General features: G+C 37.0%; 1 pseudogene; it reads right to left on the reverse strand.

The window, feature by feature from the left end:
* Window positions 1-42511: 42511 nt before the first annotated feature.
* On the reverse strand, window positions 42512-43338 carry LOC112907398 (pyridoxal phosphate homeostasis protein pseudogene; annotated as a pseudogene).
* Between the last annotated feature and the right edge of the window lie 28751 nt (window positions 43339-72089).

Here is a 72089-nt window from a genome sequence, read left to right on the forward strand (position 1 = left end):
AGTGAACATTTTTATTGAACAAAAAAGAGTAATAAAAACAAACATTCGTTCAGTCCCCAGAGTTACAGGTTGGGGGGACATGAATGAGGTATCTTCCAGAAGGCCCGGATTATTGTGGATGGCTTCAAGAAAAGGCCATCAGGGCTGTGCAACATGAATCCATGAATCCTTGCTATCTGCCCAAGGCCATGCTGCTTTGTCCTCAGTTGTGTATATAAAATTCTATCAGAGATTTCTTTTCCTCTGTGAGTCAGGGAGAAGCAGCTTATGGCAGTTGCTTAACCACACGCAGAAACGAAGTTTAAATGCAAGTAGCATAAGGTAGTTTTTTTTTTAACCTATCTAGAAGGAAATCAAGGATGAACTCCCTCTCTTTCTCTCTGTCCTTTTCTTTTCACCACTCAGCTATTTTAAGTGACTTTCAGGAGAAGCTATGAAAACCTTGGTTACAATATTTCAAAATCCAACCAAGTAGTTTATTTGTTTGTTTGTTTACTGAGTGTTGGATAAAATGAGGCAAAAACTGTATGGAGTTAGGAATAATCTCCAAAAAAAAAAAAAAAAAAAAAAGGAATACTCTCCCAAATTTTTAGATAGGTGACCACACCCTGACTCTAGATTTAAATTTCATGGATACTAACCTCCACTCTTCCACTCTCATTTAATTATCAGCAGGAACAGCTTGTCAGTTTGTTTACAAATATGGAAAGGAGGATGTGAGCACTAATTATAGAAACCAACAATAAATTTTTTCCACCTGATCAAAGAGACCAAGAGATAAACTCATGCTAAAATAAGCAGAGGTCATTTACCCTAGGCACTCCCAGCACATACAATGTAGGGCAAACTCCACCAGGCTCTCAGCAGCTTTGCTGAAGTGACAGGCCTAATCAGATGTAACACAGGCCAGACACACATGAGCGATTAGCACTTTCCACAGGTCTCTAACCTGTGACCCTTCATTCTTTCTTAATTAACACCCAGGACTCTGATCCACTGACATTGGTAAACAATTCATATCCAAGTATGGTACCTCTGATGATGGAAAGGGATGAAGAGAGTTGCTAATCACACTCAAGTTTGCCAAAAACTGGAGGATATGCTGGACTCTGTCGGATAACTATATAGTATAAACTCATTATGCATCAGTATGCTGCATGTTAAAAATTCTATCTCCTGCCAGATAGGTTACATTAGCATATTTATAATGGAATACTGGACTAACAATGTTTGACATCTTCACTGCGTTCACTTTCAGTTCTATTATTACTCCAAACAGTTCCTCCAGAAACATTCTCTAACAGTAGAATTGTGAGCAATTTGAGAAAAAAAAAATGTTTTAAAATGCTATTTATATTTTTATTGAGTTGCTTTTTGAAGAATGATCCTAGATTAATTATAGCATTATAAAAGATGCTATAATTTTAAACACTCTTTCTTGTTGTATTCAATTACACGTAGAACTAAATTCACAAGACTCCTCCATAAGTCGCAAATCAAGCACAATGAAAACATTCTAAGTTTTGGTAAGCAAGTGATTAAATAGTTGGATAATTTCACACCTAATAGAATAAGCAGAAGGAAGACTAAAGTTTATTCACCCAGCCCTGCCCCCAAAGGCAATCTTTTTATTTCTAAATGCCTGTAAAGGACTTCCTTGTAGGTACCAAATTTGGAAGATGGGCCCATGTGATTAAAAAAAATAATCAAGTTTGGCTGAAAGCAAACGTGGGCTTGAGTAGCTACTAGCTGCCCGACAGTGGGCAGGCTGCTTACTGTTTCCTGGTCTTCTTTTTTCTCATCTACAAGAACAAGGTGGTAATATTTTGCAGGGACAATTTAGGATTAAAAAGGTAACTATAAGAAATGAAAGTTGACCAATGCGCACCCCCAAAAGTAACTGCTAAATTGTTCTGAGAAAATATCCTCAAAGTTTCCATTTAAGTCACTAAAAATAAATTAAATGATCCATTAAGCAATCAGTCCCTTCATAAACATTTCCTAATCTGGACCATCTTGTTTAGCTAGGCACAGGATGGTAGTGAACAACGTCTGGCCGATCAGACAGCTTTTCGTGTAACTCTAAAAAGCAGCACTGGAGTTTAGAAGGTCACGTGCTTTTAAGAGTCCCTGGAGAATTGCCACTGGTCACCATAGACCACTGGTTCCAAACACTTGGCAACAGAAGCAAAACAAACCACCCATGGATTTAACCACAACTGTATTTTTTAGAAGAGACTTGAAATTTTGTTCCAGACCAGTATTTTCTGCCTGGTAAGGCTATTTCTGCTTTACCAGTTTGTTTAAAAAATAAAAAAATAAATGTTTCCAAATGGTCAGTAAAACTTATTTCATGAGAATGCCTTATGGAGTTGTGGTCGTTGTTGTTTTTAAGCGAACTGTTCTTTTCACTTTTAGATGTATATTAAGAAAAATAATTGATTTAATTGTACTAAAGGAAAACAGATCATACCTACCAACACACACACACTCAAATCTGGACTGGAAAGATTTTCCCTGAGCCTTCTGAATACAAACTTGTTTTTTGACTTAAGAACTTACACCTAAGTTCCTAAGAAACTTAGACCTAAAACCTAAGAAACCTCAGTGCAAAAGAATTTGTATTAAAGATTCCTAAAAAAATAAATAAAGAGTCCTAAACTATGGCACACAGGGAAAGTAAAATGGTGAATATATTCTCATGTTATTTGAAATCTTAATTTAGCATAGGCTTAGTGGGAATTAAAATTTGTGACATATTATCAAACAAGTGTCAGAATATTCACATATCAAATATTGCCAAGAAGATAATAAAATCATTAAAGTAATTACAACAATTCTAGAATGAACGGGGCAGATTTTCCCAAAGTACAGAATTAAATATCAGATTTATTGAGATTCTAAAGGCAAAATGTAAGACACATTGAAACTCAGTGTTCTTAAGCAAAACTATCTCACAATCCTGCTATCCATGCTTATCATATCCCCATCAACCCTCCCTACCCCTTACTCTCTCTTGAATGCAAAATCTTGGCAGGGCTTCCAATACCCAGGAGCCAGGCTTAATTGCCAAGGATTTATTGAGTGCTTAGTACCAACTTGGCATCTGTTTTTCAGACATTACAAATAAAACATATATAAAATAATAATATGTATTATACAAGTGCATGACTCATAAAAGAGCTGTAAAGCAAAACTCTTTTATATCCTGCAAACTCAAAATTCATTTTTAATTACACCTGATGGGTAAGGCATATCTAAATTAATTCTTGCTCTGGAAATCCTCAAAAACCCTGAAACACAAACAATTTAAGCATTGTTTAGAATTAAATTTAATTTCATTTTTCAAAAATTTTATTAAGTGCACATTTTCTTTTTGATAATTCCTTTAAATACAAGGAGAAACAACTAAATGAAAAACTTGAAATTTTAGTAAAGCGCTATTTATAAAGATTAAGAGAATAGTGGGGCATTATTTCTTCTCCTGACTCCCACTTGAAGGTAACTTTTCAGTCTATTTAGGGGAAAGGAAAGTAACAGGAATATCTCATTAGAGAGGAGATAAGAGAAAAGAAAAATTAATGTATAAAGACAGGACAGAAATAATGAGGTGGGAAGCCAATGAGGTGAACAAGGTGTCAACAATAACAAAGGAATGAAAATGTGAGATTTTGTGGAATGTTGCTGTCTTTTCCCCCCAAAAAAAATAGAATGAAAGGAGAAATAAGGAAAGGTGGACACTTCACAGTGCCAACCAGCCTCTGCCTCAAAGCCAGTTTCGGTTGACTAGTGCAAGTTGAAATGCAATGATTTGGCCTGAAATTGGGCAAATTCACTGATTTTAGCTTTTTGAATTTAGAAATATTAACAGTAGAAACAGCTCCTCTTTTAGGACTGTTGCCTCTCTAATAACAAGGGATGCATTCACAGAATCTCTTACCAGTTGGCTTATTGTGCAAGTAAATTTACTATTTTTCTTACTATACATTGAGTAAATGAAGACATAGTGAAAATCATTAAGAAATTATTACAACATAGAAATTGGGCAGTTTCATCTTCCAAGCTCCTGGGGCCTGAGGGTCAAAAATAAAGACAGTTTGTGGGGAAAAGAAAAAAGAAAACATTCCCCCAACTTAAATGTTTAATCTTCATAAGGTAAACGTTATGTTGAGAAGCCTTTAAAGAAAGGTTGTTTTAATTAGTTTGTTTTTAAACAGCCCCTGGTTATTTTTGCTTTTCTAAAATGAAAACACAATTAGACAAGAATGTGAAATCACTCAATAAAATTTTAAAATATGTTTCTGTTTTAAATCCAGCAAAAGAAATTTTAAATGGATGCACCAGACATCATCATGCCATTAGAAACCACAAAGATTGGGAGGAAAAGATTGGTCACTTCTTATAATTAGTGTGCTCGTTCATGCAGTCCAATCAGAACAGAACAATTGCTCAAGCTTTAAAAAATATCCACATATACTTCTAGGAAGCCCCTAACTACCACAATTGCAAACTGAAATAAACTAAGTCTTTAGTTTGTTTTATTGGTTTCAAAATGAAGAATAAAGATTCCAGAACTCATTCAAATGTTAACCCCTTTTCTTCCCTTCTCCCAGTCATTAGTTATACTAGCAAAAGGGAGAAGAAATCTTTGTTCCTGGAATTCACCAACAACCCAAATTGTATACTTTTTTCTTTTTTTTTAAGGTTACAGTCAGGTTGACCATCAATAAGTATCTTTCTCTGTTAACTTTATTCCTAAATTATTCTCCTCCTTATTTTGAATTACAATGTTACCCATATTTGCAGACCTGTTAGGTTGAGATCCAACTTCTGGCTATCTACTAAAGGCACTGTTTATGTATGTGCGTGAATGTGCACAAATGATGGGAGAAGAGCTTAAGCTCCAATGGTATCCATGACTGGTATTGAGATATGGTAGGTCCATTAGGGGTCAGAATACATGACAGACTGAAGAGCCTGCTAGAGAGCATTCCTTCTAAGAGAGAATGCAGGAAGGCAGGCACATCAGGCCCAGTAATAAGGATCTTGATGTCACAGAGATGAGACAGACTTTACTATTATACAGTGACAAGGAATCTGTCCAGAGCCCAGTTCCTCAGGAATTCATGTTTGAATTTTTTGGTGATATGGTTAAACTGTGAGCTAAAATAGAAACAGTTGTTTCATTAAAAAGAAGAAGAGGAAGAAGAAGAAGAAAGAAGAAGAAGAAGAAAAGAAGAAGAAGAAGAAGAAGAAGAAGAAGAAGAAGAAGAAGAAGAAGAAGAAGAAGAAGAAGAAGAAAAAAGAAGAAGAAGAAGAAAGAAGAAGAAGAAGAAGAAGAAGAAGAAGAAGAAGAAGGAGAAGGAGAAGGAGAAGGAGAAGAAGGAGAAGAAAAGAGAAAAGAGATTTGGAAAAAACAGCACTGTTTGATATCTATGTAATTTGCATAACATGAAAGAAGAAACAGGGAAGCATTTATAAATGGACTTGGTTCAGAGCATCAGGAACATCAGAAAACACAAAAACAGCAGCAATAGCCTGAGGAAGAAAGTGTGTTCTTTACTGGGAGCAGTGGTGCTCTGCTGAAAAGATGGTGGGTCAAAGTTCCTGAAGCTATTGGGAAGGTTAGGTAGCTCTGGGCATATCTGGGACTCTGGGGAGGTTCCATGTCACACCTTTATAAATATGACATGCTTCTCCACAGAAGGCTATGTAAAGAGAAGAATATAATAGTAGGTGTCAGGTGATAGCCAACAAAACTTATTTACATGTACACCTGAGACACCGCCAGGACATCTCAGGAATACCTGCGGAGATGGGAGACTTTGAGTAGACTATGAGCCTTAAAAAAAAAAAGACTGTGCATAAGCTACAATTTATTACTCTGATTTCATTTTAAATCTGGGGTTGGTATGACCTTGGGAAGCATAATGTCATTCTATATAATATATAGTTAATCCCTCCTTAGGTAAACATGTCAAAACATTAACAAGTGGTGAATCTAAATGATGTGAAGACATTCATAGTACTCTTTAAACTTCCTGTTGATTTAAAAATTTCCAAAATAAAGTATTTAAAGAACAGATGCATTTCTAATATTTCAAAATTGGTTTCGATATTTAGTAATTATTTATAAAAATTTGTAATAAATCTATTTTGTTTTGATCCATTGTTTCCCAGTAATAAAAATAACTCAATCTAGAAAAAAATGTAACACTCAAACCTTATGATCAAAGGAATTTTTTTAAATCCAAACTTCAGTGTAACATGTATTTAAAATGTTTTAAATACAGTGTAACATGTATTTAACATATGATAGGACAATCAATAAAGGACTTTCAAGGAGAAAAAGGAGAAGTAAAATGGAAGCAATCATTTAAAGTAAAAAAGAAATAGTGTAAAATTTTCAAGTGTTAAAGAGTCTTTTCAAGTAATTCTTTTTACATGGATGATAGTGGATATCTAATCAGTATTTGGCTTGCATATCTCTGCTCCGATCCACTAAGAGCTGTTTGTAGATAATCCTGTGCTCCTTATTTCTAAAATCCTAGGAAGACACATGCAACACTACACAAAGTTTTCCTCTTTGCCTTTAAAGATATATGACTTTAAGATTTTAACATTTTTCACCACTCAGCATCTGAAAACAGTCCTGTCACTTTAGTTATTCTATATGTCTCTTTGTGCCTTCTTGTCTTGTGTCATTTTTAACTTGAATGACTGTTGTTACTGTTAAAATTTTAATAACTGATAAAATCTGAAAGAGGCAAACTGACATGGTGAGTCAATAAGGACCTATCATGACTTACTTGGATTCTGAAAATTTAGACATTATCGTGTGAATGAAACATTTTCAGCTTTTTTTGTTGACAACCGAAATTGTATAGATTCACCTCAGTTGCAGAGTTTGGAACAGGACTGACTTTGAATTACTCCACTGTGATAGAAGGAGATTTTCTTTTCACTCAACAACCTTGTATGTTCCCTCAATCCAGGTTGTAGGAGGTAGAGTGATACGGAGAGAGCTGTCTTTGGGAAAGATACTGCCAACCTAGCAACATGTTAACCTTCTACCGTGAGAAGTGGTCAACATCAGAAGATGGTCTGTTTGTTTTGTAAAATGATGGTTCTGGCATCAGAAGGACTTAAGTCTTTTGTCAGTGACAGACCCAAGCAGCTCCTCAAGGACAGACAAAAAAAACTATCAAGAGTCACAAGGACCTGGCATCATTAAGGTAAAAAAGATATAGGTGCCACCTACAGAAAGATGAGAAGGACAAAGGAAATCATGGAGAATAGGAAGAGAAAGAAAAGACAGCAAGAGAAGGGTTTCCCAAATGCCCAAAGGTTAGGAAAAAATAATAATTTTAAGATTTTAAGTATTTGAAAGAGACTGAGTGAGCAGCATGCCATGCACAACCAGGGGTAGGGGAGGGACAGAGGGAAAGGGACAAGAAGGCTCCCTGCTGAGCTAGGAGTCCAACAAAAGGACTGTCCCAGGACACTGAGATCATGAGCTGACCTGAAGTCAGATACTTGACTGAGCCACCCGCCTGGGTGGCCCCATAGGACAGAAATTTGATTCAATGCAGGATGGGAGCAGAGGTTATGAGGGAAATGTATCTGTGAATATAAAATTTAAATATGCATGTGTATATGCATATATATAGTACATATATTTCTAAATGTTTTCATCATCCTCTTAATTTCACAATAGATAAATAATCAATAATCATCGGTTTGGTAATTTTTTTTAGAGATGCTATTATTGGGACAGCCGGGGTGGCTCAGCGGTTTAGCACTGCCTTGAGCCCGGGGCCTGATCCTGGAGACCCAGGATCAAGTCCCCTGTCGGGCTCCCTGAATGGAGCCTGCTTCTCCCTCTGCCTGTGTCTCTGCCTCTCTCACTATATCTCTCATGAATAAATAAATTAAATCTTAAAAAAAAAAAGAAAAGAAATGCTATTATCCTTCTAGATATTACAAACATAAATTCAAGAATACATCAGTACCAGTATTATTGGTTTGACATTTTTATTTTTAAAGGAAGCACCTTTTTTCTTTAGCAGATAAAACCCAATTAATTTGGGTTAAAAAGTTACAACAAACTAATTTTGGCCTCCCTTGAAAATTCAGGTAGAATCATTCCTACCACATTAAATATGTCCCAATTAGCTCATTGTATTTATAGCATGCTATGAATTTATAAAAATCATAGAAAGCTCATCTGAACGCTGATATTTCATCTGGACTTTTTCATTAAATAGTTTTTTCAAAACTCATACTAAAGAGGAGTTTGTTCTTATACAAGTTACTCACTAGTTAGAACTTGGATCAATGTATTTTGTGGAGTCTTTGAATAAGAACCATCAAAAATATAATTTTTTGTTTTGAAACAAAAAGGAAAAAATACTCCAATATCTAAGAAGTGGAAAATGCTACATTTCCTCCCCCTCATTTTGGCCTCCCTCCAGATCCTTCTAGTTGATCCCTTTCCCTCGTACCCATCTCAGAATTTTTTCACAGGTATTTTGGAAATCATCAGTCATATATTTAGTATTTCAGACACAAATGAAACCAGTCACAGGAAGGAGAATGAGAATAGGAGTAGCTGGCATCTGCTGAATTCCTAGTATGGACTATGCACAATGGTAAGTACTATGCATATATTGTCTCATGTAATCCTCATAGTTCACTGCCATTATTATCTCCATTTTGCAGCTGAAGAACAAGACACAAAGGTGTCAGCTTCCCCAAGGTCACAGCAAATGGTACAACCAGAAGTATGAACCTAAAACCTGAATCCGGAGCTTCCACTCTGAGTCATTTTGCTGTTCTAGAAAAAAACAAAAAACAAAAAACAACTATCATCAGCTTTATGAAACTAATTTAAAAGGTTTGATGATTAATTAATATTACTCTACTACTTTGTCAAAAACGATTAAAAGCATTCACAAATAACTCATAATCAAAGTGAAGATACCCTTTACACTTTTATGTCGTCACTACAAACTGCTCATTTTGAGCAAAACTATGTTACAGTGAGTTAGACAACATTGCACTGGAAGCTACGTTAGCCAACCTCTATTTAGCTGAGTTACCACTAAGGTTCTCCACTTCCCAGTGAATCACGTTACTGCTGCCACAGGACATCAGCTCCTCATAACTAATAATTAATGAACTTTGCGATATACCTGTGACTGTTAGCTACCATCAGCTGAGCTGTATGCTCACCAAGGATTGTTTTCAATTTTGTTTATGTATTTTTTATCATAATTATTAATCAAATATGATGTAAAATGTCGACTGAATGGAGTTTCCATGAAAATTAAGTTGAAATCTTTGGAAAGACTCAATAAATTTAAGTACCTAAAAAAAGAAAAATGTCATTGGGTTGAATTAAATGTGAGTAACATAACTACAAAATAATGGGGAAAATAATTCCATAGTAAAGGAATTCTGAGTTAAATTGTTGCACAATTTACACAGCCATAAAAAAGGATGAGATGGCTCCATCTGCGACCACATGGATGGACCTAGAGGGTATTATGCTGAGTGAAATAATTCAGACTGAGAATATAATACAAATACCATATGATTTCACTCATAAATGGAATCTTTAAAAAAAAGGAATAAACAAAAAGCCGAACCAGACCTATAAATACAGAGAAAAAAAAACTGATGGAGGAGGTAAGGGGTTGGGCAAAATGGGTGAGGGGGAGAGGGAGATATGGAATAAGTCACAGGAATAAAAACCAGAGCATAAGGACTACAATCCATGATATTGTAATAGCTATGTAATGAGGTAATAGGACAGATGGTAGCTACACTTGGGGTGAACATAGCATAATGTATAAACTTGTCAATTTAATAAGTTGTACACCTGAAACTAATGCAACATTGTATGTCAACTGTATTCCAAAAAAAAAAAAAAAAAAAGTGCTGCACAACTTTCTTGCTCAACTTTCAAGGGCTTTTTAGAAAGAAGGAAAATTCAATCTGTTCCACCTGGTCCTACATCATCTAATTAGTGAGTGAACTTATATACTAATAAATTTTAAATACATATGTGATATTTATGTATCGCTTTAAAAAATAGGTCCCACTTTTCAATTTCCTGTGAACTACTGGGCCCTGGTTGTTTCAGCTTCCACCGCACTTTTGAGTTAAAATGTATTTCAAACAATAGTGTTTTGAAATTTTTAGAACAAAGATAGAAAAAGAATAAGAGTCACTGAAAAACTGTTTCTTTTGGACTAGTCATAAAGAAGTAAAAGTTAGTGGAAATATTTAACCAGTAATATTTAACATTTAACCAGTTGAAAAAGAAATCTAAGATCTTGACCTATCCACCTATCGTGAAATAGAAGGGAGATCTGAACTTGCCCCATAAAATGAAAACACATACACATTCTCTCTCATCAGATATTGATACAAACAAAAGGAATCTTCTTAAGTTGGTCCAAATTCTCCGGCTACATCATCACTAGTCTGGGAGGTGGAATCCGGCCGTGCGGTGTACACATGTGCCGGGTCATCCTCACTGAGGGTGACCGAATATAGAGACCTATGTAGTCACGGAAACTATGAGCTAAGGGGTGTTTCCAGGACTGGTGGAAACTTTGCTCCAAAACTCTATTTTTTTACTAAGCCATTGTTTGTTAACAGGTTTCCGTGTCTATAAAAACAAAAGCTAAAAATATTTTTTTATAATCATAACGGTGCTAACCATCCACAGCTTTTCATCCAACAGTTAGTTTCTCCCCAAATACATGTTTGTTGCCACACCTGACCCTCCTTGACTTTTCAGGCAGTTTTAGAAACTATACCACAGTGCCTACTATTCTGCACTTCTTTTCCAACCTCCTTATTTTGCATGCTCCTCTCTGTGCTCACAAGTATTTTTGTGGATGCATTCTCCTTCTTTATACTACTTTACACTATCTCTTCCTCTAACTCAAATGCAGGATGCTCTGCCTCAAAGGAAGGCTATTGACAACCAATAAACACAGGAGTGTTATAGCTAATGCTACGAAGGCAATCACATCACAAAAAGAAATGAATCAAATCAGTATGTTGTAGACCTTAACCTTACACAATGTTACATGTCAAATATATTTCAATAAAAATAAGAAAGAGGTTGCACTGAAGAACTAGGAGAAAGGAAATGTTGGCAGGCATTTAGAGGTAGATGAGTATTCCAGTCTGCCCACAGTGCTGGGCTGGATAAGGATAAGGATAGCCGGAGGAAGGATAAGGCTGCAAAGGGAATTTTCTGGCCAAGTTATGCTAAAACAAATTCTACTCTAATGAGAAGTTCATCCAGTTGCATATGCTTTAAAAATATAAGAAAGTATATCGCATCACAAATTATGTTTCTTGATAAATATAAATAGAGTAAGTTGTCTCTTCATAGCTAACCAAGCACTGAAAGTTAATGATGAAAGTAAAGATAAACACATGTCTGGTGTTTAGGCAAATTTAACTCAGATCAGGTTCCAAGATAAATAAAATCAATTTATTTAACCGGTAAATTGTAATAGTCTGTCTTCTCAATATTTCTTGTTGCTTCTCACATTTTAAAGGAGCTCCCGGCTCTATACCTGGATCCTTTCAGTATTTCTTTGTTTCTATCTCAGCAACATGTGGGGTTCGGGCATTTTTCTCCATTATGTAGAATAGGAAACCTCGTGAAAAATAAGTGATTTGTGGATCTAAACAAAACAAAATTTGTATCATAAAGTTAGTAACAGCCAGTATCATTAATCTTCAACCTGAAATGGACCAGTTTTTGATTTCTACAAAATCTTATAACCAGTGGACATATCTTTCCAAAGAGGTGAGGTCTGAGTATTTACTAGACTTCTAAAGACCATGACTTCTTCAGGATAGAGCTTGAGACCAATTAATGAAGGCAATCTACATGTAGATCATAGAGGTTAGACTATAGTTAATGCCCTGTAGTTTCTTTCTTGGTATTCACTTACCAGACAATTTTTTAAAAACCTTGATTGGCTATTGTTTTTATTGTAGAAAAGGGAAAATGTTTGCTTTGAATTTCTAATTTTGGTTTTTCAGTCTATCCCTGTTCATTCTGTTTCATTATCCTATTGCATCCACCAATCACAACCCTTCAGAAAAGGCCAGAGAGATGAGAAAACAGTGTAGAAGTCTGGTCATCACACAGAGGACTCTGGTCTTCAATTTGACAGAATCACCAATTTCTTTGTAGAGCTTGGGTCAAATGTCACTTCTTCAGAGAAACTTTTCCTGACCTGCCTGTCTAAACAACACAACCCATGCCAACTCTGGTCTCTCCCCAGCTCTTTATCCTACTTGAGTTTTCTTCACAGTATTATTTCTGCATAAAATAGTAGCTTATATTTACCCATTTAATATAATAATAATAATAATAATAATAATAGCTAAGTCATTGAGCTCTCAATATGAACCAGGGACTATTTTCAAAACTGTACATGTACTAAATTCTTTGATCTTTGTATACCCCAAGAAGCAAAAACTAACATTTTCCTTTTTTAAGATACAGAAACAAGCACTGAAGGTTAAATAACCTGCCCAAGGTTATACAGGCAGAGCTGAGCTCCTTCCAGAAAGTCTGGCTCCAGAGCCAGGTTCCCCAGTGGAGAGTTACCCAACCTCCATAAGAGCAGGGATTTTATATTTTCCACTGATTTGTTTCTTGTGTACCTAGCACAGAAAAGTCACTCAATCAATATTGTATTTGTAGAATAAATGAGTGGGTGATTGAATTAGAGATTGAAAGTGTGATTGTAGATGAATTAGGAAATAAGTTAATTCCATATAGCATGTCACACCCAGATTAGCAGCATTCCAGAAAATTCAAATTAGCTAAGACAGCCAGGGTCTGGATGTGGGTAATTAGTTAAATACAACAGGGGAACTGACTTTGTTCTGAACTTTTAAAATCATTTTACTCATCCTGATCTGGAAGGATTTTCATGTTGAAGACTTTCTCCCTGTAGCAGTTAGATTAGATTGCTAATCTTTTTGAGCCTTTCTGATAAAATGAGCATTCCAACATAGTCAATGTTTGAATTGTTCGGTATTGCCTTTATTTGTAGCCGTAGAGGAGGAAAACCTACATCAAAAATCCTGTTTCTCATATAAAGTAATATTATTCCTGTGTCAGAAAGATCTGAGTAAATGTTTGATTAAAATGCTGGAAGAGGTGCTGTGGGTGAAAAGTGCTAAACCATAGCATGCTGTGCTAAGAGACACTATTCTTAGGAGGAGGTACAATTTCCATTTAAAATTATTGGTGATGGTTTATGTGCATAATTTGAAGGGCAAGCTAAAGGACAAAGCAAGAAAGTTTTGGAATAAAACAAACTTGCATAAATTTTCGTTACACATCTGCTTTAAAGGAGACTGGGAAGTTAAATAGCAAGTCTTTGCTCTAATTTTTGTAGGTAGAGCAGGGTTTGTTGACTGATGTTTAGATGAAGACCGTGTATGTATATGACATATTTTGAACTGCAAACCTTTGGTTTTCTTTCAAATGTTTCAAATAATGCTGTCATATTTGGGGAAATTATTATCTTTGGAAGGCTGGTAGAATTTAGGGCTCATGCTAATTTCAGCCTTTGAAACATTACTTTTACTAGAAAACTTTTGTAGAACAAAAATTAGTCAGCTTATGAAAAGCAGAGCCATGCATATTGAAGCCAGGAGAACCAAACACCCCATCTGCTCGCTCCTTCCCTTTTATGGGGCCTCTGCAGTACTTCAAGACACCATAAACAAGACAGCAGTGCACTAGAAGGGTAGACTAGCAACCATTTTCCAATGTGGAAATGTTTCTGAAGCATAGAAAACACACAAATATCTTTTAATGTTTATCTACCCTTAAAGCACAAGACCTGATTTGTGCAAATATATCTAAAAAAAAAAATCATTCTTCTTGTCACTGACCACCAACAGCTTTATAAAACCCCATCAAACTTTTATATATTGTAAAAGAACATGCACTTCGGAGTCAGAACAATCTATGATTGGCATTGACCTCGAGCACAGGACCTGACATATATTACTTGATAAACTCAAGTCCATTAATATCTGTTTCCAAAATCACTTCATCTGCTGGTAGCAGAACTTTCCTCTGTCCCTTCTTGCTCACATCTGTTCCTTATGAATCACTCACACATTCCTGCCTTCACCTTCTACGAGTTCCATCATCTTTGCCTTGGTGCTGTTTACATGAGCTTCTACCTCGCAACTGTCATCAGAAAGTACACAACACCCACTTCGGTTCAAGGTAATACTAGAGAGAGAGAGGCACATGCTTTGATTTCGCATCTTGTACTGAAATGGTCCATTTGATTCTTTTCCTTTCTTTGGTGTAAGACCCTCTTAGACCCTCCGATGCAGGCATTATACTCTTTCATGGCACTGGCCACTGAGGCAATGAATGTCAGGCCTGTCCTCTCTTTCCTTTTCACAAGACATGTTTTCATCACACTTCTTAGTTGCGTAATACTTGGTAATTATCTTTTCCCTCAACTGAACCATTTGGTCTATGAGGAAAAAGATCTTGTGGCAATATGGTGCTTCCTGGAGGGGGCAAAATGGTGGTCCATGTCTGTCTCACTTACCAGTTTGTTGTGGATAAAGCAGCTATTCAAGAAACATTTGTTGAATAAGGAAGTGAATGAATGAACATCTTACATGGCTTTTGAAAGACCATGTAGAGATAATATTAATAATAGTAGTAACTGATACTATATCTTATTTGATATTTTCCAATGCACTTCTATATACATGACCTTTCCTAATTCTCAAATTAATCCTGTGAGTTAGATATACACTTACTTTATTTTTAGATCTTTGATCTCTATCTTGCCAGTGACTGGGTAATTCTAGAATATAGATTTCTCTCTTCTAAATCCCATATCCTTTCATTACATTAACCTAAGATTTTTGGCTTAATGTAGTGTTGATATAATAGGATAGCATAAAATAGAATTACCAAGTTCTCATAAAATTAAAAGAAGATAAAAGCTCGGTGAAAAATTTACTTATTTATTAAGTCAACATATTTTTATTGAGCTTCAACATGTATTAGTCACTCATTAACATGCTGAGAATACAGAGTGAAAAAAGATATAAAAGGACCCTGTCCTCATGAATCTTACATTCTAACAAAAAAAGAACAAGACATGTCAAACAGAAGATTAAAAATGGACAAATATATTCTTAGCCTAGTGTTCATGCATATGAATAGATATGAATGGTATGAATAGATAAATAGCAATGAACAGATGCTGAGAAAAAAATAAAAGCATAAAATGGACATAGAAATATAAGATTAAAAAAAAGAGAGAGATGGGTGCTGGGTGGCTCAGTAGGTTAAGCATCTGATTTTGACTGAGGGTCTGGGGATAGAGCCCCACATCGGGCTCCTTGGTCAGTGGGGAGTCTGCTTGTCCCTCTCTCTCTCTTCCTCAGTTTCCTCAGTTTTTCCAGAGTTTACAATATCTTTAGTATTTGATAAAAAATAATCATATTGAGGGCTCTCATTTTGTAATAGTATTTGCTAATACTGGAATAAACTGCTGCCATAAACAGAATCCATTGTATTTTAAACTAAAAATATCATTCACTCTAGATTAGCATTAATTTATACATTTTATTTGGCCTATTGAATCAGTAGCTTGATTTTTCATTTCTCTGTAATAGGAAGATCTTGTCATATACTTGCCATGGTCTTACAGTGGGCAAGCTATGCTTCCCCAAAACACATCTATCTTGGCCAGAGGCTTGAAATGTGATGGAGTCCTCAAACTTGCCCTGTGACACTTTCACCATTGTCTTGAGAGTACCCTGCATTGTAAAACCCCCTGACCCCATGTGAATGAGAAAGTGGGGCAGATATGAAACCAATCAAATCAAACCCAGCAGGCCTGGCCAAGAATTAGCATTCCCCAGCCACTTTGCAGACGTGGGACTGAGAAATAAGTGCATATTTCTACATGTCACTGTTACTGTTTGTTATTCAGCATTGTTTTGATGATAGCTGACAAACAAAACATAACTCTTTCCCGCAGTGTGATACAGACTTACTTTAATTCTTGCTCAGTGTTCTTTTAGATGTCTGCTATTGTTTTAAGTAGTTTCCTCATAAGGAAATTCCAGAAGAAAAGGAATTTATTTCAAAAATATATTTGTACAGTCTTCCAGTGTTTAATAAAGAGCAAAATTTTTAAAAGATATTTATTTATTTATTTATTTATTTATTTATTTATTTATTTATTTATTTATGAGAGAGAGAGAGAAAGCAAGCACAAGCTGGGGAGCAGATAGAGAAGCAGACTCCCCACATAGCCAAAGCCAGAAGTGGGGCTCCATCTCAGGACTCCTGCATCATGACCTGAGGCAAAGTCAGAGGCTTAACCAACTAACTGAACCACCCAGGGGCCCCTAATAAAGCATATATTAATGTCATTCATGGGTTATTATCCGTAGTTCAGTAGCACATGGGCTCTATTTAACGTTCAAATAAATCTAAAAGAAAATTGACTGTTGCATTTCATTTGTTTTTTTTCTCTACCCTATCCCAACCATAGTCCTCCATTTGCAAGCAAAAAATATTATTTTTTTTCCGCCCTCCCTTCTTCTTTTATGCCTGAAAATAGGAAGGGAAAAAAAGTACTTGTACCCAAATCACATACTACTGCTGTGCCTACTAATTTACACAATGGCTCAGTTTTGAGTTAAATAAATATTGTGTAAGAGCCAAAATAAAATCCATCATTTGGCATCAAACTAATGCCTGACTGATATTCCACTAAAACTTTGGGTTCCACTGCTCCACAAACTAAGGCTAGCATTCTAACCCGTCATTTGTGGTAAGAATGGTATCCTACATCAGGTCACCACTTTTTCCATTTTTGATATTCAGCCCTTTTACTTTGTGATCCATTGCCTCATAAACTTGGGAGAGACTAAGCTGGAGAGGCATGAGTGAGAGGAAGAGAAAGGAAAATAATTTAGAAGACTGTGGAAATCAGATATGACAAAGAAAACACCCAGACAGCAAGTGAATTATTCACCCTTATCTTTCTCATTCCGTCCTTAATAATCACAAATGACGAAGTGAGATGATATCAAGTTTACAGATTTTAATCTTGAATGTTTTAATAGTTTTTCCCTATATTTGCTAAATCCTCTGAGGGTTGGTTGGTCATCTATTCACAAGTTTGTATATAATTAAAGTTGATCATTAATATTTTAAGATATTGCCTGACCATGAGAGCACTGAACCCCAAAGCATTGGCCACCAAACAAAAAGAAGAAGAAAAGAAAAATAAAAAAGTAAACAGCCAATCTACTTCAGACTCTAAGGATGGCATGTCAGAAAGTTAGCAAAGATATGAAACAAATTTTAATGTAAAGGGCATAGAAAAAGAAAGGGGGGCATGGAAAATAATAAGAATGATCATCTTAGAATATATATGCTTATTTCTATGACTGCCTATATATTGAAAATTAGGGATAAAAATCCTTCATGTTGGGGCACCTGGGTGGGTTGGTAGCTGAGTGTCTGTCTTCGGCTGAGGGTGTGATCCCAGGGTGCCGGGATCGAGTACCTCATCAGGCTCTCTTCAGGGAGCTATTGTATCTACAATCTAAAAAGACTTTACCCAGAAAATACTCAGTATATATATAACTAGAAAGATTCCAGAAAAGGGAAGAGCTTCCCCTCTGGAAGAGGGGAGAATTTATTAAATATTTCCAAGTCTTGGTCACATTACCATTTGTCTTTATCTAAATTCAGATATCTGGATCATTACAAATTACTCCAAACTGACTTTTCTTATGGCAAAGGAGCTAAATGGGACCATTTTGGTGGAAAATATTCAACAAATGTTTCTGGAGCACCCACTAAGTCCAGGTACTGTACCAAGCTCTGAGTACAAAGTAAGGTAAAGTAGTGAGCTAGACAAGCATGGCTTTGCTCTCATGAGCACTCTCAATCCAGTGGGAAAGATCTAATTTGAAAGTTAAGAGATGTTACATAGGATATTATAAATGCTAAAAAGATCCCTAAAAGAAACAGTGAAGGAGATATCTCGTTGACGATTCACCATCATCAAATCCTAAATTGCCAAACTTTATTTATTTACCCCTGATGGATAAAGAGGTTTTTTAGGTATTTGTAATAATTTTTGTGATCTTTTTTATGATTTCCATCGTAATTTGTTGGTTGACCTATCTGCATATAATGTTAAAGATAGTACCCTTGAGACTTTGTACTTTGGGGTAACTAGCCAAGGGTACAACTTACATCTTTTCAAAATTGTTGATGTTTATATCTTCCAAGCCTACAGATGTTGTCCAGGCTGAAATTGGTTTCAATCTTTCTGAAAGCAGAATATTCATGTTTTTTACTACTGGCCAAAAGTATGTTATTTATTTGAAATAGTATGTGCATAAATATATGCTAACTTTATCCCAGGACACTAGTAACTGAATCACCAACTTTTAAAAATGTAGTCATTTGTTGTTTTTAAAACAACAGTTTCTAAAACAATGATTTTCCCTAATCATACTATTGGTAAGAATTGACTGTATTTTCTCTTATCTTTTGAAGTTCTCATGAGGGAGGACAATGTTTTGAAATGCTATCTGGTAATTGTTTATTCCTGGTAATTCTTGCTGCCCTGAAGTTCTCTACCCACTGCATGAGGCATCCTTAACTTTAGGAAGAAGGCAGAGGCCAACCAAAAGTGAGAGCAATACAGTTCGGATTTTGACTTTTGAAACTTACACTCGATGCTCTCTTCACAGATGATAAATTTGAGAATCTAGGTTTTTTAGAAAAAGAAAATAATCGAAATTAAATGATGATGATGATGATGATGATGATGATGATGATGATAGAGGTGATTTAAATGGGCACAAGCAGAGACTGTCAAGCAAGGACATAAAGTTTTTACCATAAGCCACAGAGTAAGAAAGAAGAATGTATGATTTAGGGATACTTCTCATCCAACAGAAAAGAGAATGTCCTCAGAGCTGGACAGAGAATGCCTAATGGAATTGAAAAGGATGTATAGCTTTCTCCCTGTCCATGAATATGTGCATGTAACACACACACACATACACACACACACACACAAACCATTCCTACTCCGGGCTGAAATCCCAAGATACAAGGCAACCCTTTCTCAAAAGACCTAGCACAAAACAAAGTCAGGTGGAAAATATAGCTGAGTCTTAGCAGGTCAAATAACACCAACAATGGCCCACAGAGGATTGCCTCCAGCTGGGTGATATGGCAATGCTCCCTGGCGACAATCACTGTGAGTTGTATATACAGGGGAAAAAGCATGGGTTACAACAGGTATGGAGTCATCAACAGGAAGACTGTGACAACAACTGACATCCAGACAGCAGATTGGACTATACATCTGGGATCCAGTCAGGGACAAATATCCTTTCCCAGCCAGAAAAAAATCCGTAAGCCCAGCCTATACTGAGCTCAGGCCTTGAGAGAAGAGCAGAAAAAGGGAGAAACGGAGAATGCAAAATGTGACTAAATATTCACCCATCAGGGACTAACTTTACAAGCCAGAAGGGACTGAGCTGCCTTGAAATGGTTAAGATTAGGCCCTCCCACCATCATCTATGGAAGATTGAGTTCACCTATTAAAAAAAAATTGAACTTTTGCATCTATGACTTATAGTGTACACACTTAAGTCTAAGTGTGTATTACACTTAAGACAGTAATTTTATCTGGGGGATCCCTGGGTGGCTCAGCGGTTTAGCGCCTGCCTTTGGCCCAGGGCATGATCCTGGAGTTCTGGGATCAAGTCCCACATCAGGCTCCCTGCATGGAGACTGCTTCTCCCTCTGCCTGTGTCTCTGCCTCTCTCTCCCCCTATGTCTATCATGAATAAATAAGTAAAATCTTTAAAAAAAAAAAAAGACAGTAATTTTATCTGGCTGTACCTCAGTTCAAGTATAAATATAACAAGGAATGCCGAGGTCTACTTGTAAAGTGCACTCATTCACTTATAATATTCTCCAAAATATATCTTCCACCAAAACACCAGCTTGAGCCTGTATTATTCATAGATGCATCTCTATTATCTGGAGCAGTGCCCCACATATAATGGATACTCAATGATTTTTTAATAAATAAAATATAAAATTGATTGTTCTATAATTACTTCATAAAGGAAGTCCCTAAAAGATTTAAAGATCTCTAATTTTCAAGCTTCTTATGCTGGTACCCTTGATTTATTCCTGACTTTAATATGAATAGCCAATCTGATGAAAAATAGAAATCAGAAAGTGCTATGGACTTAAATGTATCTGTGAAAATTTTATGTTTGAGCTTTACCTAGCCCCTTATGTAAGTGTGTTGAAGATAGGGCTTTCAAAGAGGTGAAAAGGTTAAATTAGGTCTTAAGGGTGAAGTCCAGATCCAATAGAAGAGGAAGTGTTCTGGTGTTCTTAGAAGAGGAAGAGGCACCAGAGTTCTCTCTCCATATGTGAGGATACCAAGTGAAGGTAGTTCTCTGCAAGCCAGGGAAAGGCTCCCCACCAGAATCCCACCATGCTGGTACCCTGATCTTAGACTTCCAGCCTCTAAAACTGTGATAAAATAAACCTGTTGTTTAAGCCAATAGTATTTGTTTTTTATGCTAGTCACAGAGAGAGAGAGAGAGAGGCAGAGACACAGGCAGAGGGAGAAGCAGGCTCCATGCTGGGAGCCCGACGTGGGATTTGATCCCGGGTCTCCAGGATCGCGCCCTGGGCCAAAGGCAGGCGCTAAACCGCTGTGCCACCCAGGGATCCCCAAGCCAATAGTATTTTGTAATGGCAGCCTAAGCCAACTAAGATTGGAAGTGATTGTTTTTCAGTACTAAGAATCATCAATGTGACCTAACTAAAATAAAATAGTAAATAGTAAACTTCCTTGGTTACTTTAAAATGTAATCATTTTGAGGTACCTGGGTGGCTCAGGTAATGATCCTAGGGTCTGGGATTGAGTCAGTTGGGCTCCTGGCTCAGTGGAGAGTCTGCTTCTCCCTTTCTCTCTGCCCCTCCCCCCACTCATTCTCTCTTTCACTCACTCTCTCAAATAAACAAAATCAAAATAAAATAAAATAAAATAAAATAAAATAAAATAAAATAAAATAAAAAAGTGTGATTACTTTTGATGCAAATTGTCAAGATCACGTCTACAACTACTCACAATCTACATCAAGACAACCTCATTTGGGGCTCTACTGTATATCCAGACACAGAACTAAAAAATAAAAAAGGCTCACCAGAGAAAAGTCGGTAGCTGACATCCTTGAAATTAACATTTTGGAACTCAAATAGACATTTAATGGTCAAATACATGTAATACTATAAGTAAACAAGTCTAATTTTCAAAGGTATAAAATTTCTAATTAAAAAAGCCTTGACCTTGCCTCTTCTTTGCCTTATGATTATGTAAAGTTTCATTTTCATTATTATGCCAATTTCCTACCTTCTCTTCCCACTCCCACTGAGATTTTTCTTAAGCCTTTTCTTTTCATGTATTATGAATAAACTCAATGCAGTTGTCTGGGATTTATTCCAAGTAAAGAACAATGAAACTTTAGCTTTTGATTTTTATATTCATAAGTTGTTTTTGGAAAGGGACCATTTGAGAAACACTAGTAGTAATTGCCTGCTATGCAGAGTTGTGAAGGATCAGTACCCACAATTGCAATTCACTTGAAAGCAAAGCACCAGGAGCCCACAAAATGCTCTCGGTCTAGTGCCAAACCTAAATTTCATTCTCTGGAAAGAACTGTTCCTTCCACTGGAAAAGACAGATACCAAACTGAGAAGCCTTTTCTGTGTTTGTTTTAGGAATGGCTTCATCATTGGGCCCTAAGTAAAATAATTCCATCAGGAAGGGGGGTCAGGGATGGGGAATATTGATATTAATTTACACAACTGAAATGTTTTAAAATACAAATTATGTTGCAGTAAAAAAACTATCTTAAAATCTCAGTTGCTCACAAAAAGGGTTTATTTCTTGCTTGTGAATTTTATCACGCATAAAGTGCATTTTCACTCCTTGTCTTCATACGAAAAACCAGGCCTCTCTCTACATTTTCCTGATTATCATGGCACAGGGGAAAGAAGAAATGCCCAATGCATGTTGACTCAGATTTATGCTCAGAAGACACACATATCATTTCTGTTGGTTTTTATTGGCCAAAGCAAGTCACCCTGCCAAGTGTGATGTCAGTAGGTCAAGGAAATATAATCCTCCCTTTGGCAGGAGGTTCAAATATCTGGGAACAAGAGCACAACTAACCACAACACCTTCCTATACAACTGGATTCCAAATTATGATAAATTCACTAATAAACAAATAGATTTTTTTATTTAATACTTTTCTATTCGAAGGAGGATGAAGAGGATGGGGTTATTGACTTTATTTTTATTAACTGCCAGGATCAATGAAAGGCATTTTACATGTGTTATCTCATTTAAATTGAAGACACTGATACATAATTATCCCCATTTTAAAGATGAAGCTAGTGAGGCTTAGTGATGTTAACCTGTTCTGTGTTGCATACATGCTAAGTGATGAGGTGGGACTGACTCAAAGCTATTATGCATACTAATAGTAGTAACTTGTTGGTTTATGTATGTGCTCAAAGATACATTTTTTTTACCTTTTTTCTTTATAATCTAGGTTATCTCAAGTTACAGTGACAGAGGTCTTTTGAACAAAGCATCAATTTTAGGGCAGAGAGCAGCACACCTGAGAATGAAGGTGACGAGAATTAGTTGTCTCAAGTGACCTTAGCAGCACTCTACTGTCAAATGGGGATGTGTCCATGTAGACCATGATGGGGTCCAGAGCAATGAAAAGTTTATAAATGACCAGTGGATAATTATTCCTGACATGTGAGGTCTGATCCTTTAAAGCTGAGCAGAACTAATTTTATTATTGCGAACATTTTTAATTTGTTTATTTGACTTTGGGGAAGAATGAGGATATGCAAGAGAAAGGAAGTGGTGTGCCTTGATAGTCTTCTGAATTAGGAAATTAATTTGAGGGGCGCCTGGCTGGCTCAGTTGGTAGAGCATGTGATTCCTGATCTCATGGTCATGAGTTTTTGAGCCTCATGTTGGGGTAGAATTTACTTAAAAATAATAATATTAAATTAATTTAATTCAGTCTATCAGAAGTCTATTGGAGACTACAGAAAAACTCACAGCAACCTCAGGTTTCTTTTTAGATTTGAAGAGTCCCCAAGGGGCACATGACTGGTACTGCCATCTGTGTCCTCGAAGTGGTGGTGGTGGTGGCAGCATCCTGTGTACACACATACAGCTAATAACAGGGCTTAACACATCAAGCCAAAGATTTATATTGAAAATTGAGTAAGTGCTCCAGAAATACTTCTCATCAATAAGTCCACAAGGAATTGTTTACTTGTTTGGGTTGAGTTGGGTTGGGTTTGCTTAGAATACTGAAATTAGTCACTTTGTTCTTCCTTTCTACTTTATTTTGTAAGACTCATTCTGATAGTAGAAAACAAGTGCAAAAGACTCTCCCACTGACAGTACCTTTATCCCGGGCCATCTCAAAATGTTATGCTCACGTTATTTTTAACAAAGCAGGTACTCCTGAGGTGCCTGCATGGCTCAGTTGGGTAAGCCTCTGACTCTGGATTTCATTTCAGGTCATGATCTCAGGACTGTGAGGTTGAACCCCACATTGGGCTCTGCACTCAGCAGGGGTCTGGTCAATATTCTCTCTCCCCCTGCCCCTCCCTCTCTAAACATAAATAAATAAATCTTAAAAACAAAAACAAAGCAGGTGCTCCTTGGAATCTCTGAGATCTTTATGAGCATTTTTTTTTTATTTTTTTTAAAGGTTTTATTTATTCATGAGAGACACACAGAGAGAGGTAGAGACACAGGCCGAGGGAGAAGCAGGCTCCACTCAGGGAGCCCGATGTGGGACTCAATGCCGGGACCATGGGATCACGACCTGAGCCACAGGCAGGTGCTCAACCACTGAGCCACCCAGGCATCCCCTTTATGAGTATTTAAAGCAGAATATAAAGAGTGGTCAACCTCCATTTTTAATTTTCCTTATGATTAGAATTTCTACTTGTATTATAGATTTTTATTACTAGTGTTCTCTACTGCTCTTAAATAAAAGTTGTATGTGGAGATCCAATGATCTTGTTACAGACATACACTATATATATAAACAACAAAATAAATAAATAATAATATAAATTATCTTTATAGTCACCAAGATTGCTTATTTATAACTGAGGTGTCAGTGCACCCTAGTTGTTAAAATTTGCAATGCTTCCCAAGTCCATGCAAGGAGTGCTTTGTATTTCGCCTTTCACAAGCTGACCTGCTTACTATCTTTGGTACGTCCCCTGCTTCTTGTTGTTGACCACTGGCCACCTGTTATAAACCCATTGTTACCAATGGACTAAAAGACACCTAATACTCCAGGCCTAGAGAGTGTTTTGCTAATCTCTTCTTCCATAATTCAGTCTAAAGAAAAGTGAAAATAATACTTCCTTCCCTATCCCTAAAGATACTTTCAAGTACATTCCTGGCTTTAAATCACTATGGGCAGATACACACAGTCCTAAATCATATATATATAAAAAAAAAAAACAACAACTAAAAAAACCCTAAAGGCTCAAGTGTATTAGGGTTCTCCAGAAAAACACAATCAATAGGAGATAAATAGATATATTTTATAAATGGAGACTCATTATGAAGAATTGGCTCACATAATTATGAAGGCCAAGAAGTCCCATGACCTGCTATCTTCAAGCAAGAGACCCAGAAAAGTCAATGGCGTAGCTCCAGTCCATTTCCAAAGGTTTGAGAACCACGGTTGCTGATGGTATAAATCCTAGTCCAAGGGCAGAAGAAGACCAATGTCCAGCATAAGTAGGAAAACAAGAGGAAGAAGGGTGAATTTCTTTTGTCCATTCTATTCAAGCCAAATGATGCCTAACCACATTGAGATACTTTCCTAACCTACTAATTCAAACACTGGTTTTATCCAGAACCAGTCTTAGAGACACACCTCAAAATAATGTGTTATCTCGGCATCCCATGGTGCTCTCACATTAATAATGTACAATTAGCCATCACATCAAGTAACCTAAAACAATTATTCAAAAGTGGAAGTGTCTAACTCCATAAGAAAATACACTTACTACAACTGCTGAGCTTTAATTCTAGCATATATTGCTGATGAATCTAAGATTCACTTTCCAAAGCCAATCTTCTCTGTGAAGTCAGATAAAATTTAAAAAATAAAATAAAACTGTCTGAATATTTATTTTCTAGGAAAAGATATGATCATCAATAAGAATGACTCCTTATAAATGGAATGAAAAAATATTTCTTTTGATTTTTTGAATTTTTAGTGTCAAGAGTTTTATATACTGTGAAGTGAGTCATTATTTTATTTATGTCTTTATTACTATGAACAAATATTTCATTTATGTGAAAATCCAGAATGCAGGGAAGAAATTTTGTAACACCGAGAATTTTCAGAGTCAATATTCATTTTTCATTTCCTGGTGCATTATATCCATTCAAATATATAACACAAACTTGTTTTAATCAACATTAGAACTTTATTTGTACAGCTGGATATCATTTAAATAAAGATATGAAATACTTTTGACTGATTTATTTTTATTAAGATTCAAAACAATCACAATGTTTTAAAGAGAAATACAATAAGTTGAAAATATGTTTTTAGATGTAAATATTCTTGTTAATTTTATATATTCCTTTCAACAGTCCTATATAATAGTACAATAAGACTAAAATGATAACTGGGGTGAAAAGTGAAAACCTCCAGATTTCAAATATTTTCTTTCGTCTTAGGCTATAGCCCAGAAAACATGACCACTATTGTTTGAAAAGGAATACAAAAAGAATCTTTTTTAAATGAGAGAAAGATATTGATTATTGATGGTAGTTGCAGGTATAACTTATTGTACATGTAACTAAATGCTATCTAAAGATTCACTTTGATGTATAATTCTTTAATAAATTTCATGGACTTCAGGTCTGTAACAGGTCAAAGGAAATCTTGTGCTCCTTTTCTCTTTAAAACACAAAGCCAACTCCACATATTGTGGGGGTTTTATTGAGTAAAACTTGGGATTCAGAATTATCTCAGGATTGATGGTATATTTATTTAAGAAATTTTCTAACAGTTTCAATCAATCTTTAGTAGGTCCAATTTGGTCCTTATTGAAATTTACTTATTCCCTATCCCTAAAGTGAGGAGACTTCAAGAGAAACCAAGTAGACTTTTCATTTATGAAAAATGTTTGAGTCACTACTTTATGCTAACAGAAAAAGACATGAACAGATTAAGAAGAAGGAAGACAGCTCTTAATATTTCTAAACAATAAAGGAAAAGAGGATATTCTATGCAGATGACTCCAAGAATTACAATAATGACAAATCACAAATTCCCCTAGTGGAAGATATCTGAGGAGTCACTCAAAATAACTAAATTAGAAAAGTTGAAATGGCCACCACAACCTCAGAAAGCAGAGAACAGACCTGTGTAGACAGGACACACTGACTGCAAAATGACAAATAGGTGACTTTCATGACATGTTGTGATATCAACAATCATGCTTCAGGACTTTGATTTTCATCTCCAGCTTCCCCACTACACAAACATGCACACACATCCATATTCTCACACTCCTGCACTCAACTAGATCTATTTGCAGACTCAGCCCCTCCACAGTCAGGATACCTTTAAATAAATTAGACCAAACAAGATAACTTAGAAATGCTCTGAACTCACCAAAGCAATTGCTTGTTCACCTTCTATCTAGATCTAGAATAAATGTTTCCTAGGTGTTCTGATATCCTAATGACAACTTCCTGATAAAGCACTAATGAGAACGAATCTTCATAGATTCATATTTTATCACTATGAAACTCAACCCTACTTTTGAAATACAGAACTTAACTCATTTTGCAAAGAAGGAAAACAAGTTGCAAACTTACAAAGATTTAATTAATGAAGCAAATAAACAAATCGCCAAACAATCTGCAATTGCTGGAATTACATTTTGAAAAAACCTAGCAAAAAAAAAAAAAAAGAAAAAGAAAAAACCTAGCATCCAGGGTCATGTACCACATAAGGTTAAGTAATTCATATTACATGATGATACTCGCTTTCGGGAGTTTTTCTAGTTATTAAAACCATTTCACTCACTGAAGTGAGTTGCATACTTTATAATCAAGTAAAATAAAAATGTGATGCTTTTGTAGGGAGTGAGCAAAACAAACTCAGAGAGCAAGATGTCTTCTTCTAGGGCAAGATGATAACTTACCTGTGAGTCTCACTCCCTGTTGCTATTGTGGCTGTTGTTTAAAGATTTTAGTTTTAGTGATCTCTACGCTCAAGGTGGGGCCCGAAGTCACAACCCCAAGATCAAGAGTTGCAAGCTCCACTGACTGAGCCAGCCAGGTGCTCCTCTTACTCCCTTTTAAGTGAAATTATGTTACAAATAATTCACATTCTAGACCTCAAGTTTTTTACTTTCAGTTTTGGGTCTGGTGGTATCAGGACACATCCTGAAGAGAAGGTCTATGGGACCATTGACCCTACTAGAGGTTTCTTCTATTTGTGGCATAGTTTGGGAGTTGAGCAAAGGTCCACTGTTGAGGAGGCGGCAGAGATAACAGGGATGGATGTCAGGCCGATGTGGAGAGGCAAGATACTGCCAGGTGGGAAGGCAAGAGAAAGGTAGAATTAGTGAGGGTATGTTCAACGGCACTGGACTAAGAGGCTACTAAAAAGGTTCAGTGTAAAGAGTCACTGCCTTAGAATCATTAAGCCTCTTTGATTACTTAGCTACTGTAAAACAATATACAGAGAGGGACCCGGTGAACGGAGGACGTTCCCAGTTCACCAAAATCCTATATTGTGCACTAATATTTTGTTCTCATTTCAACTAAGAAGTTCAACAATGGCTAAGTAACTATCATGTACAATGACGATGCTAGATATTTGGAGGAGTCAGAAATAAATAAGCCACAATCCTCCCCTTGAGAAATTTTTGATGCGAGAATCTGAGAAAAAACGAGAAAGAAATATTTCTACAGCATCTACATTTACAAAGGACAAAATCCAAACACATCCTTCTATTTAAGCCTCATAGCAAACTTATGAAACACCTCACATACTTTTCATCATATTTAATTGATGGTTCAAAGAGGCTCAAGTTGGTTAAGAGAATCTCCTATCATGTAAAAAGTATTTAAAGAAAGAACCAGAGCTAGGGTCTGGATTATCTCAAATTAAAATAAATTTTGAGGGATCCCTGGGTGGCGCAGCGGTTTTGCGCCTGCCTTTGGCCCAGGGCGCGATCCTGGAGACCGGGATCGAATCCCATGTCGGGCTCCCGGTGCATGGAGCCTGCTTCTCCCTCTGCCTGTGTCTCTGCCTCTCTCTCTCTCTCTCTCTCTGTGTGTGACTATCATAAATAAATAAAAATTTAAAAAAAAAAAAGAAAGAAAGAAATTTTGACCATTGCTTTTTTTCCCCACAATATGTGACAGGTATGTGTGTGTGTGTGTGTGTGTGTGTGTGTGTAGCTAATATATAACCTTTCCATGGAAACAGTCATGAAAATATAGAGAGATAACCTCAGTTTCAATCGAAGGAAAACCAAAATTAACGAACTGAAATTTTCCATATTGTAAAGAGATTTTACTTGCCTGAGGTGGGACTTTAAAACAGAGAGAACCTGGGTGCCTGGGTGGCTCAGCGGTTGAGCATCAGCCTTTGGCTCAAGGTGTAATGCCAGAGGCCGGGAATCGAGTCCCACATCAGGCTCCCTGCACGGAGCCTGCTTCTCCCTCTGCCTGTGTCTCTGCCTCTCTCCCTCTATGTCTCTCATGAATAAATAAATAAAATCTTCAAAAAAAAAAAAAAAACAAAGAGAAGTTGCCGCTCATCCCTTATGGAATATCCTTAGCTAAGATACTCGGAGCTTAGTACCTAGCAAGCTTTAAGCCAGTAACCCCCACAACCTCTTTCCATATTTTATAGGGGTAGATGCTTTTTGAAGTTTCCATACCATGTAATAGCATCGCTAGCATTTCCCATGAGTGTGTTTGTTTCTACCTGCACCCAGCGGAACACATCCCCCCTTGAGTTCATTTCTTTCTACAGCCACCCATTCTGCAGCCTACATTTTCTGTAAAGTAACACAGTTGGAACTGGAAGTGCACAGTTCACACTGATGATGTAGGACGTTAGAATTGCACCAGAAAGGGGAAGAAGGTGAAAAGGTGAAAAGCCAAGAGAACAGCATACCTGGAGATGGTGTTTTCTCATGCACTTCCTCAAGGAAGAAAGTTCAATAAACTGTTTCAAATTGTCCTTAATCCATGGAACCATGTCTTCAGCTATGACAGAATGTATAGGCTCCTGGTTCAGGGTCTACACCACATCTTATGTGACAGAAAGCCCGCATCCCAGGGTATGTTATGTTCTTCTAGGTGATAGGGGATACCATGAGACCCATAAATCTTATGGGCATCGCTTCTTTTTCTGTAAAATGAGCTCCATCACCAGTAGCAGTAGCATTGATATGTAAAATATCATGACAAAGAATAAGAACTCAGCAAATGCAGAGAATTTAGTGCTGGGAGAAACAGAATAGAGGGGAGTCCATATTAAAAAATAAGCATCCATTCCAGTGAGAACAATTCTCTACCCCTTCCATGAAGAAAGGGAAAGAATATTACTTAAATCTTAGCAGGAATCTAGCTGGTCCAGACAAGGTATTGTGCCTCTTTGGAGGCTCAGCGTTACTCATACTTGACAGCCTGAGTACTCACCTAGAACAGTAGCCAGGCTGGGGAAAGGGAAATCCGTGCCGTTGAACACATGCATGACCTCCGCCCTGCCACCATGGCCACGCTGTCCATGAGTCCATGATGCAAACCCTGGGGAAGGTGGGGAAGGAGGCTGACTGACACCCACAGAATTGTCATTCTGTGACCCTATTTTGGCAGCCCCTCCTACAGTAAAGGCTCAGGGGGGACATCCACCCGCACACGCATACTGTCACACTCCGTGTTTTCCAACTTGCCTGCCCATTACCTCTTTTGTGGACTCCTTATTGCTGATCCTCTTGTTCCCTCCAAGTCACTTCCAGCTCCAAACTGACACTCACTACCAACGAATATATGCAGATGCATACTTCTAGAGGGAACAAACACCAGATATATTGTTCAAATGTCTACCTTGGAGAGGTTTTTCCTTCTTCAGTTTTTAGCCTAGGCCAAGTGGCAGCCTACTTTAGGGTTGTACCAGAATCATCTGGAAACAGGCTCAATTTTTCTCTCCCTGGGTTAACTGGTTATCAGAAACTGCCCATGAGGTCTTAGTTGTGGTCTGAGGGAAAGGTGGCAATACAGCAGAAGTGGGTGTCATGGAGATATGTTATCGACAGATACAGTATTTTCATACCTATAGGGCCTGCTGAAGCTTCACGACCCATATACCACTTTTTCTTGATTATGTACAGCGGCTGCACCTTTCACACCATTCCTTGAAGGGTTATATCATACCCAGTTTGTAATGGACACCTCAAGTCTTATGGTCACTCAATATCCTGTGACCAGCTCCTCAGTCTCTATAAGAGCCGAGCAGCAAGCCAAGAGCCATTTTTCAACACTCGTTGGACAAAAAGGACATGGAGTTCTTCCACATTTCTAGAATTCCACACTGTGATTGTCACTGGGGCTTACTGAAGCCTCCTCCGTTCAGTACAGTGATCTGCTGCATACTCTCAAGCATCACTGTGTGACCTGCTTACCCTCCAGGATGCACCAGCTCCAGAGGTGCCTCTGGGCTTCACCAAATTAGGCAGCTTTGTGAGCAATCCTGTAAATGAGTTGAAGCAGCTTTTGCAAAGATTGCATATTTTGTCTTCAAATTTAAAGATGCCAAAAAGCATTGTGCCTCTTTCATGGAGGCAGGTGTTCCCAGGTACAGTAACTTATCCTTCACATTGGAAAGGTTACAGACATGCTGCAGACCATGGAGCTCTGAGGGATTTTACATGGCACGTCCATCCCTGCAGAGGCCAAACAAGCATGCTAAACTGAGATTTAATAGAAACTCGCATCTATGGCTCATTCGGTAATTCAATTTTTAACTTTTTTGAGGAATCTCTATACTATTTTCCACAGTGACTACACCAGATTGCACTGTCACCAACAGGGCAATAGGATTCAGTGTTTCATTTTTTTGACTTACATATCAAGTAAGAGTCAGTATCCAGCTCATGCAGATGTTATGTGAGTCCTAAGAAGATGGTGGTGCCTGTAGGGCAAATCTTTGCAATTCGTGCTTTGGTCCGGTTGCCCATCTGCACTTTGTGTGTGGCGTTTAAGAGCCACCACATAGCACTGCATTTCTGGTATCCCATCATCCTGCTGAAGTGGTCCATTTCATCATGGCATCTTCCTCTGTCATCTCCAGCTCTCAGAAGGCACTTACCACAGACCTTCCTAAGGAAATTGATGCTTCTCTTGTCAATGTATTTCCCAGTGCTTTGGTAAAGGCAGTATTTTGGGAAATGTTCTGGGGTATACCATGATGTAGTGGAAAAAAATGGAGAACATGATAAACCCTCAACATTTCACTTCCTCTAGGTCAAGATAAATTAAATTGAGCTTGGTTCACAACCCTCTGTCAGGAGCTGTCCTAATGTAATCTAATACACAGAGGGCAGGGAGACACTGAAGAAAGAAGCAACACTCCAGGTAGGAAGATGGAAGTTTTAATAACAGCAAAGAGGACTTTGTATACCACACTTATCTTGGGCAGCAGCAAGATGAATGGATCCCTGCACCTGCTCTCCAAATCTTAAGTTTGTAAGGAGGCCCTAACTGGGCTCAGTCACATACACCATGCAAGTGCTTTCAACATCACATCACCATCTCAAGGCTCCGTCCTTGGAAGAGGAAAACGCAAGTGGAACCCATGTTCCAAGGACAGGGGAGGGGTGAGGAGCCTCCAAGTGCCCGGTCCAGCTCATGGGTCAGTCAGTGGTCAGGTCTTTGTGTTCATGTTCCCCAGCAATGCTGTAATAAATGATCCTCAAATATCAGTGGTTTTATTTGTATATGAAAGATTTAGGTTTTATTTATACCACTTGTTCATAGCAAGTCAGCAAGGGGGTTCTACTCCCAGAGTTACTCAATGGACCAAGCTCATTAAATAGCCACCACCTTGAAACATTGCCTGTCACCATAGCACAGGGAAGAAATGCTCTGGAAGTGTGGATTCAGCAATTAAATGTAATAGCCTGCAAATGATGTGTGTCAAGTTCTCTAACAGTTTATTGAACAGAATTAGTTACACACCCTCTACTAACTAACAAGGGCACTTTTGTGATGTTCTCAGTAGAGGACTTGAAATATTTGTTAATGAGGGACGCCTGGGTGGCTCAGCTGACGCCCTTCTGCCTTCAGCCCTGGGCGTGATCCCGGTTCCAGGATCGAGTCCCACATCGGGCTCCTTGCAGGGAGCCTGCTTCTCCCTCTGCTTGTGTCTCTGCCTCCCTCTGTGTGTCTCTCATGAATAAATAAATAAATAAGATATATATTTTTTAAATTTTGTCAACGAAAATTAATGTCTACCACAGCTGCCATCATGACAGGGAAGTCTGACACCCCATTTTAATCTAATGAAGGCCACCACTGAGACTTCTCTTTGCCAGCCGAGCAGATTTTCAGTGCTGATCTCAGCCTCCCGAACATATTTGAGCGCACTGAATGCACATCTCTAATAATTGCCCGTATACATAAATTCAATTTGCAGTAACGACCTTCTTCCTTCCTCATCAGCACTCTTTGAATTGATTCTCATACATATTGCTCTAGTTTCTACCAAGGTAGATTAAAAAATCTTAAGATACTTTGCTTTCCACTCCATAATTGTTCTCCTGAGACATGCTGGAATCTGACTTTAATGTGGATCTGATGGCAATGATGAAGCAGACATGAAGAGAATTAGAATCTCTTTGGAGGTAACTGCCTTAAATCAAACCCTTGAAGGACTTTCAAGCAAGACAGCACAGGCTTCATCTGTGAGAAGGGACTACTGATAGCAAAATAGCTCATCAAGGCTTGGTGATTCACAGAACCCAGGTTCATCCAAATCCAGCAACTGTTCCTTCTCTCTCATTCTTAAAGTTACACACTTACGTGATCAATGTCCTAAATTTCCCATAGAAATGTGGGGAAAAAATAGAAGGAGACAAACCATGAGAGACTCCTAACTCTCTCATGGGAAACAAACAAAGGGTTACGGAAGGGGAAATGGGTAGGGGGGAAGGGGGTAACTAGGTGATTGGGCACTAAGGAGGGCACTTGATGGGATAAGCACTGGGTGTTATACTATATGTTGGCATATTGAATTTAAATAAAATAGGAAAGAAAGAAAGAAACAAACAAAGAAATAGCATTCCTAGGAACCTAATAAAAATAAAAGCATTACTATATAAGCCTATAACTATGATTATTAATTGCAATATTATTCACAGTGCTAAAAACTTGGGTAAAAGTTTAATTATCAACCAATAGGAAAAGGGTTGCCTAAATTGTTATATTTACACTTTGGAATAATATGTAGCCCACTATAAAAAAATTAAAATTTTACCACTTGCAAAAAAAGAAATGTGATGAAGCTATGAATTCAAACTGCAAGATCAGACTCTTATTTTTTTTAGCTATATTAACTCTGGGTTTACAAGAAAAGACCTTCTTAGAGCAGTCAGAGTAGGTCTCCTGTCCTCAGGGCATGCTGTGAGATTACCATTTAAAATTCAGGACATTTTATTCGCTTTCTTTAAGCCTTTTATTATTTCTGGAATTAGCCACTACCTAAAATGGAGATAGGTATCCTTTAGTTCCATCACAACGGTTTATCACAGCAGTTACAGAATGTGCCTCATGGGGCACCTGGGTGGGTTGTGGTTAAATGTCTGCCTGCAGCTCCCTCTGCCTATGTCTCTGCCTTTCTCTGTGTCCCTCATGAATAAATAAATACAATCCTAAAAAAAAAAAAAGAAAAAAAAGAATGTGCCTCAAATAGCCCCTTTCTTCCAGGGAACCTCAAGTAGTCATGTAATAGGTAGTTTTTCTACTTATTCAATTAACCACCAGTATCTCATTTTTCACTGGCAATTAGGTCATTTTGGCTTTTAGGCAGGCCAAACTGCTAAAATAATCTCAGATTCCATACTATGTAAATCTGTTTATGGGAATAAGTTTCAGTGCGGGAAAGAGAAATCAGTCTGGATGTTTCATACAGAAAAGGAATTGGGTACTTAAAATTTTGCTGAAATTAATGGAAAGGTGGAAGCCATAAGACTACCATCAGATTGCAAAGCCATGCCATGCAACTACTATCAAAATATCAGAAAACTGTTGCTGCTATTCTCAAGGAATTCTCAGGAAACATCTGGAAACTGGTGTTGCTATCACAGCTGCCCATACCACCAGAGAGGGACATGTGCAGTCTGGCCTTTAAATAATTTGTGTCTGCCAGAACCTGTCAGTCAACTATTACCATCACAGAAAGAAGAGCCTCTGTTTCATCTACCTTCCAGATTTAATGCAAGTGCATTTCCTTGAAATGTATTTAATCCTGCAAGGTAAAAATGACCTAAAAAGTACAAGTTGTATTTGGCTTTCTCTAAGTTAATTTATAACAAAAAGCAACCCCTATGGAAATTTCTCCTTAAAAAAAAAAAAAAAAACAAAAAAAACTGGTAGTTGTGAAACTGATTCTAAACTTTTGAATAAACAAATGAGTCAAGAATATCTATGAAAAAGAAGAGTTTAATGAAAGGAGTTTATGTGCTCAGAAATGAAAATGCATTGTAAACTTATATCAGTACATATTATATTAATGATATAAAATGTGTGAGATAGACCAGTAGAAAAGAACAGTCATCCAGACAGAAATGATACGTATAATAATGGAGTAGGGGATGACAATGGCTTCACAAATCAATGAGAAAAGAAGTTGCTTAATCTACCCAAATAATTTTTAGCAATTTGTAACAATACTAAAAACTCAAGTTTGAACCATTACTTCCTTAGTCTACATATTCTTTGGATAACTTTATGTAAAGTTATAAGTCAATAAAAATGGAAAATTATATAGGTAAATACAATTTTTATGACTGAACTTCCCAAGATAAATGCCCTCCTATTGCTCAGTCACTGAGATCTGTCTTATCAGACTTCACTCATCACCCATGGGAAGTTTCTGCTTTCCTAGAGGTGGTGGTGGGTTGCGGAGGGACAGGTAATAAATAATTTTTAATAAAACTCTAGAGAAGGCCTTTGTCATTTTCTGAAGATATTTTCAACTAGCATTGGGAAAAACTTGCTATTATGAAAAAAAAGCATTCTTTAAAAAGAAAAAGGTTTTATTTGAGAAAGAGAGTGCACAGGAGAGAGCATGAGAGAGAGCACAAGTATGAGGGTGGAGGGCAGAGAAAGAGGGAGAAGCAGACTCCCCTCTGAGCAGGGAGCCCCACTCTGGGACTAGATCCCAGGACCCCTGGGATCATGACCTGAGCTGAAGGCAGATGCTCAACTGATTCAGCACCCAGGTGCCCCATAAGTTAAGCATTCTTAATAAGGTTCTAAAATTCAAACCCAAGGCTATTCCTTTAAAGTTAAATAAATTAAAATGATAATCTACAGGAAGCATGTTTTTCTTAGAGAGAAGAGCCATGCAAAGATCTTAGGTGACAGTGGGTTCTGATGTGTTCAAAGAAGTAGGTAATGCATATCTGTTGAGTGAATGGATAATAGTTTACCCAAAACAGAGTAACATCAAGCCAATGATAAAGTTTGAGCTCATGATATATCTTTCAGGTAAAATTGCTTGTAAAAATTCAGTGAACAAAGTAAAACACAAAATCATCATTTTCTATCTTGCTTTGCCTGAACTTTTGGTCTACAAGTTCTTTTGAAACTGAGATCAAACCCTAATTTGCTCTGCCTTGTATTGATGAACCATCCATACTGCGGACTCCTTTCACATTTTCAACCCATCTCTATTTCTCTCACAAGTCCTTCAGCTCGCCATTGCTTATTTGCTGGTTGTCAAGCACACCATATTCATTTCCATCCCAAATCCTTTGTTCTTAGTGTTTCTCTGACCTGGAATGCCCTTCTTCTTCCTCCCCTGCTCTGTTTTTTATCAAAATGCCGTCAGAGCTTACTTCAGTCTTCAGTCCCTAAAGCCTTCATTCATTCTCTCCACAACCTAAACTCACACAACTCTAAATATCTTTTTCACCCAGTCTACTAAATAGTAACATTATTATTGATATTACTTTCCATTTTAGGTTGACAAATTTCTAGTAACTTATTTTGTTTTTTATTTATTTATTTTTATTTTTTTATTTATTTTTAATTAATTTTTATTGGTGTTCAATTTACCAACATACAGAAAAACACCCAGTGCTCATCCCGTCAAGTGTCCACCTCAGTGCCCGTCACCCATTCCCCTCCAACACCCACCCTCCTCCCCTTCCACCACCCCTAGTTCGTTTCCCTGAGTTAGGAGTCTTTATGTTCTGTCTCCCTTCCTGATATTTCCCAACATTTCTTTTCCCTTCCTTTATATTCCCTTTCACTATTATTCATATTCCCCAAATGAATGAGAACATACACTGTTTGTCCTTCTCCGATTGACTTATTTCACTCAGCATAATACCCTCCAGTTCCATCCACGTTGAAGCAAATGGTGGGTATTTGTCGTTTCTAATTGCTCTAAAACTTAGATTCAAAATTTTGAAAAAGTTGTAAGAGGTGTACAAAGAACTTTTGTATTTCTTTTACTATGTCACCCAAAATTTGTATTGTATTCTGAACTTCGTACATATAATTAAATATATAATATATATTTTAAAAGATAATATGATATAATTATATATAATATGTATATAATATATTATATATATATAATTAAAATCTGTGGCCCTGGATCTAATTGAGGATCTCAAATTACATTAGTTGTCATATCTCTTTAGTCTCCTATTCAATTTGAAACAGTACCTTCATCATTCCCTGTTTTCCTTGACTTTGAGAGTTTTAAAGAGTATAAACCCTCCTACCTGAAAGATGTGCTTCACCTATTTCCTTCTGATATTTACACATGTCCAGACTTAGGTCCTGTATCCTTCACTGGAACCTCACAGAAATAATGCTGTGATCTCAAGACATCATAGCAGAAAGCACACAATCAAGTTCATGTCAGATTTTTTTCACCATAAAGTCATAATTTTTCCATATGTAATTGATAAATATTTTATAGGAAGGTACTCTGAGACTTTATCAATACCTTATTTTTCATCAAACCTTTACTCCACAGCTTTCTTTTCCATGGATGACTCCTACCTGAACCCAACACCACTAAACTAATTGACAAAGGATGATTTTATTTACCAGCATTACAATTATTAGTTGGCAGTCTTCTGTAAGCATGACCTTTGCTTTCTCCTTGCTTATTTATTTTTTAATTTGTTTTTATCAGTGTGGATACATAGGTTTCTATTTCTTCCAATGGGTAATAAACTGTTGATATTATTATTTATTTTGATGATCAAATTGCTCTATACAAGTGGGACCCCTTCAAGGCAGGTCCTGTGTCTTTTTGAAGTGTCTCCAATAATTTTTTGGAACCTTTTTACTTTATGGCCCCATATGATATATAGGCTCAACTGGTACTCTTTCTGTGTCAGCCTTGAATCAGTCAATTATGCAGAGGGTCTTGGCTTATTTTAGGGGAATATGATATTTGGAAACAGAGGTCTGGTGCTCCATGTTCTTGTTGCTACTGAGGTATATCATTGCTTCTAGGCCTTCTTTAGTGGATATATTTAGAAATTAAATATGCACACATAGACATACACATGTATCTAGATCTACTTCTGTATCTATTTACCTACCAGGGTTTTTTGTTTTGTTTTGTTTTGTTTTTTGGTGAGTTCATGTCAACAACTCCAGTTCTATCTAATTCAATACTTTTCTAGTTTTCCTTCTTTACAAATTTGAAGTCCTTCCTCCAACAGTGAGAAATTTGGCTCCTAATATCCTTAATGTTTGCTTACTTGCCCATTCCTCCTGTATACAACACATTTCCTAACCACCCATCCACCACTTCTGAAGCTCCACGTGTTTTTGGCCCCATTGTTACTTCGTTGTCCTTGCAACTTCTTGGGCTTTGCCAGTCACTCGACCTTTAGTCATAGCATTGTCTCCGAAGAAAGGCAAAGGAAGACAAGAGAAAGAAAAAGAGAAAAAAATTGTGAAAGAAAAAACAACAGTTTTGTTTCATTCTTAAATAACCACAATTACTCTAATGAGATGTATGTGCCTGTCAGAGACACTGCACACCTTTTCAAACCCTGAAATTAGATCGGGCCTAACCACTGTCATTTTCTGCTCCACTTTGATTTTCACACAAAACTTGCTTTTATCACATGACCAAAAACCAAACTTCATAAAGATAAGAAGATATAGAAAGAACTGTAGTTCAAACTATTGTTGAAGCTACATACTATCTCAAGCTAGTAATTGACATAGCTGCCAATAGATGTTAAAGTGGATTGAAACCTCTAATTCTAAAATTTCCCATTTTTCTGAATTTAGGTAAGATATGAGTGACCCCAGGCAAAACTTTTAGAAACTTTTCCATTTTTCTCAGCGGAGCTGTAATGGAGTCCAAGCTTGTTCTGCTTCTCACTGCAGGAACAGCCAATATGGGCAAGCAGCCAAGGGGCAAAATGTTGGGGTAAAGAAAAGGACTTTATTCAAAACGCCAGCAAACTACCTTCCTAAAGAACTATCTCCCCTCAACTTGAAATTCAAGCTTCTGGGATCCCTGGGTGGCTCAGTGGTTTAGCACCTGTCTTTGGCCCAGGGTGCGATCCTGGAGACCCAGGATCAAATCCCACGTCGGGCTCCCGGTACATGGAGCCTGCTTCTCCCTCTGCCTGTGTCTCTGCCTCTCTCTCTCTCTCTCTCTGTGTGACTATCATGAATAAATAAATAAAATCTTTAAAAAAAATAAAAAATAAAAATAAAAATAAATTCAAGCTTCTTTTAAGTTCGTCTTCACATACAAGAACCTAGTCCTGTCATTCTTGTTGATCTTAAACCTAGGATAGTCATTTCTGTACATACTTCCTTTCTCCTCCAATGAGGTAGGTTTGGGGTAAAGAGCAGTTTTTGCAAATCTTAGCTGTGATTCTTGCAGGGCTAAGCAGAAGTTTCTAAGCTATAGGTCACAGTGGCAAGGAAAATAGAAGCAATATAGAGCCAGACAGGCTTAGTTTTCCCTGTTTCAGAGCCATTTTGAATATCCACTTTTTATAATTTATTTTTTGCTCTCATCTTTGCTATAAAAATGAATGCTAACACACAAGCTATTGTTAACTCTCCAAAGAAAGTTTAGGAAAACTGTCTTGGCTCTTTCTTTGGATGTAAACATCTTTGAAAATCTCAAATGAAAGAAATATAGAAATAGAAATAATCTAATAGGATTCATGGTAATTGTCTTTATAATAATCATCTTTGCCTTTGTTGTTGTACTTAATAAACCATTTTGGATTACTTCTCCTATACTTTATAACTTAAATAAGGAATCTCGTTTACTTATTTTGAATTATTATCAACCAGCCCAATCTGGAATTGTAATGGGAGTTTTGTTAGAACATTATATCCTGTAAGAAGATAACAGTGTATTCTTAATTTCTAACATTATAAAGTGTTCATTTAGGCTTTTGCCTAAATTTGTCTGGCCTTCAACAGGGTTCAAATCCAGTTAAATTCTTATTTCATCTAAACAGCTGCTATCTCCTTTTGCACATCTTTGCCTCAACTATAATAAGGCAGCAGTCTAAATTTGCATAACAATTGGCCCCTCTCCCAAGAACTTGAAGTGTGTTCTAGCCAAATGCAGATTAAATTGGCAAAGTAATAATGCCCTTCAAATTGTTGTATCCTGTTTCAAAAATGAAGTATAACTCCTAGAAACTAAAAAACAAGTTGTTCTTCAACTTATATGCTCTTCTGTTACACTGAAACATAGCTTGAAGCCTTGCAAACATCCAGAGAGAAAACAGGATCAACAATGAACCGGCTGTGATCCCCACTCTGGCAGAGGTCACACCAATCCATTGACCCATCAAGCCTACCTGTTAACAAGTGATCACAATGGAAGCTTTACCACTGATGATTTTTTTTAAAGTTTCAGTAAAGTACAACTCTGGAGTTACTAGCTAGAACCTGCTTTAGAATTCAAGTGTTCAGCATTAAAGATCATACTATGATTGAACATAAAAGAAATTCAGATATTTCGGGTTATCTAGTAAAGATAGAGAAGGTGTTTTGAATGTCACCCACTTACATTTCGCTTTGTTTTCTTATTAAGTGTGAAAAATATAAGACAAAATTGTCTTTTTTTTCTCATTTCCAATTCTATCCCTAAAATGGTAAGGCTCTTTCAGGATGAAATCACCAGACTCAGACTGGCCCTTCAACAGAAGGTCAAGGGGGGTAGTGAAGTCACCTCCATCGGTAGACACCCAGACACTTCTCGGCTGAACAAGTCTGGGCTTAATTCTTGCCATTTCCAAATTCACAGTTCTCTTGGGACATGTCATTCCAAGGAGCTGCAAAGGATGAGAAATTCCACCCCAGAGAATTCTGTTTATAAGAAGTTATTCACATTTAATAATCTCAGGAGATATGAACACAGCAATGTTGAAATTACCTATTAATTGTTAATCCTTGGAGAAAAAATTAGACAATTATTTTTGAAAACATGAAAAGCCTCATTATAATAAAAATTAGATTCTCACATGTGATTCAGCTTCTACTCATTAATTATGGAAGAGTTAATAATTACTAAATTGCCAGAAGTGAAAAATAAATCTTTTGTCACTAGAGAAGTGCTAGTTTTTAAAAGAAATGATCAAGAATATTCTATTGGCTTGAAAGCTTTTGGCATTTCAGACTTTTCTAATATATACACGAAACTGCTTAACTTTCCCCATGTAATTTAAGGCTGATTTTCTCTTACTTTTATAGTAAAGATTTTATTTATTTCCTTTAAAAACACATTAATTAGTAGTTTAGTGTATTTTTCTTTCTGACAACTCCATTTCACTTTTTTTTTTATAATTCAAATTCACATTTTTATTTAATATACTCTGGAACATCATGTTAGAGTTCTGACTGAAACAGTAATCATAATGGTTTTAAGTTTTACAAAATTACATTCAGCAGCAGCAGCAGCAGCAGGTTCTGAAAGTTGTTTCATGAAATTAAAGACTGGGGCTTAAATAATAAGGAAAAAGACATTTAGGAACTAAACAACGCAGACAGAAGTCATCTGTTATGAGTCTGAGGATTGTGCTTTCTGGTTTTTGAAGATCTTGCAACTTTATGAGCAATCAAAAAGTTACACAATTTTGGCCTATCAATGTAGCAGGGGAGGGGAGGTTATAGATGTGCCTGGGTAATGGTCACAGGGATGGGAACCTCAAAGCCAGGCCTTGTCGAAACTGTGAACCTGAACTGGCCTTGAAGCAATTTCTGGGGAGCTAGGAGATTCACTGGTCTTGATGGGAAATCACCATTAAAAGGATTATGGTGAAGAAATCACAGCCTTGACTTCCTGTCACTGAGAAAAAAGCTCAGAGCCCTGTCTCTTCAGGAGGATGTGAGAAAGGCCCAAGCCCATTTATGTTACCCCTATGATTTTCAGGATCAACGCCACAAGGTGGCCAATGCTATAAACTCTTATTAGCAATGATTTGGGTTTGGAGGGGCACCGGTACTGTCATTCCAGAGTAGAGACAATATTTACTGGCGGGGAGGGGTGGGGGGGGGGTGGAACTGGGGCCAGCAATCACTTTGCTCCACAGCAACAAAGACAATTACTCAGGAGGAGTTTGTAGGAGAAATTTTTCTATTAAGGGGGATGACAAATACAAATCCCTTTCACTTTGGTGATTACAGGCATCAGTGGCCACATTTTAATCCGGGAAAGGCATTCATGGGTTGGTTGGTGTTCCTGGGCAGGATTCAAAACTGAACTCGATGCCTGGCTATTGATTTGGTATCTGTTCTGTGGAAATGGCAGGATTTTTCAAATCCAATCCAAAACTACTATCTGCAGTGAGCTTGTTACGTCAGATCCTAAGTACAGATGGTTCCCATCAATACACATAGTCATCAGAACGCTCTCTCCAGGTTACAAGGAGAGTGTTGCTGTGCTGTAACACAGGGGACCTCAAAATGGAATTCCAGGTGAGTGCATAGTTAGTCTTCCTGGACGGGCCCACAGGATGGGAGCCACAGCTGTTTGTGCTGAGCTCAGTGTGCCTGCGCCACTTCCACTGGGGTCTTCAGGTCTGCAGTGGACTTGTCTAAAGAAGGTTTCTTGGAGTAATCTCACTCTCCAGAAATGGTGCTTCCTACTTGGACATTCGTAGATCCTACTTCAATTGCATGCTGGAAGTCCATGGACATGCCCATGCTCAGCATCACCTGCTCAGGAGGGACACTCAGCTTTTTACACAGCTCCCCTCCAGGGAGAGTAACACCTGGAAATCTGGATTTGGTCCTTGACTGAGATCATGTCCAAAGCTTCCTATGGTCATCAGCCCCACAAATTCCAGGCTGGGGCACTTGGCATTTATATGCTCCACCATGGATACTGTCTCTGAAGGCAGAAGGCCATGTTTATTCTGCTCTCCACTGGTGTTAACCTGGACCATAACCTTTAACCTTTCAGGAGGACCTTTTTTCCTGCCACGAACTGTTCACTTCGTCTGCCAACTTCACAGAATCCACTGTTTCCAGCATGAAGAGATTGGGGATGGCCATCAATTTGTTGACATTTTGTTTCTGTAGGCGGCCAATGAAGTGCCATTTGATCTCAGGACACGAAGACAGAATTTTAGGATTTGATGCTTTTTCTAGCAGTTCTTGAACATAGTTCTCCCCAAAAGTGCGCTGGCCATGACAGTAGGCTTCAATCACCATTTCCACAGGTTTGGTTTTGCTACTGCTACTAGCCCGGGCTGGACAGCTGGAAGGTCCCGTGGCCGCCACGCCACCACCTGCTGCACGCGCCCGTTCACTGTCCACAGTGCCAACCCGACTCCCAGCTTCACCGACCTGCTGCCAGCTCTCCACATCCCCCAGGACCAACCCCCCATTTCACTTTTAAAGATAAGATTCTCTCAAGACATAAGTTTGGCCTCAAGTTTTCAACATGGACTAATTTTGAAAACATGCCAATTTTTAAAAATCTTATGGCCAAATTCTAACATCTGCCGATGCTAGCCAAAAGTCTAGCCCTCAAAAAGGAGAAAGGAAGCATAAAGAGAGGGTGCTTACCTTTACAAATGACTCTATGTGTCATTTAATAGATAAAATAAAATTAAAGTTATTTAATTAAAGTTAAATAAAATTGTTTTAAAATGATGCATTTCCACAAGGTGCTTATTTACATTTGTCTTAGAGTGCAAGTCTCTCTAGCAGAGCAAATCAGATAAATTAGAGAAAATTTGGTCACTCCTGGTTAAATCTTGAAAGCTTTGTAAAAGGACAGTAAAATAAATCTAAATGTGTCACATCAATATTCACCAATTGAATATTGGCCCTTGTCACCTCATACTAGCATTAGTAAAGCTGAAAACCCTCTGTGGTTAACATGGCTCAAGTCCTCTTCCTAGTCACTGCAGTGCCTTCTAGAGTGTGACTTTCAGCTGCCACTTTTCTTTTTTAAAGATTTTATTTATTTATTCATGAGAGACAGAGAGAGGCAGAGACACAGGCAGAGGGAGAAGCAGGCTCCACGCAGGGAGCCCGACGTGGGATTCGATCCCAGGCCTCCAGGATTACGTCCTGGGCTGAAATCAGCCACCGGAGCTGCACTCAGCTGCCACTTTTCTAGTCAAAACTCTGCAGCTTTTAGTTCTTGTAGCCTGACACTTATGACCTTGGGTAATCTGATCTGACTTGAGCACTAGCCCTATACTGTTCAGGTGCCAACTGATATCATTGCCAGTTATGATTTGCAAGGAAGACAGCGTATCCCTTCTTTCCTGGGAGCATATTATGTAAGGAGAAAGTTTTAAAAATGACAGCTTCTGCCTTTCTCTACAGACCTTCACTGGGTCCTTTCTAAGGAGGCAAGATGACATATCTAACTGGGAGAATTTAGAATTGTATGAAGCATGCACTCTCCTGGCCTTTCCTGCTTAAAGTACATTAGCTGAGCAGGCTCGGCCTTATTAGACCAGAAAAGCTGCAATTGGAATTAGGCACATTTAATTCTTAGAATAAGTGTTAAAAAGTGGTTATTTTTTGGTTATTTTTGGTTATTTTTCCTAAGCCAATCACTGTTACCCAGTCTTTGCAGTAATAATTTTGGTTCTATCTCTCTGACTCTTCTATTGCTGAACTAATTTATACTTCTTAATACAATGAAGGATGTGCCTAAATATCACTGTTTAAGTTCAAACATGAAACTATGTAAATCTCCTGTTTAGATCCCTTTGGTTACTTGCTAGTCACTAAATACATCATTCTTTCCTGTTTCTGTCTAGAACATATTGTCCCCTCCTTCTTAAACAGCCTCCTGCCCATCCTCACCTGATCTAACTAGACCTTGGTATCTTCCTCTGCCCATTTTACATCCCAGTGAATGACATCAATATACAACCAGCTGGCAATGTCAGAAATGCAGATGATACATCGACATCTCTTCATTCTTCTTCTTAAACTCATCAACAATCCTGCCAGTATCATCCTACAAGTCTCTGCTGAGTGTTTTCATTGGTCCTTATCACCACCACTACCTGAATAGAACCCTCTTCTTTATAGGCCACTGCCATAGACCCTTAAGAGGTCTTTCTGCTTCCATAGTTGCTTTTTGCCTCCAAAGACTCTCAATCTTTCAGCCATAACGTCTTTTTATAAATGCAGATCTGATCCTGCACCACATCAAGATGTCCTGCCCAACAAGATGTATTTCCAGGAATATTTTATATATTCTAATTGTACATAAAGATATATTTTTTAAAAGGCAAATATGTACTTCCCTCTCCAGGATTAATTTACTTCTCTGGTCCCTTAGCTTTCTGCAAGCCAATTACCCTGGCTTTCTTACATCGTGAGGACTTGTCATGTTTCTCTTCATAGGGTTTTATACTTGCTTTTCCCTATGCCTGGAATGCTTTCCTCTCCACATGCTTAAGTTTTAAAATTTCAGTTCACTTGCAACTTCTTTGCAAATCTTTTTTACTTTCTTGAATAGGAAAATGTTTCTATTTTATCCTTTTATAAATCACTATACCTCTATAGAATTTATCCCATTTGTAATTTGACATTTATATCTGTGATTATTTATAAAATGTGTATGTGTATTACCAAATGTAAGCCCTATGAGGACAGAGGCTGGATCTGATTTTTCTCATATAACACAGCTCTAGGACACAGAAGTTGCTCAATAAATATTTAAGTGAATGTAAAAATGCACAGATGGATGGACAAACTCCCAAAGGAGTTGCAGAACTGAATTAAAGCTCACTCTGGTGTACTGAGTGTTTTCCTTGAGAGAGCAAAGATGACCAGCCAGTCTTCAAGACTGTGCTATAATGGCCCTTGCTTGGTAACAACATCTCCTGGGAAAAGTTTTCCATAACAAAGAGTAGTCAAGGAAGGCAGGGAAATTTTTGGCAGAAATAATTGCACATGTAAAGATATAGAATTGTGGGAAATAAAATGGTGTTCAGAGAAGATTTAAGTACATTGATTTCACTGCAATATGGTTTTCAAGGAAATAAACTGCTTAAATGTCAATACCAAATTTATTAGTTAATTAAAAAATCAATGTGAAATAGAATGAATGGAATAAAGGGTGTCAGCTTTCATGAAGCTAACATTGTAGGGTTGGTAAAGACAATTAAAGAGTAAAAATTTCCTCATTCATTGTGGGTAGTAAACATGGGTACAACAATTTTAGAAGATTGTCACTATCTACCCAAACTGAAGATACACCTATCTTTCACTTATGATTATATGTTACAAAATTACACAGTACTTTTCTAAACAAATATGTGTAAGTATGTTCATAGAAGCACGTTAAAGAAGCTGAGAAGTCATGAAAATATCCATAAACAGTTGAATAAATAAATCAGTATATTCATATAATGGAACATTGTAGAACAAAGAGCATGAACAAACTACAATTACAGGTAACAATAGAGATGAATCCACAGATGTGATGTTGAGCAATAGAAGCCAGCCAAAGATAAGAACTCATTGTATGAATTCATCCATATAAAGTTCAGAACAGGCAAAATTCATTCATGCTATAATAATAAAGGATACAAGTTACTCTTGGGGGATTGGTGATTGAAAAGGAGCATAAGGGAAGGGGCACTTCATGACTGCTGACACTCTTCAGTCAGCAAGTACTGGTTTCAGGGTATATTCACTTTATAAAAACTAATTTAACTGTTCTTTCATAATTTATGCATTTTTCTATATGTGCATTAAATCAAAGATAATGTTTTCTACTTTTTCTATTTGCCTTTTTAATTTCTTCTTGAGCCAATCTTTATCATTTATATTTTTCATTTATCTATATCATTTATATTTATCATTTATCATTTATATCTTTATCAAATATATTTATATTTATATTATCATTTATCATTAATATATTTATATTAATCATTTCAGCTAAATTTTCTAATTTAATGGTCTAAAATTATTTCCAACATTATTGTATTATGTTTAAATCTTGACTGTATCTATAAATATTCCTTTTCAACTTTCCTATTATTTAGGCTTTCCACTTTTTCTTTCTCTTAAAAGAAATTTATCTATTTTGTTAAAATTATTTTAAACAGACTATTTTTTTAGAATAGTTTTAGGTTCGTGGCAAAATTGAAAAGGTACAGAGACTTCCTATACACCTCCTGTTCCTACACATGCATGACCTCCCTCATTGTCCACATCCCTCACCAGAGTGGTACATTTGTCACAACTGATGAACCTATACTGACCATCATAATCACCCAAAGTCCATAGTTAACATTAGAGTTCAATCTCAATGTCATATATTCTATGGGTTTGGACACATGTATAATGACATGTACCCACCATTATAATACCGTACATAGCAGTTGCACTACCTTTAAAAGTCCTCTGTGCTCTGCCTTTTCATCCCACTTGCCTCCCTACTCCCTTTTATCCACACTGATCTTTTCACTGTCTTCATAGTTTTGCCTTTTCCAAAATGTCACATCATTGCAATCATATGTGTAGCCTTTTCAGATTGGCTTCTTTCATTTAGGAATATGCACTTAAATTTCCTCCATGTCTTTTTACAGCCTGACAGATTTCTTTTTAGCTTTAAATAATATCCCATTATCATCCATATCATAATTTATTTATCCTTTTACCTACTGAAGAACATCTTGGTTGCTTCCAGGTTTGAGCAATTATGAGTAATATTAACCTTTTCAAAGAATAGCATTAGTTTCATTGGCCAGTGTATCATCCCCAATTAAAAGATGAGTCCTAGAGAGGTTATTGACTTGCCTGAAGTTACAGAGGTAGTCTGAGACTGCTCTCCTAACTGTCCAACATACTGCCTTACTCAGTGAACACACACATATTTCTAAATAAAATAAAACACACACACACAAATTGTATAAAGATAAACCATGAACTTACATAGGTATACTTGCAAAAAGGACATTAGAATTGATTGGTACTGTAGAAAGTAAAACATAAATTAACATTCCCTGTAATGTTTAAGATACATTCCTATATTTTTTATGTTACTTATGGAATTGAATTAACTTAAAAATAAGAAATGATGTAAACAAAACATTAAATCAGTGCTTTCTGATCCTCCTCTTATCATCAAACCAACCACCCTGCAGAGCCAGACTTTCCCACATAAGCAGTAGAATCCTCCATTTTTTTTTGTTTTTTTTGGTGTTTTTTTTTTTTTTTTAATGAGATCTACTTATTTATTTGAGAGAGAGAGAGAGCAATGGAGTGAGGGGCAGAGGGAAAGAGAATCCTCAAGCAGACTCCCCACTGAGTGTGGAGTCTGACTCAGGGCTTGATCCCAGAACCCAGAGATCATGACCTGAGCTGAAACCAGGAGTCAGCCACTCAACTGAAAAGAACTTCTAAATGTGTGAGTTGTGTAAAAATAAACCGCAGTAAAGGTGCATGGTGAAATATTGAAAGCTTTCCTTTTGATATCATTACATGACAAAGATGCCACTATCATCAGTTTGAGTTAATATCTCATCAGTGGTTCTCTCCAAAAGGAGCAAAGGAGAAATTAGGTATATGACAGCACTGGCTTTACATATCACTGGGGAAAAAACTGACCATTCAGTATATTGGTAGTTCCACATCAGTTCGATATAGGGAGATTTGATCCCTACAAAGCAATTCACACAAAAACTCTTTCTAGATAGACTAAGGATTTAGATCTTATGGAAGAAAACATAGGAGAATACCATTATAACTTTAGGTAAAGAAAATTTCTTAAACATGGCACAATATAAGAATCGTGTATAAAAATATTGATAAATTTGATTTCACCAATTTTAAGAACTTTTGATTAGTAAGAGCTTTTAAAAAATTATTTTTTGATAAAGATAGTGGAAAGGCAAGCCATAACTGGAAGAAAATATTTAGAAAATACATATACTTACAAAAGATTAACATCCAGAAAATATATATTACAGAATACATAGGAGGCAACAGGAAAATTTTTAGAAACAACATTAAAATAGGACACATGGCAAGTCTTAAAACACAAATAACCAATTAACTTATGAAAAATTCTGACTTCATTAGTCACCATTAAGGAAATCCTAATTAAAAATACAATGAGATATCTTTTTTTAATCCACCACTTTTACAAAAAATTGTAAGGCTAAAAATTCCAAGAGTTGGTGAAGATGTGGAGTAATTGGAATTCATGGATATCCATGAGCAAAAGATTTGATTAAGAACTCGTTGCATGAAAAAAAAAAAAAAAAGAACTCGTTGCATGTTCACACTGCAGCAGTGAAAGTAGACAACTATCGCATGCAAACCAACATGGTAAATATAAAAAAATTATGAATGAAAAAAATGAAGCACAGAAGAATGTTAATAAGATGATTCCATTTCCATAAAGGCAAAAGGTAGGCACAATTGACAATATACGGTTTAAGGATGTAATTGAATCGGGTAAATTATACCACAAAGTTTAGGGTAGCAGTTACTTTGGGGGAAGTTAATAGACTTCAAGAGTATCCATTTCACTGGAATGTATAATGATTTTATGAATCTAGACTGCGAGTTTCATGAGGGCAGGAACCAGTACTTTCTCCTTCCCATTTTATTTCCTGAGGCTAGCAAAATGTATGACACTGTGTGTGCTCAACAAACACTTACAAGTTAAATGAATGAATATATGGTCTTTGTAAACCATAAAGCTACACAAATCAGGACTTTTTTTTTATTATTTTACTATAGTTTAGCTTGTAGAATTATATAGAAGTTAATGAAGAATAATATTCAGGGAAGATTATTGGAAGTTTAATGTCAATTTGGCACTCTTTGAAATTAATTAAAATTTTAGGTTTAAAATTGTGATAATTATAATTACATATAAATTGCCACATGAGAATGAAATGTAAAATCTGACTTCAGTGGAGTATAATTTGAAAGGCAAAGCCACAGAAAGAAAAAAAAAAGAATGAAAAGTTGTACTGGTAAAAGTTTGCAAGTTCTACTACATTAGTTACAGTTCACAAGGTGGAAGTTTGTGAAATGTGGTTAACATGCAAATAATTGAGTGTTTGTGAACTCAAATGCCCTCCTAACCAATGTGTCTCCAATTAGAAAAAGACATCAAATGAATTAAATGTTCATTATATTTGGAGAGTGGAATCAAGCCATAGTAATCCATTGCACATTTGCCAGTTTTCTGATGTTTTGGCTCCATTTACTCAATTGTCCTGCTGAGATGTTTGTATACGGTATGTGAAAAATATGTATTTGCATGCCCATTACAGCAAATTCATATAATCCACACTATATATTGCTCCCGGCTGTGTTTAATGGAATCTATCCAATGAGTGAGCAAAGTCTTCAAGTTACAAACAATATTCAAAGAGGACTTTTATCTCAACCAGATACTGTGTTTTATTCATGTTCCTTACCCAGGATATTTCTGTATACCAGATACCATGTTTTGTTCATGTTACTTACCCAGGATATTTCTATATACATCTAATTTGAGCCAGATTTCCAATAAGAGAGATTTGTTTAGAGGAAGAACTTCGTGTTTTGAAGGCTAAGCTTATTATTCTATTTTAGTTCATTTCACTTTATTTATTTTTTATTTATTTGTTTGTCATATCTCTAGAACTAGGTCTAAATAAAACTTTGAAGGTAAAATGCCATCAAAGAAATTTGTGGAGAAAACTTGTTTTATTCTGGGAATGGGGCAGCAAACACGTATTAACAAGCTCCCTTTGCATTCACCTCACCACTAATTCTGAATTGATCTCCTGGATGTGTTTAGAAGACAAAGTGATGAAAGATTAAAGAATTGTTTTATCTTTCAGAAGACAGGCTTATCTGAGAAAAAGCCATTATCTATATACAGAAGGGTATCTCTTCAAAGTTTAGTTTTCCTTTGCATGTACGCAGTGTACTGTGCTAATATTTAGTTTTTTAAATGGCAATCATGGTGACTATCCATCGGGATATATTTTGGGGCTTTGTATAATTTACATAACAATTTAAAAACTCTATTATGTTTTATACAATATAAAATTGCTGTACATTAAAAAAATTCAAAATTACCATAGAGTTTAGCGAACTCTTTATGTATGTAACAAGTTATATTAATATCCCTACACTTTTTATTTTATTTTTTATTTTTAAATTTATTTTATTTTTAGAGTGGTGGGGGGTAGCAGAGGGAGAGGGAAAGAGAGAATCCTAAGTAGGTTCTATGCCGATTGCAGAGCCTAATGTGGGGCTCAATCTCATGACCCTCTGAGATCATGACCTGAGCCAAAACTAAGAATCAGATGTTCAGCTGACTGAGCCACCTAAATGCCCCAATATCTCTACCTCTTTTAAAATATTCACATGGTTTCTTGGAAGAGTTTTTTCTTAAAAGGGTAATCATAGATTCAGACTTGTCTTCATGAGGCAAAATGAGGTAGGGAAATGTGCAGTTCACCATACTTTGTGGGTGTGGGTACTCAATCTGAGTAGATCACACTATATCCCATATTTTAATAAAATTATTTAGACAGCAGATTTAAATGGCTGCTTTTTCTTTTACTTCAGAGATATACTTTTACAACTATTTCCTAAATCAAATCTAATATCAATCACTATAAAATATTATTGCTTTATTTATTAGAAGTATATCTCTTTCAGGTCAAATATCCATTCAAAATCGATATTCCTCAACCATAATTTGGTGTTTCAAATACCAAAAGAAGTCTGGTTTCAATCAAATGAAGTTTTGGGATAGTTGACTAATATTGTTTCCTGTTTTGTAAGATGTATTTAAACTCTTTCAGCCTATCCTAATATTGATTGATGATATATAAACAAATCAAATTTTTGTTCACATCTCATAGAACTGTTAAATTGTTGAGGTTGTTTTTAATAAAAATATTTCTGCTCTCAATGTTATTTACAGAGATTTAGATCTAGGCTAATCTGTTCAACTTGTTAATCATTGTCAGGTGCCAGATTCCAATTGCTTTTGAATGTGCCTGTGTGACTTTTCTTTCCATGTTCTTTGAGTTAAATTCCTATTAGTTATTTGAATGTTATTTAATAAAGCTCATACATTTAAAATAAAACCCCCAGGTAAAATGAGTTCTGGCTTAGTATAAAGAAGCTGTTACCAAATTAACATTACATATACAGATGGAGGTGGCTCAACACTGATTTAGACAAAAGAAACAATGACTTGAACTGACATGTATCACCATGACTCAGTCTGTAATGTGTTTGTGAATAAATCCAGATTTCAGCACATTACTCAATTCCTTTCAGTACCTCTAGAAGGTGGTTTATCAAGAATCTCCATACTACTGTTTAGGAAAATAGATTCTACTGTTAGCTAAGAAATCAACTGGAAGGCATTTTTCTAACCAATATCACATACAGAAAAATTGAAATGTAATACTAAATAAATGCAAACATATCTCCTGGAAAAGGAAGGCCCTGAATGTCACTTTCATTATTGAATATTTGGATTTTTGGATTTAGTTTACTGTCAGCATGAAAAAGGAAAAAGAAAATCTAGAAAACCAAACAAACAAACAAAAAAACAAAAATCCTAACATCCACCAATAATCTTTGTGTTGGGAGAATCTGATGCCTGTCATTTTGGTGCAGGACATGCAGCTCTTTTGACCATATGGACATGGTGACAGAACTATTTAGATTTAATTTGAGTGAAAAATACCCACATCATGAAAGTAGTGCTTTGTACTATCTGTGATAACCATAAAGAGTAACTCTTGTCTTCAACCCAATATAGATAGCAACCCATGACTCAGGCACTCAGGCTCCCGCAGACAGTGGCCTCACTTTAGCTCAAAGACAGAGTGAGAGGAACCTAACCACTGGAAACAGAGGGAAACAAGAGGTAGAACTATCAGGTAGGACTATAGATAAGATTGTCAGCTCTCAAGCTCAGAGACTGCCCCGGGGAACCACAATATGATGATGTTGGAGATCTACTGAAGCTGTCAACTGTGAACAGTACAGGGTTGTAATAAATATAAAAGGCTGAAAACATCTGTTAAATTGGGGAGAAGAGAGTCTCTGGAGTCAAAAGAGTTTTGCCAAAAGATGTGAGTCAGAATGACATACACCTAAGAATTATTAAAAGGAATGTTTACAAGCATATTAATATATGTTCCTACTCTTATTAACATCCCTTTTTGTGGGATCCCTGGGTGGTGCAGCGGTTTGGCGCCTGCCTTTGGCCCAGGGCGCGATCCTGGAGACCTGGGATCGAATCCCACGTCGGGCTCCCAGTGCATGGAGCCTGCTTCTCCCTCTGCTTGTGTCTCTGCCTCTCTCTCTCTCTCTCTCTCTCTCTCTCTCTCTCTGTGTGTGACTATCATAAATAAATAAAAATTTAAAAAAATTAAAAAAAAATCCCTTTTTGTAATGTCAACTTCCCCACGCTATGGTTACCATAGAGAACCTAAGACAGTGCCTTGTACATAGGAAGCAATTCGCTCTTAAATTTAAAAAACTTGCAATTATTTCATGTATTTTATTGAAATGTGTTTCTTGTATAAGTGTCGTCTAAGGGCCGTATCCAGAACTTCTTTTTCCTCAGTCTTTCCTGGGCTCCTCTGAGGCCTAATCATAAACCTTACTGAATACCAACCATTTCTAAAACCTCAGATGAAAAAATAAAAAGAGAGCAGAAATAAAACCATGTTACCCCAAAGAGTCTGTGTCTAATATATAGGATAAATGCATCCTAAACTCCACAAGCCAAAAAACAGTAGGCTTGAAATTCAACCAAAAGTCAGCAAGCAAAATTATTTGCTAAAATTAATCATCACAACATAGAAACTCTAAATCTTCTATTGTAGGCAAAATCCTGAAATTCGCACTTTGTCATTTTCAGGAAAGGATACATATGTTAAATATGACAAAATATATCTCATTAATCACAATAAAATATCTTTTAAATATAAATGATTTATTCTTATTCACAAATATTTACTATAATGTATTTAGATAAAGACTTTGGGTAAAAAATATTCATAGCTATCATATATAAATGAAAAAAGGCCTTTGGGAAGAAAAATGGTACTTTTATTAATAATGGAAGTTGAAGCTCCAAGGTTGTAAAATAATTTCTCCTGGTCACACAGCTAATGACCCAAACCAAGCTCAAACGTGTCTGACTCTAAAATTGTGCTTTTCCCACTATGGACAATGACAATGTGACAGCTGGATCTTGGTCTCATAGTTAATGGTTGGGAATACATCAACATTAGTACCGTCATCCTTTGTTCAGTGTCCTTTGTCATCAACGTTTTCTTCTCTAATATGTCAGCATTCACATTTTGAACACAGCCAACTTGTTCTTAAGTCTACTATAAAACAATCTTAAATTGGGAGTTGAAATCGTCACAAAATTGTCTGTTGTAAAAGTATGTACATTTCTTAAGCTTCAGCTCTATGTTCCACTTCCCATCAATTCACATTTTTTAAAAAATTTCTGACTTGTAGTCAAATTTCTAAAACTGAGTATTTTATTCATATCCAAAATGATTTGTATTTCAGTTCCTCATTGCATTTACTTTTGGCCAAATCTGGCTAGCCAAGGTAAAAATTAAAATTTTATTTCAAAACTTCAAAGGACTTAATAAGCATACTTAATAAGTCCAATGGTCTGCTGTGAAAACCAACAGGCAAATAAAACCTCACTTTCCATCAATAATACTCTAGTTGTTTTATGCCTAAACCCCTAAGTACCAAGGATTCTGGATAATACTGAGTATATATTTAAATCAACAAGATGGAGAGGATCTTTAGAATCTAACAAGCGATAGATGGGACAGCATGCTACTTGGTAAAAACCATTCAGGATATGTTTGCCAAACAAGAAGAGATTGTAGGATCGTGCATTGCCTCTGTAAAGTATCTTCTCTCCCACCCTTTAGTCTTTATCCTTCATCTCACAAATACTACACACCCAGATACCCAGAATAAGAAAAATTAACTCCCCCTTCTAGAAGGAAACCTTCTTGCCTTTATTTTTAGGACATCTGTTCTGCATAGCTGTGATGGTATCACTGAACCACTCTTCTTCACCAGAAGATTACATGCGCGAATTTCAATGGATGAACACTGGAGGGGACCAGCCCAGCACACTCACTTGAATTGTCCTTTAGCTTTTCAGGCAGTTCAAGTGCTTTTGAAAAGAGTAGGAATAAAGTGACTGCTGATTAAGCAGAGGGGTTGACATGGGAATAGGTTTGTCAATTGTTTGAAAGTCACACTGCATAGACTACAACTTTTAAAATGTAAATGTATGACACAAATACCCCACAACATAATAGGAAGAAAATGATTGAGATAGTCACAAAGGACAGCCAAAGCTTTATTCTGGCAATAAAGAAATATATATATCTGGTGTCAGAGAAAGGTATTTGAAGCAGTTCATAGTTATTTGCAATTTAAGAACCTAAAATTATTTGTAATTTTAGTTCCCATAAAAATTGTTTCCTAAGTATTTTCAATTTCTAGACAAGATTTCCAATTGTGTACTTTGTCAGTTTATATCATTCTGAATAGAATTTTGAATAGGATAGAATGAAAAACTCCTCACCAAAAATCTACTTTTCTGATAGTATATTAGTTCAATTTCCAGTTTAAACAATACTCAAATTTTACATAATTCCATGCTGACCAATGTGATCAGAAGCATCTCCCATGTAACTTGGGGAGCTGATACAAAGCAGCAGCTTTCTTATGGGGTAGGAAAGGAAAGGATTCATTGATATTGGTCCAATTGTCTTTCAATTGATCAAGGTTGATTTCAGTCCCTGTTTTGCCTCTAGTTACATTAATGAAGAAGTATATAATGGTCTTGACCCTAGAAAAAAATATTCATTTCTACATTTTTCAATTAGCTAAAATTAACCAAAAAAGTCATGGAAATAAAAGTATTTAACATAATCATAATTTATATTTTAAAATTACAGTAATTTTAGAAATAAAAAGAGAAGGAAAAAGAAGGACAGACATAAAGATAAATGAAAGAAAAGGAAGGAGAGTGAAATATCAAATGTATGGTGATCTAAAGGAGGAAAGACTACTTAAACTTTACCCCAGAACTTCTCATTTTCTACTTGCCTTACAAACACCATTTTCAGTGCTACATGATTAGGCATATTTCCTGAATGTATATGTTAGGGGGAAAAAAGAAAGCAAATAAAATAGATATCCACAATCCAGATGTTTTGAGGTCTTTATACATTATTTCTATTTTAGGAAAATAGCAAATCAAAAATAGGTGTCTCTTTTTTTTTCTCTTCTTTTCTTTTCTCTTCTTTTCTTTTCTCTTCTCTTCCTTTCTTTTCTCTTCTCTTCTTTTCTTTTCTTTTTTTTCTTTTCTTTTTTAATGAATTAAACCCTTAGCCAGCAGTGTAGAATAAACTGAACATTTTTGCCAGGCAACCTGAAGAAGAGGTCTATATTGCATATCTCACTACAAACACCTTTAGACATCTATCTATGGCATATCTGTGTTTCAAATTTCCATCATGACCAGCCTACACAGTTTTTCCTTTTTTTACTCTCCTCCACACAATATACACAAAGCAGCTATTCCACTCTCTGCTGTGTTTCTCTCAGAAACTTAAAATCCCTTACTGTCTAGGTCCTCTGCATCACCTGCTTACCCTCTCAAAGCCATAATTGGACTCAGTGAAACTTGATGTCTTCTAGATAAGGACCCAAGTGTGGAGGCTGAGAAAATTAAGGCCATTCCACTTTAAGTTCAGCGTTAGCACAGGTACAGCCATCCCAGGCCCCTGTGAATAAGAGCTGAAATTTACATTACTTCAGTTACAGGGGAAAAAAAAACACAGCTTACAGCTTAATGTCCTAGAAAACCCCATAATAGGATGAGAACAGAGCCCAAGTCAAGGTCAGGAAGCCCCATATTAGAATAAGGACAGAGCTCAATGCCCTTGAACCTCATATCAGAATGTAAATAGAACATGAGAAATTCCTCCCCCCCTTCTGGAGGTCCCCTAGACCAGCCCTTAAAACTAAGCTGAAACCCACCTCGGGGTCCAAGTCCCTGCTCTGCTGTGTCTGGTATACTTGGACCCAAGCTCGAACTTTTAAATAAACCCTCGTGTGTTTGCATCAGTGTCAGCTCCTTGGTGGTTTCTCAGATTCGCAATCTTGGGCACAACACCAAGCCCTGAGAAGACATTTAAATAATCTTTGATTATTTGCACATGCCACTTATAGTCTGATCTCTCTTTAGGCTTCTTCAAGATAAAATTACTTAAATAAAAAGCTGTCAACAAAAGGTACAGTGTATGGTCTTTCTCATCATTTTATAAAAGTTTGAAGGCAGTTTTCATCTTTAAAGTCAGTTGCAAAATGCAATTATAAGGATTATCACTAAATTCCTTAGTTGAAGGGTATTTGATTAATTAAAACTCAAATGGGGAAATCTAAGGATATCTAAATGGTCTTCTCTATATGTCTTATTTATCATCTTTTCTATACTATATGTACATGCCATAATATTCCTCTTCGTTTCAATTCCTAGGGAAACTGAACCACATACATCATGAGCAATTGAAACTAAGAGGAGAATAATGTATTCATTAAAATAATGCTGTCTGCTATAGCTGATTAACAGTGAAATCTCAAATGCTTAACAAATGAGTGTGTCTCTTGCTCATGTCACCATATCCTGTGGGTTTTCCCAGTTAAGAGGACATCATCAGGATCTTTCAGGGATCAAATCTCCTTTCATTTTCTCATTGCATCTTCCTCTTTGTGCAGCCAATAGATGGGGAAAGAGATATAGAGGAGACATATGCTTCTTAGTCTCGCATCACCTCTATTACACTCCACAGAGCAAAATTAGTCACATGCTCCCACCTAGATTTGAAGTGAGGAGCATTGAGAATGATGGCTCCAGACTGGACAGACACTCCTTAGCAACAAATTTGTACAATAGAAGAAAAGCATGCTGTTGTGCCCAAGATTATGTATCCGAGAAACCACCAAGGAGCCGACGCCGATGCAAACACACGAGGGTTTATTTACAAGCTCGAGCTTGGGTCCAAGTATACCCAACACAGCGGAGCAGGGACTTGGACCCCGAGGTGGGTTTCAGCTGAGTTTTAAGGGCTGGTCTAGGGGACCTCCAGAAGGGGGGAAGGAATTTCTCAAGTTCTGTTTACATTCTGATATGGGGTTCTCAAGGGCATTGAGCTCTGTTCTCATTCTAATATGGGGCTTTCTAGGTCCTTAAGCTATAAACTGTTTTTTTTCCCTGTAACTGAAGTAATGTAAAGTTCAGCTCTTATTCACAGGGCCCTGGGATGGCTGTACCTGTGCTAACGCTGAACTTTAAGTGGAATGGCCTTAATTTTCTCGGCCTCCACAATGCATCTATGGTTTAAAGTTAGCCACCTAGGTACACCTGTGTGGTTCAGTTAATTGAGTATCCGCCTTTGGCTCAGGTCTTGATCCCGGGGTCCTGGGATTGAGCCCCACGTTGGGCTCCCTGCTGAGGGGGGGAGCCTGCTTCTCCCTCTCCTACTCTGCCTACTTGTACTTTCTTTCTCTCTAATAAATAAATAAAATCTTAAAAAAATAAAGTTAACCATCCCTTTTGCATAATTAGCAAATGCAACAAGACTGAAATGGTGGTGATTAAGTAGACTTATTTTGTTCATATTGATGAAATTCATACAATATAAGAGAACAAACATCAGAAAAGGAAACATTATTTGAAATAAGAATATCATAGGGCAGCCTTGGTGGCGCAGCGGTTTAGCGCCGCCTGCAGCCCGGGGTGTGATCCTGGAGACCCGGGATCGAGTCCCGCATTGGGCGTCCTGCATGGAGCCTGCTTCTCCCTCTGCCTTTGTCTCTGCCTCTCTCTCGCTCTCTCTGAATGAATAAATAAATAAATCTTAAAAAAAAGAATATCATAAAGTTGTCTTGTGATTAAAGAGCACAAACATGAAGATCCCGTATCAGTAGTCCTGATACAGCTATACAACATCAAATGCTGCTTTTTCACTAAAATTTATACCTCACATAATTTTCAACATCCACCACCCTCTCTTGTTCATAGTAGTGGACAATCGGCCAGCTGTTGCCTGGAAAGCATGTGGTGATAATATTACTGTTGGTGGTATGATGATGACAATGATGATAGTAAACACTTGCTCGGATGGTGCTTATGTGCCAAACACTGTCATCAGTACGTTAAATACAAACTCAGTGCATTATATACTACAACCTTATATACTGTGTTAGCCCGCTTACCAACAAGAAGTGTGAAATTAACTGAAAATTAAATTATTAAGAAGATATAGTCTGTAAATGGCAGAGCTGGGATTTAAACTCAAGAAGTTAGGCTCCAGAGCTCAAGCTTTTAACCACCATGCTTTATACTCTCAAACCAGTTTTTCCTTTAAAACTAGCCTTTTCCCTAAGAGCCCCACCTCCATGGGCTCAAATGAGAAGAGAGACTGCAAAAATTTTCATAACTATAGTCTCTGCATCTGTATCTGTCTCTTTTAGTAAAACTCTACTAAGAATTTATCTTAGTGATAAATTGATGTGTATGGAAACAAAAACTGCTGCCATTACAGGCTTACTTTAAAGGAATAAACCAGGGGATCCCTGGGTGGCGCAGCGGTTTGGCGCCTGCCTTTGGCCCAGGGCGCGATCCTGGAGACCCGGGATCGAGTCCCACGTCGGGCTCCCGGTGCATGGAGCCTGCTTCTCCCTCTGCCTGTGCCTCTGCCTCTCTCTCTCTCTCTCTGACTATCATAAATAAATAAAAAATTAAAAAAATAAAAAAATAAAGGAATAAACCAGTGTGTAGAGGAAGAAGAGATGCTCTGAAAATATAGGAAATTATTTGCTGGAAATTAGAATGGGAGGGAACAGGCTTTCCAGATATTTTCACTAGCAACATCTGACTAATTTTTTCTCATAGAAATTTTATAAGGTACAATTAAAAACAGTCACAATTTCCAATACTCCAACACTCATATGGAGGAACAGAAGGTGGTTCCTTCCTCTGATAGAGTACCTAGAAAATCCTACTGTAAATAATCCTTATTGGTGAAATCCTGTGAAATCAGTTTATAACAATTTATGTTTAACATTCAAGTGAGGTCTTAAATAGTTCAAGAAGGCAAGAAAAGAAAATAATGGTTATATGGATAAAAAGGGAGAAATAAATCTGTAATTATTACATATTTTTATGTGCTTTCGTGCAGAAACTCAAGAGTCTTCAGAAAACTAAAGGTAAAAGGTAAGTTTAATAATATTTCTGAATATGACATCAATAAACTAAAATGAACTATGTTTATATACATCTAAAATAAAAAAACAGAATGAATTATATTAAAGTATATAATTTAGTATGACATCAAAACAACATACATCTAAATGAAGTATGTACCAGAACTTTCTACCAAAACTTGAAAACATCAAAGATATAAAAGGTGACCAAAGTAACTGGAAGGGTATATCATGTATGTGAGTCAAAAGTGTTAATAATGTAAAAGTGTCAATTATGTGCCAGTTGAAATATAGACTCAATATAATTCTAATCAAATCTCAGCAGTTTCTTTCATGGAAATCAACAGGTTGATGCTAAATTTATACATAATAATGAAACTAAACCAAATACAAAAAATAAAATAAACCAAATACAATTACACATAACAAAATAAACACACAAATATCACACTGATCAAAAGACTCCAGCTAAAACAGAATACGCATTTTAGGATTCCATTTCTTTAAAGTTCACAAACTAAGGAGGTTAATTACTGAAAAAGGACAGGAGGCAGCTTCTGGAGGGCTGTTAATATTCTATTTCTCTATCTGCTTACTGGTTACCTCCACATATTCAACTTATAAAAATTCATCAAGGTGTACACTTAGGTTTTACGTACTTTTATGGATGTATGCAGTACTTAAAATTCATGTTGAAATCAAGACCATTTGTTGAGCATAATTATAGATCATTGTTTTGTCTAAGGTCTGATGCCTAGTGCTTACCAGAGCCAGGACAACAGAACTAGTCTGTGCCCACTGTCCACATTTCTCAAACACCACAATATCCTTGTCAATCCCGTCTTATTAATAACCAAAAAGTTTCTTCACTAGGTAGAGCTACTCAACACCCATTACAAAACGTAATTTCTCTGTAAATACCTGCTCCATGTCTCAGGAAATCAACATAAAATAGAATTTATTAAAATAAAATCTGATCCTAAGTTGAGAACCACTGGCTTCAATATTTAAAGTATAGGATTACTGTTCAGAGCAACATGATAGTAGTAACACCACATATTATGAGGAAACAAAATACATATTTTTTACCACAAAAATCTGGAGGCCCCTAGTATGACATTTTCACAAGTTTCCTATTCTTTGAGAGTTATCCAAGGAACAAAAATATCTTATGCCATCTCATGATGGAAAACTATAGGGATTCAATTCAAAACACCTGGTAAAAGCTAAATGATCACAGTGGATCAGCATTCCAAGAAACTTTGGAAATTAATGTAAATGCAAAAAGTGTTTTAGATTAAAGGAGATCATAGTTACTGATGTGTTGAAAAGTTCATTTGAGGTTTTTAAAAGATTTTGAGCCAATTTTATGTTCTGAAAGTGTGTCTAAAAACTTGCATTCCTTCAAAACTGCTGAATTTTTTGAAAGCATAGCCATCACTCAACTGAAAAATAAATCTCTAAGTATAAAACAACTTTTATTTTCTTCATTCATCCATTCAGCCACTCAGCCATCCACTGACCCCTTCTAAGTGCCAGGTACTATGCTAGGAGCTAGACACAAAGGGATAAGTGAAATGTGGTCCTTGCGGTGGAGCACCCCCCAATCTAAGATGACACAGCATGAGGGGTTATAGCTGAAAACCAAAAAGCGTTGAATACTGTGATCTAAATTATAATTTCCATGAGTCTCATTATCATAGTAGCTAACATGGATTGAGTACTTCCTATGTGTCAAACATGGAAACTGAGGTTCCAGTAGATTGAGCCAAGCACCCAATGACACCAAGCTAGTAATCCTAGCCCAGGCTATGGTGTCCAGAGTCCTTATTCTAGGCTGTTACACTGAATCAACCCTGAGAGACACTGAACTATGGAATATGGTGGCTAAAAAACCAGACAATTTGCAAGAAACTGCTGTGGATCATAGTCAATGGGTTACGCTGTAGTTTTCATGATAAAGAACTATTCTTTTTGTGATGTGGTTCTTTATCTTCCGCATTGTCATTTGGTGCCTCGGGGGCTACTCTACCTGAATTCATCCTGTCTGGATTCATACATCAAGTCTAAGGTTAAATGACTAACTTAATTCCATGAGCTACCTTTAAAAAGAAAAGGCTTTTCCCTGTGCCCTGGCTTGTGCAATTAAAGTGCCTCCTGTTTGGGCGTCAGAACTGTGGGTGTGCTCAATGGTTTCCTGGCAGCCTGAGGTCAGGGAGTCGGGGAAGCGAGATTGTTCCCCTTCAACTCTGCTCCACCCACCCCCATTCTGGGCTCTCGGGTGCTCCCATTTACGAGGCTGAATACCCAACAACAGAACCTCATTACCGCAGATGCAGACCTTCACAAGAGGGCACGGGTCACATTAGCTCCTTTGTTTGGTGCATTTTCCAAAACATTCCATCTCTTTCAATCTCCCCATCTTTCTCCCTGGCTTGCCCTCCCCTCTTCCTTCTACAAATCCACCCCCTTTCGGCCTTGATGTGCTTCCCCTATTATGTTGCCTTTCCTACAAAACAAAACTTAGCTAGTAGGCACATAGTACAAATTCTGATGGCTGTTGGAGATAGGTGGGACGTTGTGCACAGCAGATGAGAAATGCCTCCTGCTAAGAAGACCACAGACAACTCTGCCAGCGTCCTCACGGACACGATAGACCTTGCTAAGATCTCTGGATATTAAAAAGACCACTCCAGAGGGACACCAATAAGAATCTTCACCATCCCAGGAGACCCCTACTGTCATGTGGCTGGGGGTCCATGCCATTGGCACCACATGGGGGAACTAATACAGCAGAGCCTCCTCTGCATCCTTCACACTGCTCCCTCCTGATGCAGGCATGAGATTCAACCAAAGTTAAGCTCATTTGATGATGGAGCTATCAGTCGCCATCATAAATCTAAATGACTTGTTTTCCATGCAGGCCTTTCCTGCCTCACTGTTATACCACAATCCTTTCTGAGAGTAACAGTAGCATTTCTGCTTCATGGATATGGGTCTTCATGCTCCCTACCTCGTATTTCAACATCATGCACAGCAATTGTCACCCAGTCCATCCCAGTGAAATAACCAAGTCACACTTCAGGAAAGACCTCTAGGAGATGCCAAGTGCTAAACATGCTTCCAAACCATTGGAAAGGCAAAGCTATGTTTGTTTAAATATTCCCATGGTATCGCGGGTTTACATATACCAGCATTCCCTGGCTAAATCTAAGTTTCCCAGAAGCAGAACACTGTAGGAATAAGAAAATAGGTCTCTGTATCACACCAGCTGAAGTCAGGCTTTTGCCCATGATACAGAAAGGGAAGTGACTACCTTAAATCTGTGAAATGGCAGTTACTTGTGTTGCTCAGCGTATAGCCACACTCGCACAGCTACTGAATGCTCCGGACTCACATCACCCCAGCAATTCATAAAGAGAAATGAAATGGATTATGGGATGACAAGGGCAAAAGCTGTATTTGAGACTCTCATAGGCAACTTTATCATGGTTTCCTTGCATTATTAATTGCTTGGTATTCAGCGATTTTCCTACTTCAATGATGCTCACAAAAATCCCTCAAATCCTGTGCTATTTTTTTTTTTCAAGAAAGGAAGGAAGAAAGTGACACATTTTAAGCTTTCTTTTAAAAATACAGAATGGGCTCTAAGTAAAGGTCTCCCTGTGTTATTTTCTCCCATCCCTCAATTTCTATGGCACATGTCCTTTACAACTTGGCACATCTACATTCAAAGTAAATATTTGAAACTGTTTTTCAAAGTCATTTTAATGGACATCAGTAAGTGGTCTTTTAAAGAGACAATTTGAAAGAAAAGTCTCATTGTGTTCTCCTCTTCATATAATACTCTGAGAGTTGTACTGAATAATTGACTGCAGAAGATACTGAGGCTGCAAACGTCTCTCCACCATACAAAGAATAGGGAAGATGTAGCATTTGTAATAGGCTTGGAACTACTTAGCAGAGTTTTTGTCAGTTTGCTTTTTCAAATGGTGAACCTTATGTGTGAATACGGTTTTTCTCATAGAACGAATAATAATTTCCCAAAATTCTAAGCTGATCCTGGATCTAGGTGCAAAGTTTATATTCTGTAATGAGACAAATTTCCTGCAAATCAGGATTTCTCTTCCCAGTTTTTGATGTTGGGCTGCCTTGATTGGATGAAAACAAAAAAATAAGGAGCTGTCAATCTGATGGTTTTTCTTTTTTTTCAGGTCTTTTCTGTTCCTTTTGAAATTAGTTACAGCCTGCTTTTTGTAGCGTTGTAACCAGCCTGACCTAATTTAATTACCATGACTCGTGTGGTTTAAAGATAAATACTTTTATTCAGTCCGTCTACTTTGTGTATGTTTTCCCTCCCTTTCATACCACCGTCTATATTTTAGCATTCAAAACCCTTGTCATTTCTTTCTTTCTTGGGCTAACACAGAGTTAGTTTTTATAGTGGTGTCTATATTCAGAGCTTTCTTTGATGCCATGTTTGCTCTCTCTCTGCTTTGCTGCATGTGTTTCTGGGCTGGGAATCGTGGGCCTTTGTGGGATCCAGACTAAACATTCTTTGACTTGAATCACAGAGCATCACTCCTACGTGTCCCTGGGCAGACCCCACTGCTCCAATTCAGAAAGAGAAGGGGGGATAAGGAAACTGCAAGGGCGGAGTTAGGGACCTGCAGCCCTGAACACTGCATTAGAAACCTCCGCCGCCCAACGTCCTGCCAAGGCCCGGGCAGAGATTGGACCTTCACTCGGGCTCATTTAAAATGGGAAACCTCTTTCTGCTCTTCCAGATTCACTGCAAGTCTTGTAAAGGGAGTGCTTACCGTTTTACTGGTGCTTTCTTCCTGAGAAGAGAAGGCCTGCGGAAAGGTTTCCACCGTAAACACACGCCCGCTCCACGGTGGAGCCACAGGCCCTAATAAAATGAGCAGCAGCATCCTAACAGGGGTGGTGAATCCCGGCCTTAGGGTGTGGCGAGGGAAGGCTTAGGGAAGGCTTAGATTGATGGCAGCTAAGCTATTAACCTCCTGAGCTCACTTGATAGGTACCCTCTGAGGGAGCCCTTTATTTTTCAGAGAAAGGAACATATGCTGAAAACTTGCAGGGGAATAAAGCAAAGTGTAAGATGGGCTCTGGGTCCTGCACCGAGTGTGTCTTGCTACAGGTGTTGCGGAGCCCTTCACCCGCCGCCCGCCCCCTCCCCCCAGACCCTCCTCTTGCAAAGGATCCACAGCGCGGTGCCTTTGCAAATTGTCCCACAGAACATGGGAATGCCCCTCCCTCACCCCCCCTCACCCCCCACCCCACCCCACCCCCCGTCTGCCACATGCACTACATGCACTACACCGCGTCTCGCATTAAATATCTGGAGAAAGCTGAAGCTTGTTTTTCGTTATATTGTTTCATCAGTTGATCGAGGCTGGGAAGTAATAGTTGATAATTAGTTTTAGATTATAAGGTTTTGGCTATTAATGAAAAACTTCCTTGATTGCTATGTGTCAGGCATACACTTGTTGGTGCATTTACAAAGAGTACAATAGCATAGAAGAAAGTAAAGTGAATACTGGTCTTGCGAGTCCCATGAACCTATGGATACACCTCTGTGAAAAGAGTCCCACTACTATAAACCTGGGACATTTAATGTAAAATATTAATTTGAATAAATTGTAAAAGAATCATAAAAATTTTTTTAAAAGAATTCAAATTTTACTTTTAAGTACAAAGAGTTCCCATGCTGCAAGTATTTGACTTATAAATATTGCCTTTACTCTTTGTTTTGCAAGTGCAAGTGAGAACTGCTTTACTTCACTCTCCTGAAATGGTGGTAGGGGAGATTCCATGCCTGTTGCATGACACAAGTTGTAACTAAAAATAATTTCTTTTAAAGTCCACATTGAAAAAAGACGTGGCACAGAGACCTGCTGTTCCACAAAACAGACCATTCTATTAAAAAAAGAAAGAAAGAAAGAAAGAAAGAAAGAAAGAAAGAAAGAAAGAAATAAAGAAAGAAAAGAAAAGAAAGAAAAGAAAAGAAGAAAAGAAAAGAAAAGAAAAGAAAAGAAAAGAGAAAAAAAAGAGAAAAAGAGATGCAAGAATGTTGCTTCCCTTCTCAAGCCCTGGTTTGCTCTGACACGTGAAGGGAGTTTTTTTTTTATCTTGCAAATGAAGTATAGAAAGAATGGTGACAAAGACTTCATTAAGAAAAAAGTTCTGTTTGAACTGTACGAATACTACTGTACCTTAAACAAACAGAAGGAGGCTTTCTGTAAGAGCCAAAAGCCAAAAACCCTGCAGATTAGCAGGAAAACTGTTCTTTCACCTGGATTTTCTTGAGGCATCAAAATAGCCAAGAAAACGGTTTCCTGCCACACAGGTCTTTAGATAGTGACAAATCCCTGTATACTAATTTTTAGCCTGAGAATACTGGGCACACATGTAATAAAACAATGCCAAAAAGCCCACCACAAGAGGTCACAGTTTATCCCAAATTCATTAGTATGCTCAGGTTACATTTAATTTGGGGAAGCAAATATCTCTGTAGAATCTTAAATAGTGTATGGTTAATACTCAATGCTTCCCCCGCCCCCCCAAACCCCCAATCGTCTCTGAGCTATAGCCCCTTTGTTCACTGGAGACAGTTCAAGATGTAGAGAACTTGATTTCAGAATCAATAACTGATGTTAATCACAGAAAGTACGACTGGAGCCTGATACCAATCAAAGATTACAAATGTTCCCACCAAAGAGGGGGCCAGTTTCTGGTGCTATAATCTCTCTGATATAAAGGGAATGGGAACTATATGGAATTACTCAAAACAGCCAAAAGAAGCTCACACTTTGATAGCAGCCACCAAGCAATAGAAATTTTCAACTGCAAACAGTATGAGCTCAAAGTACATGATTTTCTGTAGTGGCTTCTAATTATTTCCAATTTAACAATATAATTTACCCAAAATCTAAATATTAATATAACCATTATTTATCCATTAATTTTCCAGTTTGTGACCAGCCCCAGAAAGTCTATCCACAGGCTTATTCTAAGATAACATGTGGCTAACTTAGCACCAGTGCTATAAAAAAGACAAGTAAATATAGTAAGAATAGAAGAAAGATATCTTAACATTACTTGAGGATATAAAGAAAAGCTATAACTAGCTCGGCAAGTTTTTCCCAGAAATATATATGAACTTCCACACATTTAGAATTAGGAGAATTCTAAAATAAACACATTGAGTGAACTTTGAACTACTGAATATTAAAATATAATTTAAGCTGGAGTAATTAAATGTTCAGTATTGATCTATATATAAATGAGCTAAACAGTGAAATAAAATATATAGTCCATAAAGAGAACCAACTATATTTAAAATTTGGTTTATAAAAATTGGTAAAATTTTAAATAATAGAAAAGACAGATTATTCAATAAATGATGAGATAAATGACTAATCTTCAAGGGGAAACATAAATTGCATCCCTATGTCACTCTGCTACAAAATTAATTCTGGGTGGATAAAGGAGTTAAAGTCTAAAGAAAAAATTTAAAAAGCCCTTGAAACACAGGGAGAAAACATGTGTTTTTAAAATAACTGTGGCCTGGGGGAATCCTTTTTAAACAAGATTAAAACCCAGAAATAATAAAGAACAATACTGATCAATTTGAGCACATAAATGTGAGATATGTCATAAAGTTAAAACACATATTTAAAAATTTAGAAGAAAGCATTATAGAATACATGACAGAAAAGAGTTGATGTCTGAAACATATAAGAGCATCTGCAACAATTAGAAAAAGTGAATATTCCAAGAGAAACTGAAGGAAAAATATAGCCAATTCAATTGATACAGCTAATAATAATCACAATGATAATAATTGATGAGTTCCAGGCTTTGTGCTAAAGTAATGAGAATGCATCATATTATTGGATTATCACAAAAATGTATACAATTTGCATGCACTCTTATTCCAGTTTTGTAGATAAGAAAATTGAAGCTCAGAAAGTCCTACATCCAAACTCACATAATTACAGAGAAACAGAGCAGGGGCTTGATTTGTCTGACTCCTAAGTCTGTGATCTTAATAATTGTTCAATAACACCTCCCATAAATAAATAATATTAAAGTTTATACCCTGGATTTCTATGTGAGCTCAGCTCCAAAAACCAGCAGCATGGACATCACGTGGGAATTTATTAGAAATGCAGAATCTAAGGCCCTATCCCAGACCCATTGAATCAGAATCTACCTTTTAAAAAGATTCCCATTGATTCTCATGTGCGGAGCACTGGTGCTTATCAAACTTTGATAATCATTAACTTCAATTAATAAACATTAATAAAAAACTACTTTAAGAAGTAGTTTTCAATGCTGTAGATGAAAAAGAACATAGGTGGGGTTGGGAGATGTGGAGAATGAGAAGAGAAAAGCCACATGGTGTGTAGTTGGAAATCTTCAGAGGAATTTTGTTGACACACAACAAATTTAAAATGGGTTTGAATTTGTAATCTTACTTCTGAGCATTGATCCTAATTGGACAGAGTCCAAAGAGATATACCGTATTAGTTTTCTATTGCTGCTGTGACAAATTACTACAAATTTAGTGGCTAAAAATAATACAAATTTATCACCTTCAACTTCTGAGGATCAGAAGTCCTAAAACAGGCCTATGGAACTAAAATCAAGGTATCTGGGACTCCTGGCTCAGCGGTTGAGCATCTGCCTTTGGCTCAGGGTGTGATCCTGGAGTCCCAGGATCAAGACCCACATCAGGCTCCCTTCGTGGAGCCTGCTTCTCCCTCTGCCTGTGCCTCTGCCTCTCTCTCTCTCTCTCTCTCTCTCTCTCTGTGTCTCATGAATAAATAAATAAAATCTTAAAAAAAATATAAAAATAAAATCAAGGTTATCAGAAGTGCTGCATTCTTTCTGTATTTCTTTGACTTTTCCACTTTTTAGAGGTGGTCTGCATTCCTTTGCTCATGACTCCTTCCTTCCATCTTCGAAGCCAACAACACAGTATCTTCAAATTGTGTGTATTCTCTCTCTCTCTCTCTCTCTCTCTCTCTCTCTCTCTCTCTCCTCTTTCCCCCTTATCCTCAGTCTTCTCTGACACTGCCTCTCTTATCTGCCTATTATAAGAAGCGTAATTACACTTGGCCCACTTGGATAATCCAGGATACAATCCAGGATGACATACAATCCAAGTTAAGGATTGTATGCCTTCATACAATCCTTCACTTAATCACATTTGCAAAGTCCCTTTGACCATGTAAAGTAGCATAGTCACGGGTTCCAGGGATTAGAAAGTAGAGATATTTGGAAGTCCACCAGATTTGGTATTTCAGCCTCAGGCCACCTGCTGCCCAAAATGCCAAGATATCTGGAAGGAAGTGATGGCTTTAGCTCGAATGTACATAAACACGTAAATAAAACTTAATAATACTTAACTGTTGGCAACAAGGTGATAGCCTTGATAAATATTCTTACCTTCTTGGAGCACAATTACACCCAGCCCTAACTCACTTTTCTGCATAATATGCAAAATTGGATAAGTATTCCTTACTTCCTCCGGTGTGGGCTCATTAACAGACCAGTAATTTAATTTTTGTAGTAAGAAACCTATAACTAGTAAATTAGGCCAAAAAATCCCAGATAAACAAGAAAATAAAATTAGCCTGGCAGAAAAGCCTTGAGTGAATCTAACCTGTGTAAAATATCTAACATTTAAAACATTTTAAAGGGGCACCTGGGTGACTCAGTTGGTTAAGGGTCTGCCTTCTGCGCAGGTTATGATCTCAGGGTTCAGGGATAGAGCCCCACCAAGGGCTTCCGCTCATCAGGGAGTCTGCTTCTCCCTTTCCTTTGGTCCCTCCCCACTGTTCATGCTCTCTCTCTCTCTCTTTCTTTAAAAAGAAAGAAAGAAAGAAGAAAGGAAGAAAGAAAGAAAGAAAAAAAGAAAGAAAAAGAAAGAAAGAAAGAAAGAAAGAAAGAAAGAAAGAAAGGAAGGAAGGAAGGAAGGAAGGAAGGAAGGAAGGAAGGAAGGAAGGAAGGAAGGAAACATTTTAGAATGCATTTGAAATCAAGAGTTTAGAATCAACCCAACCTCCTAATAGCCACCAGCTATCTTTGTTTGTTTGTTTGTTTGTTTGTGATATCTCAGTTTAAATTAGGCCTGAGCGTTAAGGTAAATAACCTGTGGGGTTAAGACACAGGCATCTTCTCATCTGTAAAATTCATTGATTAAACATCAAATAGTTTCTTTGCAGATTAAATAAGATACGGCATGTAGAACACCTACTGCAACAAATGGTACAGAATAAGTTTGGAATATTAAATTTCGAATTAGTATTTAAACTCATTATATATTAGTTATCTTTTTTCACCCATCATTTGATATGTAGAGAGAACTATGTTCAGTGAGTTATTATTAATCGGAAAAAGAATGCCTTTGAACTGAATACATGAGTATCGAATATCTAAAATTAAAATTTCAGACAGGATTAAGGGACATGAAACATTTGTACTAAAAGGTTATTAGAAGTCATTTGCTTAGCTAGTATATTATATTAATATAATTATTGTTGCAAACCAAATGTTTGCTATTTCTTGTCCTCTGGCACTTGCACTAACAGGCAGTCTGTAGACTAATGTGGTTGGAGATGGGGGTATTTTTCTCACTGGTCTAAGAGCAAAACACAATTTTGCCTCCCCTTTATGAATGTGAATTATTTCCCACCCGGCAGGGGTGTTGACAAAGCAGGAGAATATCAATTTTAGGTAGAGACTTTAGCACATAAAAAGGATGGGGGATATTAATGAAATCAAGAGGCTCGGTTCAATTAGATATTTTAGTAATGCCCAGGGATGGCACTACAGCTTTCAGGATGTGTGGAAGTATCACATGTGATAAATAGAAAAGTGCCTCCCACAAGTCCCTACTAATGACATTAGCCAATCTTAACTGATTATTTTCTTTGGTCCAGACTCCTTCCTCTGCACTTGACTTGCAATATCTCACTTGATGCACACATGAACCCCATGAGATACATACTATTATTAACTGATCTTTACAAATGAGAAAATTGAGAATGGCAGGTTATGGGACTTGCTGAAATTCACACAGCTATTAACTATCACAGGCAGGATTCAAACCTAGAAAATTAGACTCCAGAGTTTTATGATGAGCCATGAATCTACACTTCCTCTCTTGCTGTTCACGTTTCTGGGGCAATACCCGAAAGGGCTCTTCAAAGCTGAGCTCCGTAAAACATTTTGCAGAGTTCAATCTGTTAGGCTTACTAATTACATTTTTTAAGCCCCCCAAGATTGATAACATTAGGGAAATTGAGGCAACTTAGTAAAAATCAAGTTGGTACTTGAACCAGTTGCATCTTGTTCTGAGTCTCTTACATACTAATCTAATCTAGTAAAGTATTTTACACCACCTAAAATTATTTGTACTAAACATGACAAGCTCCCAGGCCATATGGAGATGTAATCTAATTTTGAAGTAAAAATTGAAATAGGGTTTATTTTCCATTCACCACTTGAACCATTTAGAATCTCACACTGAATACTTTGAGAGGCATGTATCAGTAAGTCATAATTTTCTGGAAATATACCACAGCTGGGTCCAACTTAGTGATGAGGTGCCTCCCCATTACTATTACTGAATATTTTACCTGTTTTTATTTCCTTTAACCCTGCTGGATCCACTGTTTCCTGAATCATCTCTCTACTTCTTCCAACTGAGCTATGGTTTCTTCTCTTGCTTGATTTGTGATCCTTAGAAGCTCAATTGCCCTAATAAAGTTGAAAAAAGAGGGCAAGT

Source organism: Vulpes vulpes, chromosome 4 (genome assembly GCF_048418805.1).
Source record: "Vulpes vulpes isolate BD-2025 chromosome 4, VulVul3, whole genome shotgun sequence".
NCBI lineage: Eukaryota > Metazoa > Chordata > Mammalia > Carnivora > Canidae > Vulpes > Vulpes vulpes.